This window comes from Euphorbia lathyris, chromosome 5 (genome assembly GCF_963576675.1).
Source record: "Euphorbia lathyris chromosome 5, ddEupLath1.1, whole genome shotgun sequence".
Taxonomy (NCBI): domain Eukaryota; kingdom Viridiplantae; phylum Streptophyta; class Magnoliopsida; order Malpighiales; family Euphorbiaceae; genus Euphorbia; species Euphorbia lathyris.
The window spans coordinates 8,725,249-8,797,337 of record NC_088914.1 but is presented as its reverse complement, the minus strand read 5'-3'; the positions used below and the strand labels follow the sequence as shown (position 1 = coordinate 8,797,337).

Below are 72,089 nucleotides of genomic sequence, written 5' to 3'. Positions count from 1 at the left end.
TAACTTAACTTTTTAATGAGGGATTTTATTTAAGTCTCATAATCTAACTTAGTCTTGATTTGCTTTAGCATACATCAGACATACATACATTCACATACATTGGCGTTATGGACACATTATCTAAATTATTCCGTCGAGCCAGAGACGGAATAAAAGGCCAAACCTAAGGAAATACTAACTATTACATATTTCTCTTTAGGTCATCCGTCTTCTCCATGGCGCCTTGAAATTACATATTAATTTCTATACTACTATAAGAAAACTTCAATTGAATTGAAGGGAATCAGATGAGAGGAGAAATTACAATAGATAGTAGAAAGGCAGGACGCGCAGGCCCTATTTCAAAAATACCAAAAGACTAAAAGAGGGTCCAAATATGTCCATAACTCCAAACATGCATAGACTCAATTAAATAAATTTAATTGGTTGATTACATAACCGGCTTATGTAATATTTAGGTTAATCACATTAACTTGTCAAATTAACTTTCATCCAATTTTACTTCTAATCGTTTTGTATCTTTATATTAATCCTTAGATTAATATAACCATATAAAACGTTGATTATGTTCGTCCCATTTATTTTGATTTTAATTCATTTAACACTTTGATTTACATATTTATAAAAACAAACATTTAAACGAATTATTCATTCGATAATCAAAACAGAAAACTATTAATTTCTGAAACATATATATACATTTAACATAAAACGATTTTAAACCTATTTTAAAATCAAGTGGGTGTCGGGCGGGACCCAGGTCGGGGCCGCTGCCGATTGGCAGCAGCCCTTAGGGCACGCGGGGCGCTGCCGCCTTGTGGCAGCGGCGCCCCTGCGCCGCACGCGGCTGCTGCCGCGAGGCAGCAGCCGTGTGACAGCGGCCAGTCGCGCCGTGAGGCGCGACTCGGGCTGCTGTCATATTTTTTTTATATTAAATATATATATATATATATATATATTTATATATATATCAGTTCTAAAATAATTTTAAAACGGTTTTCAGAAATAGGATAATCTACAATAGATTTCCGTTTTATCATTTAGAATTAATAAAACTAATTTTATCAACCTAACTATAAAACTAATAGATTTTGTTATAATGATTATCAACCGAAATAATTAGGAACATAAGCATAATCAGTTTTAATTAACAATTAATCAAAACTTTATTTATCTTTAGAATTAATCAATCAATACTATTTGTCAATTAATCCTAACCATAAATATTTATTCAATCCTATTGAAAACTTCTATATTTTCATATATGAAATAACGGATTTAACAATGGCTCTGATACCACTGAAGGAAATTAAGGCTAAGGTATAGCAGCGGAAATATAAAAAAATTTAGTCTATTTCCTTTTAACCATAGGATCCGTTAATCGTTATTTCATATAAAGAGGGATAAGAAGGAATACCTTTCGATGAACAATCTACCGTTGTTAAAGAAGCGCCCACAATTCTTCTCCGAAATTCCAACCACAAAGTTTAACACGGTGAGGCTAAGATGAATTCAACCCTTATGAGATGCAACCAAAATAGATTGCCTCTAATAAACCAACACAAGATCAAAGAGAAAGAGGGATGAATAAGATTAATCAATCGATGGAATGCCGAATTAATTCTTGTTCACGAACTTGGGAATAGAATTATTTTCTCTCTCTCTTAAGCAATTTCGAAAATCACAAGTGGGGAGGGATATAGGCTTAGTCGAAATTCATTAGGGGAGGGGTATATATATTAGCTTGTATCTAAACCCTAGTTAGATAGGAATAAGTTACTTAATAGGAATCCAATTCGGAAAAGGATTCGTAATTATTATCTCACTATATATCTAATATATTTAGGATAATAATAAATAACCTAATTGGATAATAATAGGAGAATATTAATCTAATTAAAACTCCTAATTATATTATCTCTTAATTAATTTAATTCATAATCCTAATCAAATTAGGATTAATGGAATAAAATTAATTCCTTACTAATACATATAAATTTCAGCCCCCTCCTAGTATTTGGGCCTTACTGGGCTTAATTGGGCTTCCATCTATTAATCATATCCGTCTCTCTTTTGGTTCCAAGTCTTGTGTGTGATCCATTAGGTCCTTACTACTTCTGGCCGGATGCAACCTATTAAATTAATTTCTTCAAGAATTATATTTAATCCATTTCATAACGGAATGATGTACAGAGTATGTTATTGGCAAGTCCGTAATCATTCCCCCAGAGTCCGTTAAGAAGACAGGTTGATTCTGTCGTTAACCCTTCCGTATTAGTTACGGTATAATACGATCCTTTATCAACTACATCCTTGAACTGAATCTTATGACTATAGGTAATGTCAAGTCACATATAGCGAGACGTTCGTTTTACTTGTTATTGGCTGAGTCAACTCAAAAAGATAGGTTAAGTGAAATCTGTATTTCTACTCTTAAGCTATCACCTTGCAAGGGTTTAGAGTCAAGTTTTCCACAAGCGATCCTTGGATGTATCTCCCATTAATGGGGAGTGATAAATGCTCAATCCAATGTATAACTACCCTGAAATTACTTCCTGTGACACCCAACCTTTGCAGTTCACACCCCAAAGTCATCTCTGTTAAGGATCGTGGGACCACATGATCAAAGTCTCACATTCAGTAATTCAGGATGACCAATTAACATTCCTTTGAGTCTGAGGATTAGTTATACCTATTAATACCAATGAGATGAACAGTTGACAAGGATGAATCTACCCATCCTGTTATCTCAAGTCGGATCCCCAATCCTAATGAACAACGTTTCACCGGATCTATGTAACTGTCCAGATATCTATATATGTGAAGCTTGTGAGATCAGCTTTCTGTCGGACAGAAGACATTGTTACATACAAGTCTCAACTGTGATATATCAATCCTAAATATATCACTTGACTTGGGGTGGTTTTAAGTTTATTAGTTTATTATAAAGTTTTGTCTCACTTCATGCTTGTATGAACACTTTATAATCACTTTAAACAAACTTACGGATTTCCTTTTATTAGACTTTATTTAGTGCTTAAAAGGGATTGCCTTTATATAGTTATAAAACATATATCTCATTAAAACAAATGATATAAAGAACAATTCATTTACAATAAGTTTGTATCCTGCAACAATTGACTATAGGACACAAAACCCCAACATAATGCTGATCCCGTCGGCTTTGCAGGTGGCAGACCTTTTTACAAAAGCTCAGCACTCTCCGCAATTTAGGTTTTTGGTTAGCAAACTAAGCTTGAGGAATCTGTGCTAAGCATAGTTTGAGGGAGGATATCAAACTCACTAATGTAAAGTTTCAGCAAAAGAAGAGTTACAGGAACAATGAAGGAGCGATGGAAGTTTTACGGTACATGAGGAAGAGGAAGAAGAAGACCTTTGGTTTTCCCAGAGAGAAGAAGAAGAGTTGTGTCAGGAAGTAAATGAGTTTGGATTCCCAAACTCTTTCTTCCGATTAATAAAAGCCAAATTGCTTGAGGGCAATTTGGTCCTTTCAACAACAATAAGGGCGTCATGGTAATTTCCCATTGATACCATCATAAGGCTCTATTGTTGACACTTGTCATGTCCTTTGCTTTCTTAATTATCAAGTTTGCTTGGTGACCACACCTAGCAAATGTATAAAACAATGTATGTAAGTATTAATTTCTTAATGAGAATATGTCAATTTAGTGATTCACTCATTCAAATCATTAGTCCGACTTTGCATATTACTCCAAATACAAGGTTTAGTTTTGCAAATTAATTAAACCACAAGTATTGTATGATTGACAAATTAACTCATATATCCTTTAACTCATAACTCATGTTTGTAAACTTTTATAGGATAAGGTGTAAAAATACCACTGACATTAACATTCGGGAGTAATTTTACCTCTAACGTCTAAAATGATGCAATTTTACCCCTAACATTGGCAACTAAGAACAAATTTACGTTTAACATTGACGAGTTAGGTCAATTTGAGAAATTATTCATCAAACTGTTTTCTCGGTCATCAATCTTGTCTTTTATGCTTCAAATGTGTATCGTTTTACCACTCAGTTATAGTGTATCACAAACATATGATTAGATGTGAGATTTTTTAAAATTAAAAAATATACTGTCTTTTGTACGAGCTGGATAAAAAATTCAAATATTTCATCAAATTTATATATATTAATCTCTAATTACATTTTAAATCACATAAAACATGAATTGTTTTTTAAATTGGTGCAAAATAAAGAACAAAATACATGTATTTTATAATAATGTCTGAAATTGACACAACTTGCGAATATTATGGGTAAAATTACTATTAGATGCCAACTTTAGAGATAAAATTGTATCATTTCAAACGTTATGAGTAAAATTGCTTCTGGCTGTAAAAGTTTGAGATATTTTTACTATTTTCCTGGGTTTTAAAAAAAAATTTATATGTTATTTCCAAAATTGAAGGGGTCTTCTAATTTTTTTATGGTCAAATTTAGGGCTAGAGATATGTATTAAGAATATTTTAATGTATTTATGACAACAATGATATTTCACAAAACAAAATAAAAGTATATAATAAAAACTAGGTAGTAGAGTAAATGATAAGGATGACAGACAAGTAATGTTTTTGGTTTCATTGGAGGAATAGAAGTGGACACGTGTACAATCAGGAACAAGACGTTGAATGTGTACCCGTGTCTGTACTCGAGGTACTGTTACAACTTACAAGGTTAAAAAAGACAAATATTTTAATAAAAAAAGGTTGTTCACGCGGATGTTTTCACGCGTTCACTACACGCCTTGATATTTTAAGAAACTTTATCTTCATATAATAACTGGATAAAGATGTAAAAATACCTTTTTCATCCGTTAAAAGTATTTTTTTTTCTAACACCATAAATTATAGGAATAAAATTCAAATCCTTTTTAGAAAATATAAATTTATGTCATGATACATTTATCTGTATTTGTTAAAAAACCCATAATTAATCTCTTGAATTTTACATGTTTTAAAGATCAAGTACCTTGATTTTATTATGGATTTGGCATTTGTTTTACTTTTCCGTTGAGTTTAGAAGATGAGAAGATCGATTTGACGATTCTAATATTGAAAATCACAAAATGGGAGGGGAGAAAATCGAGTTTAGAAGAATATACCAAAAATTAATTTTTATAATTTCGTTTTAGTTTTTTATTCGTTTTATTTTGTCAATGTCAACAAGCTGAATCGCTCTAACGATGTATGCAGTCCAAACTCGATGAAAAAGTTAAATAAAGGTCTAATCCATAATAAACTCAATGATTAAGGGCTTAATGTGAAAAAATAAATGACCATGAGTTTTTTTTTTTTTTTGAAAGGAACGAAACTTTTATTAATAAGAATCAGAAAGAATAACATCGCTAAGGAAGTGAGGGGTGGAAACCCATTCACTACGAACAGACACAGAACTAACCGCTCTTGCTAAGCAATGAGCCGCTGAGTTCACTGAACGCCTAACAAAAGAGACTGAATAATTTTCTAACTCTTGTAAAATAAGACTACACTCTGCTATGATATCAAATAAGTAAGAAAAATTGGCCGAAGGCTGATGAATAGCATTGACAATTGAGAGACAATCTGTCCGAATTTCCACATTGCTGTAGTTATTTAGTTTGATCCACGATAAAGCCTCCTTAATTTCCATTGCTTCAGCCATGATGGGCTTATAAAAACCTTCTAATGGTCCATGAAAGGCATAGATACACTCACCCTGCCAGTCCCGGAGAATGAATCCCAGAGAGCAGTATCCAGCTTCGGGGAATACACATGCGTCAACATTGCAGGCTAGAAAACCCTCTACTGGGCGTTGCCAACGAGCAGAACTTGGGTGCATACCAGGGCTAGGTTTAGTTTTGATTAGCTGTGCTGCCCGCCATTCTTGGAGATCCTTCAATGCCATTGTCACTACAATGTCTGCGCTGGTTTTTTTTATGATCCCAAACCGTTGTATTCTTGCATTTCCATAAATGCCAGATTACATAAGTCAAAATATCAGCATCTGTTGATCCCGGTGTTTGAAGGATATTTCCCATCCATGAAGTAAAGTTTATCATTTCTTTGATCCGGAAATAAAATTTCCCAAACACTTGCTGCCCATGGACATCCAAGAAACACATGATTCTCATCCTCGCCCGGTGTTTGACAAAGTGGACAAATATCTGGGTGTGTGCTGTGTCTTTTACTCAGATTTGTCATGGTTGGTAGACAGCCTGAGAACAGATGCCAAACACAATTGATTACCTTAGGCGCAATATTGAGGTTCCAGATACTTGACCATATCTCTTGATTTCCCGTGTTAAGATTGGAATCAGCCATAGACAATGCACAATATCCACTACGGACCGAATAATTTCTAGATTTCTCAAAGAACCAGTACCATTCATCCGCCTTGCTTACATCGCGCCTGGGTATAGAGAAGATTAGCAGCTGATCCCTGGAATTAAACATTGCCTCGATCACTTCCCTGTTCCAACGACCATCTTCGTTCAACAGATCATTGACTTTGCTGATAGGTAAACAGGAGCTTGTCTCATTTGTTGGCACAGGATTTTGGATGGATGGCAACCACGGGTCGGACCATATCTCAATTGATAACCCACTTCCCACCTTGCATCTTAGCCCTTTGTTGAGGACCTCTCGACCTGCCAGTATACTTCGCCATAAGAACGATGGGTTGTGCCCGATTTCTGTCTGTAAAAAAAAAGAGTTGGGAAAATACTTGGCTTTCACAATTGTGGCAAAAATGACCATGAGTTTAATCTTTAAAACAACCAAAATTCAGGGATTTAATTATGTTTTTTTTTTGCTAAAAAACAATAACGGTTTTCTTATACTTTTAAAATATGCTTAATACATCATTTCTCTTAATTTGTCCAAAAAATTTGATTGATCCCTGAACTTTTAAAGTGTCTTGATAGTCCACTTGACTTACATAAAATATTCAGTTAGCCCCCTAAATTTACATAAAATATAATTAATTAGTCACTCGATTGTAAAAAAGTAAGTTAAATACGAAAGATGTATTGCATACGTATTAAAAAAGTAAAACGGTTAAAGTAGGGGTATGTGATTCTAATATTAGAGAAGGAATATGAATTATGTAATAACAATCTAAGACATGTACAATACATATTCTGCATTTAACTTACTGATAGGTAGCAGATATTAGTTGATTTTTCTGTAAAGAAACAACTATTTCGAATTTTTAACAAACGTTTTTTATTTCATGTTTAGACCTAGTCTCCGTTTGTTTCAATTTTCGAAACTGTTTTTTGCCGCTTGAGTCCAAACAGTAGGTAAAAAGCGTTTAATAAAAATTCGAAACAACTACTTTTTACAGAAAAATTAACCAATATTTATTACTTATCAATAACAGTAAACAGCTAACAACAGCGGTAAATATCAAATAGGAACATATGAAGCAAACAAAGTAAAAGCAGTTTCAAAAATTGAAAATAAAAATACACTTAATTGTCCAAGTTGTCAAATATAGACTAAACTATTAATCTTGGATAAAATTTAAAAAACTTTTGCAATATATATATATTGAGAAATTTTTGTATTATTTTGTATTAATATTTTATTAGTATTAAAACCGATTAATATGATAAGTAAATATTATCCTGAATGGTATAATTGATATACTAATGCTATACTTTATTTTATTACAAATTTATCTGATTTAGATTTTAATTTTAGTATATAATAATAGTAATAATATGTTTCAAAAGAAAATAGTAATTTAAACAAAAAATAGTAACAGGGAAATAAATATAAATATATTTACCGGTAATGTTATAAATATATTTGTGTGATTGATGAGATATTTTTTCACCGTTAATTGGGGAAAAAGAAAAAATTCCGTGAATTATGGATCTGTGTGATAAGACGGGTAATTATTGGGTGTGAAAAAGTAATTTGTTTAAATATTATTTGTGGTAAAAAACATTACCACGTGGAATATAGCTCAGACCCACCTTATTATAATCAAGCATCATACAGGATTCCTGCCCCCTTACTATTGCTTGGAGACACCACCAGCCACTCATATTAAACTATTTTCTCATTGACGATAATACCCTTCTGCTAGATATTTATTTTTTGGGGGGGTAAATAGAGTATATTAATGTCTTAAAGTACTCTATTGGCATATGTATTCAAAAATATTATTAATATTTATCTCTAATAAATATAGAATAATTGTATTTAACATTTTATCTAACATTTGCTCCTTAATTTATTGAAATTGGTGCAATCTCAACTCATGTGCATGATAAATTAATATTTATGTTAAAATCTTATAACTTATTATCGGAGATAAATATAAGATCTAATTATTAGTTTGAGCTTTTAGTTTAATTGGTCATGATATAGTATCAGGGTCTCTTGGATCAAACGATCGATGTTTCGAGTCGAGACATCCTCAGTAAATTTGTAGAATTAAAAACATATGGTGGGATAAATTCGTGTTGTACATGCTGCAAGCCCAAGATATATTTGTGTGCGAATGTGTCAGAGATTAATATAATATCACTCTATCAATGAGGATTTTAATTCCTACAGATTTTAGCTTGTGAATTTGGGGGTTTCACGGTTCCTTCAAGTTTAGCTTGAAAACATCTTTGATAGTCTATGATTGAAAACTATCACCCGAAACGTTGGTTATTAATGGATCTATTTTGTGTGTGTGTTAATGATGAAATTTAATTTATCTATGAATGTCATAGGTAGTTTTTAATCTATATCCCTAATTAATGCAAGGATAATGAATGTGTTATCTCCCAATTAATGGGACATGTAACACAAATATTGTTAGACATACCAACTTAGCAAATTTCTTTGAAGTGGTTGCTCAAATTATATCTAATTTATATAAATTCAGATTATGTTTGTTGTTTTTATCACACTTTAATTCAAAGAAGCATTATTAAATTAGTTAGTATCTTTTATTAACTTACAATGTTTATAAATAAAAGGCAATACTCTTTTGTTTATGCTTTAGCTTGCATTTCTTATTATGTGCAATTTGGATTTTCTTTTAAATTAGATGTTAATTTATCATAATTAGTAAAAATTATATATACTAATTTATCAACAATTAAATTATCACGACTATAGTCTAGCAATTTTATTCATGAATGGAATATTTCAGGAGGACTGATATCTAAAGTCACAATTAGATTATCACAATTATAGTATTAGAGTTTCAGTCAACAATTTAAATTTTAGCAATTTTATTTAATAATAGAATTTCGAAATATGATAACATATTTTAAGATTAATGAGTATCTATGTGCATGGTCGGTGGGATTATTCGCAACCAAAATAAAATTATGTTATTGCCGTTTTATTAAACTACAATTTGATTTATAGTAATGGTAAAACCAAGTCAAATCTCAAAACAATTATTAATTTTTTAATCTCAATTTACAAAAAAAAAATGATTTTTTTTTACAAGAAAATGAAAATAAAAAGGTGTTTGAATTACCAAAATAAATAATTTGTGTTTAGTTGATAAAGAGGTCACCTAAAAAATATATAACCAAATTTAAATCAATTACTCAAATTTAATTGTTAAATAAAATACTTTTTATTTTAGACATTTCTTATATTTCAATATTTATGTAATCCATATATTTAAAAAAACATTTATTATGAATTGGATAAAATATCATGTGAGTTCCATTTTGTTTGAATTTTATCATATATTTTGCATGTGTTAAGAAAAAAACTAATTATTATATCGAGATTAAAGACATATTATCCTCAAATCTATAATGAAATTGTAAAACTAACTAATACATAACTAGTGCAAAACATGTGAATTTTTTTTCTTCATATCTAAAATTTATCCAACTTGCCAATATTAAACTCGAAGCTCTCATTCAGACCATTTATAAGCGAAGCCTTCTTTCGAGTCATGAATCATGTTATTTCACTCAATTTCGGCACCATATTATTACTCATCAATAATAGATCAAAAACATCTATATACATATGATATTGTATGAGTTCCACCTTGTTTGGATTTTATCATGTGTTTTGCATGTGTTAGAAAAAAACCTAATTATTAGGTCGAGCTTAATCCATAAACCCATTATGAAATCGTATAAAACGTAAAAAGCTATTAGTTTTTGAATAAACTAATATACGATTGATGCAAAATACGTGAATAAAATATTTTTTTATATATTTAAAATTAACCCGACTTACTAATAGTAAACCCCGAATTCTTAATTGCATCCTTTATAGACATGTCTTTCTTCTCGATCAATTCATGAATCATGTTATTTCACTTAATTGCTACTCCATGTTATCACTCATCAATAGCATATAAACAATATTTGAAATAAAATAAGATAACATATAAAAAATAACATATATATATATATATATATATACACATACATGGTATCGTGTAAGTTCCATGTCATATGTATTTTATCATTTGTTTTGCATGTGTTAGAAAGAAAAACTAATTATTATGTCGAGTTTATAGACATATTATCCTAAACCTAATATGGAATTTTAAGAAAGACGTAAAACTCTTGCTTTCTGCGCTAACTAATACATGACTAGTACAAAATATGTGAAGAAAATATTTATTTTTTTAATCTAAAAATTGAATTAAACTTCCCAATATTAAACCCTCAAAATCTCAAATGTACCATTTAGAAAGTTTAAAGCTATAATTGTTCTTCATTTACAAACATTAAGATATAGGGATAATTCCAAAAATAACACATTTCATCGATTTGCATATAGGTGTTTGTGGTTTTTTATTATTGGAGAAAGAGGACTAATGTCCTCGTTTGTTAGCAAAATTAAAGATTTTTACATTGACACTATCAGTTTGACCATAGATGACTTCAAAATAGAAAATTCATATAAATGATGATATTTTAAGTCATTTTAATTTTTCAACTTTTTAGTTTCGAGACTATTTAAGTGACAGAACTGACCATGAGAGATAATTTGTGGGGCGACCGCCCAGGGCCCCTCAATAAAGGGCCCAAAATCAATAAATATTTTTGGGGAATAAGGTTCAAATTTGCTCTTATTGTTTTGTTTTTAGAGAAGTGCAAAATTCACCCTAACATATGAAATGATAAAAAATTTCCCTTAATATTTTCAAATTGGATTAATTTTACCCATACCAGATAGAAAGTTTGAACAAACTAGTTTACCGTAATTTAACTCACTATTTAAATGGTACACCAGACATTCTAAACATCAATCATCTCTAAAATATTTACCGTGTTTCAAAAATTTACAAAAAAAAAAAACATGCTAAAATATCAAAAATTAAGTATGCAATGTATAAATTAATCACATAAAACAACATAAAATATTTATTACATTATTAAGACATTTAAAAATGACTTAACAAAATGCACGAAACAACTTCAACTTATCGACAAACTTATTTGAAAGGTCCGATGTGACAGTCAAATCAATATGTTCAAATTTTATGTCATATACAGATAAAATTGATCATGCTTGAAAATACTGGGAGATTTTTTTACCATTTCATACGTTAGAGATAAAATTAAACTTCCCTCGAAACGATGAGAGAAAATTTGAACTTTATCCCACAAATTTGAAAGCAATTACTAGTTTGAAGGCAATATGTAAAATTCTGCTACCACTTCGTCTCGACTGCTCTAATTTCCAATATTTAAATTTAAAGCAACCAGTAAAATTTCTTCTGTAAGTTCATATTTTTCATATTTTAAATATCATCTTTGTTCTTTATATGTGTTTCAAATTTTAGAATATATGTATAAAGGAGTCTAAATTTATTAACTCGTTCATCGCCTATAAAAGGTTGAGACTAGGTCCGTCAGATATTGTTTGGGTTAGGAGAGAAAGTAAATATTTAAAAAGAGAAAAACTCCAAAAATGATAATTTTGGAAAATAAAAATATGGTTCCATGGTAAAATTGGTACTAAACAAATTCAATTATTAGAATTGTTTATTTTGAGGTCATCAACGGTCAAACTGATAGTATCAACCTAACTTTTTTTGGTTTTGCTGACGAGCAAGGACTTCAGTCACGTTTTTTCAACAAAAAAACTATAAACACCCATCTGTAATCATAAAACCATGTAATTTATTTTTTGGAATTATCTTATCAGTGATAAATACATGATTGATTCATTAGGGGGTCAACTTTACACGTGCATGCATAAATTTATTTTTTTCTAAATCAAACTCACTCACTTCCTTTTGCGTATATATACATGTTATAATCTGAGAGGGTAAGAACCAATTTTTACGTACCACTATAAAATTTCTCAAAATTAAACTAGATTTGAACTACAAAAATAAAATTGTGTCGTTTTGAACAAACTTAGAAAAATTTATCGTCTATCCTATATTAATCAAGTTGAGAATTGTATTAACTACAAACTCATTGTGTTAATTAAGCATCTCGAACCTTAATTTATTGGAAACAAAGGGCCAAAACCATCCATTGTAGGGGTGGTTCCAACGGCTGTCCGCCCCCGTGTCTTATTAAAAAAAATGCATATTTAAGCTCCTGATCGATTTAATTTTTATTGATTAAAGCCTTTGATTTTTAATTTGATACATTAAGCTCATGATCAAATATTTTTTTTAACACATTAAGCGCTTAATATTAAATAAAGACATTAAACTTTTGATCATTATTTTTTAACACATTAAGTTCTTATTGGATGATCCGTTATTTGTGTGATTCAATCTCCAACAAATCGAACTGCCATCATGTCATTTTTTTAACATGTGAATTGATATATAAATTGTCACGCTAGATATTTAACTTTAGAAAATTAATGTAACAATCTATACATGCTAAACAAAGTTCAAATTATTCACAAATATGACATGCCTAATAAGAACTTAAAAATAAACTATCAAAGTCTTTAATTCATTAAAAATGAGAGACTTAATATATTATTATTATTTTTTGATAAAAGACTTAATGCATCTATTTAAAAGATTTAGGGCTTAATTAATAAAGGCATAATACATCCCTAGCTTTCAAGTTGTCCAAAAACTGTAATTGATTCCTGAACTTCAAAATGTTACAACTAACCCCTTAATTTATTTATTTGTAACAAATAACCTCTCAATTGTCACATGACAGCGCATGATTGAAACTTTAAAACATCACAACTAACCCCCTACTATCATGTGCTACCAATCACGTGTTTCCATGCATAATTTAAGGGGTTATTTGTTCCAAATAAACAAGTTGATAGAGTTAGTTGTAATGTTTTGAACTTTAAGGGATCAGTTGTAGTTTTTGACAACTTAAGAGAATTGTATTAGATCATTAATAAAAAAATAAAGGCAAAATGCCCCCTGAACTTATTCAAAAAGCTTAATTGACCCTCTGAACTTTCAAAATATCCCGACAGCCCTCTCAACTTGCATAAAATGTTCAGTTAGCTCCATGAACTTGCATAAAATGTAATCAATTGATCATTCAGTCGTAAAAAAAGGCAAGTTAAATGCGGAAGATGTATTCCACGCATCTTAGAATGTTATTACATAATTCAAAAATAGATTAAAAATGAACGTATTGCTTGCTTAACTATACAACTTGTCCTCTCTAATATTAGAACCGTATACCCCGATTTTGTCGTTTTACTTTTTTTAAGACTCGTGCAATACATATTTCGCATGTAACTTACTTTTTTTTTTGTAACCGAGTGATCAATTGATTACATTTTGTGCAAGTTCAGGGGGCTAACCGAATATTTTATGTAAGTTGAAGGAACTATCAGAACACTTTAAAAATTTAGATGACCAATCAAATTTTTTAGATAAATTCAGAAGGCAAACGATGTATTACGCCAAAAATAAATGATGACTCCAGTGTACATTTTACCCAGAAAAATTGTGACATAAATTTATGTAAAAGGCAAGAGTGAATAGGTGTTTTTGTACTTGTAAGTTGTAACCCACATATATTAAAAAAGGACATTATGGTAATTAGGTAGCATTTATGACAGATCTGCTCACCGACAAACCCGGAGGTCGGCACTGTCGGCCGGTGAACCAGGGAGACACAATGAGCGGCGAAAATTCCAAAATCCCTCCCATACACTATACTATATATTCAAAATTAAATTCACTTTTTTTTTTAATTAAATTCACTTTTTGTTTTTTAGTTTACCCCATAATAAATTATTAATCTCAATTTAACCCTTTACTTTTAAATTAAGCTTAAAGTACTATTGCCCCTTAGATCAAGTAGCAAATGTTATCGGGGATAAAATGTAAAAATATTCTAATGTTGGCAATAATAATCAATTTTATATCTAACGTAAAAATGGTGTAATTAGTAATTACATTATGGATGACAACGGATGGAATACTCGCGGGTAGTGCCACTCAATTCTAAACCTTTACTCGTTTATTTTTTCATTACCTGTATCCGTCTCATTATCATAACGGGTATACTTCATGAATTCCTTATCTGTCCCATTTAAATCGCAGATACCCTTACTCGTTATCAATACATAAAATAAAAAATTATAAATTTAACAAAAGATAAATTCAATTAACCATCCATAAATAATTCACCTACAAATTTAGCAAATGTTTCCAGTTTCAAAAAAAATTAAATCAACCTTAATCAATTAAAATAAATTGGCTTAGGAATTAAAACCAATGGATGAAAATCAAATATATAGTGGGTACCAGGTAACGAGTAACGAGTATCTAAGGGAGTATTCCCATACCCGTTACGTGTAATTTTTTTGAATCCATACCTGTCTAATACCCTTTTATACAGGGTACGGATAATCCCATTAGGATCGGATAGTGCCGAGTACCCATTACCATCCCTAAATTACACTTCTAACATTTGCAAGTTGCATTAATTTTACCCTGGTTATAACTATTACTCTAAGGAGTCGTGATTCTCGTTATGTTCAATTTACATGTGCATTATATTAACGCCCATCAAGAGCAACATATTAAAATCAAGTGTACACGTGACAAAAAAAAATATCACTTATGTATATAATGTCTTTAATCTGGTGTAGAACGTGAAATAATTTTTTTTGAATCTTTTGGAATTTTTTTCATGTATATACGCGTGTCTTTAATCTCTTACTGGTGATTGATAACATAACAAATATACAAAGTGGAGATAGCGAGATTCATGACTTCATAGAGTGCTCTGTGAATAGTGATTGAAAATTGGTCAAATTTTCAAACGTTCAGGGTAATATTGGTCCAACTTACAAGTGTTAAAGTAAAAATACATCATTTTAGACGTTAATGGTAAAATTAATCAACGTTCGGTGTATTTTTTGTAATTTAACCCAATGTTATCAAATAATATATAGGGATAAAAAACTAAAGTAGTGTTTGGTTACTTTATTTTTTCCTCCTGTTTTATTTTTCACTTTAAAATGGAGAGTTTTAGGTATTTGGTTGGATATATCCGGATTGCCTTTTAAACATGTAAAATAGCTTTATATAAAAACATTTTTTTCCAACAGCAACAATAACAAAATGAAGAGTTTTATGTGTTTAGTTCGATATCTCCGATTTACATTTTAAATATGAAAAATATCTTTTTTTTACAAGAAGCAGTTTTTTCCAATAGTAAACAACAAACGGTAACAACAAACAACAGATAAATGAAACAGTTTTTTTTTTTTTTTGAAAAGACAGTCCTAATAGTTTAGATAATTAAAGAGCCTAATAGTGATTTAAAACTTTAATTTAAAATTAAACCCACTGTTTATTCTACTCCCCAATAAATATCAGTCCCTACTAATTTTATTTTTTCTTTTTTAATATTTCAACCCCCAATAAATCCCATTTCTTGCTATTTTCTCCTCTTTCTTTCTCTCCCCCCCATCTTCTTCTGCCTCCTCTACATCGCCTCCCTCTTACTCTACATAAAACGGCGACTAATTCCTGTTTTTCAAAAAGCTCAAATTCATGTTCAAGAAGTAGCAGGGGATCGTACAGATCATTGAAACCCTAATAATTTTCTGTTTTTGATTACTCAGTCATTTGTTAAATGCTCGTTTATGAAGCCTCCCTGGCTTGCTGCCTCCGATTTTATTGGTGAGTTTCTGTTTTGTTTTCAGCGAAAACCCTAGCTATTTTTAGTATACTTCGTTGGTTATTTCGGTTATAATTTTTTTTAATGACGCGTTGTTATTTCAATCTCGAGTTTTGGTTTCCTCAGTTCTTTTTTTGGTTTTTGTTCTTGGTTGCTTTTCAATGAATTGGAATTCCGTGGGGGAATTCGCGTTCTTGAAAGCATCTAAGTAGAATCTAAGCTGTTATGATATGGGGGATTTTTACGGGCTTTCTGTTTTGGATGGGTAGGAAGGAATAATATCTAGAGGTGAAGTTGATTTCTGGGTGGAGTTGTCTATGTGGAAGATCTTTGCTAGGTAGGTCATTTTCGATGAGATATATCCCGTTAGTGATGATTTTTGGAATCTATTCGATGAAATGTCTAAATCAGCTCGTAATCTTCTATTTCGTTCTTTTCCTTTTTGTCTTGAAATTTTTTCGATTTTGGGAAATTCTAGTTTTCGGCTTCTGATAAAATGTCTTATTCAACCGAGTTTTCCATAATTCTAATTCGCGCTGGATATCTTTTTGCTATGAGCTCCTGTTTTGGTTAATCTTGCAAAACTCTGCTCGCATTTTCGAAATTCTGATATTTGGGCAACATGAAGAAGATTTGTTTTAGATTTTAGCTCATTTTGTTGTTGTAGGATGTTTAGCTAATTTATTTTTTCTCATTCTTCTTTTACATGTCTCAGTTATTGTAGATTTGCAATATAATCTTCCTCCATAAATGCCGATAATGGACGAGGTTGAGGAAAATTTGTTCGCTGCAAGTGATGCCAAGGTATGCAATTCAAATATTCAGGATGCGTTCTTATATTGTAAACGGCTCCTTTTTGAAGGTTTCAACTGTCTACAAGGAATGAATTTTGTTTATTAATTTCTCTCTACATGCGATTTTTTTTTATATGTGCTTGAGAAAAATGGAACCTTGTATTTCCGTTTGAAATTTCAATTTCTCAATTTGTTTAATAGAACCACTCTCTCTTTTATTCGGAATTGACTGACATGTCCGTTATGTTCTTCAGCTACATGGAGAAATGTGCAAGGCGCTGTCAGCTATTTATTGCAAAATTTTGTTGATTTTCCCTTCTTTGGAAGCAGCACGACCTAGGAGCAAATCTGGCATTCAAGCGTTATGTTCATTGCATATAGCACTTGAAAGAGCTAAGAGTATTCTTCAACACTGCTCAGAATGCAGCAAACTTTATTTGGTATGATTTCCTTTTTCTTTTCATTTGATTCGGTATCTAATGTCCATCTTTTTTCTGTTATCTTGTCATAAGGATTTTGCTGAAGGACTACATTTGTGATGCAGGCTATAACTGGGGATTCTGTCCTTTCAAAATTTGAAAAGGCAAGGTCTGCTCTCGTGGATAGTCTTAGGCGGGTTGAAGATATTGTCCCCCAATCAATTGGATGTCAGGTAATGACTTTTCTTCTCAATCTTGTGAAATTATGTTGCCCTCAATGTCACTTGTGTTGTTGGTAAAGAGAGTTTGAAGTAAATAGTGAATTGCAAATCTCGTTTTTCAGAGCAATGCTGCGTTTCTAGTGGAGATTGTCGGCTATTCTTCTTATATTGTTGTCCCTGAATTTTCAATGTCTTTACATGGACAGACTCCATTTTTTTTTTACTTTTTCCCTGTCGCACGTATATTCACATCTTTATTATTATGTCACTTGATTATTGTACTAAGCTGGCCAACTTTTATTATTGCTTGGTGAGGTTGTTTTTGTTTCTATATATGTGTTTTTACTTGGAAGCATTACTGATCCCTTTTATAATTGGAACGTTCTTCTTAGGTTTTGGAGATTGTTAGTGAATTGGAAGATCTTCTTTTCTCACTTGATCCATTGGAGAAACAAGTTGGGGATGAATTAATTGTGTTGCTTCAACAGGGTAGAAAATTTGAGAATTGTAGTGACAGTAATGAGCTAGAATCTTTTCATCGGGCAGCTACCAAAGTTGGTATTACCTCTTCCAGAGCAGCTCTGACTGAGAGAAGGGCTCTTAAGAAACTCGTAGATAGAGCTCGGGTAGATGAAGACAAGAGGAAGGAGTCAATTGTTGCTTATCTCTTGCATTTGATGAGGAAATACTCAAAGTTATTCAGAAGTGATCTCACTGATGACAATGATTCACAGGGTTCAGCACCATGTTCACCCACTGTTCAATGCTCGTTTGATGAAGGTCATGCCTTTGAGCGACACCTAGCGAAGATTAGTTCTTTTAATTTCAAGTCGAGCAACAAGAGATCCGGACAGATCCCTGTTCCACCAGAAGAATTAAGGTGCCCTATATCATTGCAATTAATGTATGATCCTGTCATTATTGCATCTGGACAAACATATGAGAGGCTATGTATTGAGAAGTGGTTCAATGATGGGCACGAAACCTGTCCGAAGACTCAGCAGAAGCTCGCTCATCTTAGTTTGACACCTAATTATTGTGTGAAGGGTCTTGTAACTAGTTGGTGCGAACAGAATGGAGTTCCAGTTCCAGACAGCCCACCGGAGTCTCTTGACCTCAACTATTTTAGGTTGTCATTGTGTCAGTCAGAATCTGCAAAGTCAAGATCAGTGGATAGCATCAGCTGTAATAAATTGAAAGGGATAAAGGTAGTTCCTTTAGAAGAGAGTGGCACGATTGAGGAGGCTCAACATTATGAAATGGAAAATTCGACTCTTCAGCAGGAAGAAACTCAGTTGGGGGATAACTTTGAGTATGATATTTTTCAGAATTATCAGAATTTGTTGACCATGTTGAATGAAGAGGAAGACTTGAGGAAAAAGTGTGGGATAGTAGAAAAAATTAGGCTTTTGCTGAAAGATGACGAGGAGGCCAGGATTTTCTTGGGAGCTAATGGCTTTGTTGAAGCACTTCTGCAGTTCCTAGAGTCAGCTGTCCGTGCAAGGGATGCAATGGCTCAGGAAATGGGTGCCATGGCTCTTTTTAACCTCGCTGTCAACAATAACAGGTCAGTTTACTTCTGAACATTAAATTAGCATGTGGTTGTGGTGGTTAGGGCTGTCAATTTCTAACATGACAACACAATTTATAAAGATAATTCTCTTGACACGACTCGTTGACAGAAATATCATTTTCGTGTCATTTATATCATATAGAATATTAGAATCATGTGGAATATATAGATGGTGTAACACGATTATGATACAATAACCAGTTTTGAGACCCCTAGTTGTGATGCTATTATGTGGCAAGACTATGGCCCATGCCAAGTAACTTATAAAATTTACTTCAGGATTTATTTTTCTAACTAGTAGAGGTGGCAGTTGTGTACACGACCCGAACCCAACACGAATTTAGCAGGTTAGTGTTTTAATAAACAAATAATGGGTCATTTTCGGGTTGATACTAAATTGACACCCAAATTTTTGGGTTGGGTTAGGGTTGATTTGTTAACCCAAAAATGATATAAATATTTAAAATTATTATTATATACTCTCATGTTTTTACATGTAACCTTAACAAAGGCTATACAATTATAATTGTCACCCGCGAACATGACTGAACCTTCCAAATTTTTACTTGTCAATCCTTAACTGAGATAGTAAAATTACAAGTGACTTGTAAACACATTACACGAATTCAACATGATATTAGCGAATTAAGGATTTATTAAATAGATTTTGGGTTAAACTTTTGGATGATCAAAGTTAACCTTCTAATGAAAAAATGCTATAAATATTTAAAAGTATTACTATATCCTCTTGTATTTTTAAATATCCCCGTTAACGGAGATAGTAAAATTACATGTGATCCGTAAACACAATATGAAATCAGCACTAACCCAATTGGTTAACACGATTATGTCACAAAAAACTGTTTTGGTTAGGGTTGACTCATTTAACACGAACCCAATATTTGCACTATAGGAACACGATCTACTTACACGAATCGCCACCCTCTACTAAATAGATAGAATATGACTGTAAAGCGCAAAATAAGTGTGATTATGTTTAACATTTCCTTCTAATTTCAGAAACAAGCAAATGATGCTGGCAGCTGGTGTAATCTCATTACTTGAGATGATGATCTCCAACTCTGATTCATATGGACCAGCAACAGCCCTCTATTTGAATCTCTCCTGCCTCGAAGAAGCAAAGTCCGTTATCGGAACGAGCTTGGCTGTTCCGTTTTTAGTCCAGATCCTTACAGGCAAGGCAGAACCTCAATGCAAGATGGACGCCCTCCATGCTCTCTACAATCTCTCCTCCAAATCCTCCAACATTTCCGGCCTCCTTTCCGCAGGCGTTACCAACGGGCTCCAATCCCTCCTTGCAGCCCCTGGTCACCTTGCTTGGACAGAGAGATCCATAGCAGTATTAATCAACTTAGCTGCAAACCAATCAGCAAAAGACGAAATGGCAACCACCCCTGGTCTCATCGGCGGGTTATCAACAGTATTGGACACCGGTGAACCCATTGAACAGGAACAAGCCGCCTCGTGCCTTTACATTCTATGCAACGGTAGCGATAACTGCAGTCAACTAGTCCTGCAAGAAGGGGTTATACCCGCATTAGTCTCTATGTCAGTCAACGGGACAACAAGAGGGAAAGAGAAAGCGCAGAAGCTTCTTATGCTATTCCGAGAACAACGACAACGAGATCAACCACCTAAATCACCACCCCAGGCAGTAGCAGTCGAGCCTCGGCTACAGCGAGCTGAAAGCAGCTCCTTACCAACAAATAATCAGGAATCAAATCCGCTTTGTAAATCCGTGTCGAGGAGGAAGATGGGAAAAGCTTTCAGTTTGTTTTGGAAGAGCAAGAGCTACTCAGTTTACCAGTGTTGAAGAGATCTGATCTGAGCTGATCTTTGTAAATTTGTAATGTATCTTCTTCTTCTTGTTCTATTTCTCTTTTCTTTTTCTCTTGTCTTGTCTAGTACCCATCCCCATGGGCATCATTTAATTTTGACCTTATAGAGAAGAAGAGATGTACAGGCCCATGTGAGTTATGGTTTTTCTTTTTTTCTTTTTCTTTTTTACCCTTGCCTTCTCTGGTTATAGGAGTAAGTGTACTATGTAATGTCACTGTAATGGAAAGCCGTAGTAATTAACCGTCATAATTAATCATATCGACTTGCTTCGATGCAGTCGGGTAGGACAAGAACCTACTTATAAGTTATATAACTTGAAATCTCTTCCGAGTTTCTTTACAAGTTGCATCTTAATTAGGCATATTAAACTCTAGTTGTAAACCAGGCGAGAACGGGATTGGGGAGAGTATCGTTGTGTTCCATTGGTAAATTTTTGGGGATTATCCACGTTTGTTGGGACGGATCTCCTACGGGGATAGAAAATTTCCGTCCAGTTAACTGCTGGGTGGGGGTCAATTTGATCATTCAACTTGTTATGTGTAGTTAATTTGTTAAAATTAGGGTGCAATTGGGTTATTTAACTTAATACAGGTAGTCAAATCAGTCTAAAGTGATGCATATTAATATATGATTGGTAAATAAATGCCAGACTAAATATTCAAATTAATACTAAGAAAATAACATTATGATTTGGTCTTTTATTTATTAAGTTTTTGAGCTTTTGTTTTGATACATAAAGTCTACAATATTTTTTTTTTTGCCACATTATGCTTATATGATCAAAAAGTCAACTTTAAATATAAAATTTCTTTAAATATAAAATTTGGTTGTAATTTGGTTGGTACAGTATTATTCATTTCACATATATTTGAAATTTGTATTTTTCACATTTTGAAATAACTGTAATATATTTTTTTTTTTTTTGAAAAGGAATGAACTACATTGCTAATCAATTGAAAGTGCATTACAAGTAAACGGGGCAGATTGGACACTCATTCCCCACGATCAGACAAAGAACTTACAGTCCGAGCAACTAAATTCGCTGAGTGACGAACAAACCTTACTGAGCATCCAACTAGGTCTTTCAACAAATTCCTGCAATCTCCCACAACAAGCTCCAAGGTCGAATTGCCACTAATTTGTCACTTCAATGAATACATTAGTACTTGTGAGTCTGATTCGAGCTCGATGCTCTCCCAGCCCTTCGTTTTCAGCCAACTTAACGCTTCCCGACACGACAAGGCTTTAATAAGAAGCGGGTCCAACAGACAAAGCAACACTCCATTTGCCGCGGCAATGATGTGTGTAATACGGTTATATAGAGAAACTGTAAAAAAATACAATTTCAAATAAAGATAATGTTTTTTAACTGAATTAGATCATAAATAAGAAAAAATAAATAAAAATAAACGATTAGAGAATTAATATGTCTAAATATAAAATCAAGAGTTTAATCAACTTAAAAAATGATAGATTAGGAGTCTCAATATGCTTTTTACCTTAATACTAATATTATTTTGGACTAAATTAATTTTGCATCTAAATGACAATTCTTATTTATTAGAGAATTGAGGAACCGAAAATGTATAAATTTAATTCTATGGTTATTGATGGTGAGCAGATTTAGTCACTATGTCAATACATTAATCAGCTTTAAAATGATCCCATCTAATAAATGTTAGATTTTAAATTGAACTATTTTATATGAGAAGTTTAAATTCACTTTCTTACAATAGCTATATGATTAAATTTGTAACTTATCCTTCAAGAAAATGACATACGATGTCTAAACTCTAAAGTAGTCTTCCTTTCCCTTTTCCTCCTCCTTTCTTACTACTCTTCTCCTTCACACAATCTTCATCCCATTGTTAAATTTTTAGGTAAATTACGTACGTGTTGTACAATATTTGTCCTATTTCATATTTTGGTATACAACCTTTAATTTTACCTACAAAAGTGTACAACTTTTTGATTACCCCACTAAAATGTACAACCGGTAATTGTGACTGGTCAACGCGAAGTCAACACACATCGTCAGTAATTTAACCTCCATAAAAATCAAAATTGCTGATATGACGCGTTGACTTTGCATTGACTGATCAATTTTTGACTTTTATGGAGGTCAAATTGCTGACATGTCGCGTTGACCGTCACAATTACCGGCTATATTTTTAGTAGGAGGTCACCAAAATGTTGTATACTTTTATGTGTAAAATTAAACGTTGTACACCAAAGTGTGAAATATGACAAATGTTGTACACCACGTATATAATTTACTCTAAAATTCTTCTGCAACTTGGATTTCTGATTCTTCACATCCCATTTACTTTTTCTTTTTCTTTAGAAATCCAACAAGCCCTTCAAGTAAATTTGTTTTAACCAGTGGCGGAGTCATGACCCTACGTTTGGAGGGGCAGATTTTAGCCAGCTTGAATTTTTTTTTTCATCGGACACATTAAAATTTCATCATTTGGTGTATTGAGGGCTAAATAATTAAAATCATCTAGCTTCAAGGTGTAGACATTTTTTTTTTATAATTTCAAAACCAATTTTTTTAAAAAAAAGTTTATAAAACTGATAACAACCCAAATTATTCTTGAATAAGGAATAAGGAAAAATTAATAGAAATAATGGCAAACCATTATTCCTTCTAAAAGAGATATTTATGCAGGGTTAATATGGAATTAATGACAATTATTGCAGGATTAATGCAGGGGTGAATATGCAAATAATGGAGAAAAGGAAGGAGTTTCTAGCATTATGCTACACCACGTGGACCATCGCGAGATACGCCATAACGAGATACGCCCGATGAGAGCGAGTAATGGGGACCCGCCATAGCTCTCAAGGAGAGCGTACATACGCCTTGACTGATCTAAGAATACCAAAAGGCGCCTTTATTACCATCCATGAATGGGAATAAATACAATTAAATGACAATTAATAGCCATTAAAGGGGAATAAAGACTTGACTGTTCGAATACCTCAACTCTGAGGGTTTCGATGCTAAATGCTGGGATTAATGGAGAATTGATAGCAATTAAAGATGAGTAATGACATGACTCTTTACCTGCTTCCCCATTAATGCTGAAGGTTACAGAAACCTATATAAATACCCCAGCTTCCTAGGATCAAAGGTACACTTATTGATTCTCTACTTTTGTGCTTACAGTTTATTCTCAGAAATATTACTGACTTTGGCATCGGAGTGTCCCCGGTCGATCCCAACGGCGCCTCACAGGGAAGTGCTCCGATCAAGGATTTTTCCATAAGTTATCAATTGGTGCGGTGAACGTGGATCTCTAACAAACAGAAGATCACAAAATCTTGATTGTATAGAGTTTCACAAAGAACAAAACAATGGAGTCAACGGAATAGAAATCACAATCTCAAACCTTGGCTCAATCAGTACAACAAATCTATCCAAAGATACAGTTCTCCATATATTGGTGGGAAAAAGTTTTCTACATTAAATCTGGAACTTTATGATGAAAAAGATAAGTTTCCTCCCCTTTCTTATTCCATTTTTAATTAAAGAAAATTGAGATCCCTCAATCTTATAAAGTGCTATGAATATCATTACATGTTATTATGATAAATCTAATAAATTGTGAAAGATAAAGTAATAGACACAAATCTTTCATTAAATCTTGCATGCTCAATATGCCTTATATTTTTATGCATGACGAGTATAATATGTCATTATCATTGAATTAGTACAAGATGCATGTATAAGATCTGTAATCTTGGAATTTTATAAAAAATTCATCCATTCAAGGTGATTTATCACTTAACATTATGATATCATAAAAGGCTCGTGTAATTACAGATAATTTAGGTCTAACCAGTCTTTTGGATGAACATGCATACAACTATTAGAAGAAATTACAAAAAATCATATTTGGTTTTTCTTGTACAATTCACCATCTATGTATGGCTTTTCTCATATATAGTACTTTTAATATCAGAAATTCATATTTTTGAATATTGTTTTGTCAAACAGTTATTTCATTCCTTTTTTTACAAGGATGTGTTTATTCATAATAAAAACTGTTTATCTGACATTGTTAGAATTTCTTTTACCAACGAAGAGACTTGAACATATTGAATCTATTTGTGATTATCATGTAATTGTCTCTAATTATTAAGGCCATTATGGACTGATGAATTACCAAATTGGATAAACGAAACTTTCATACCCTGAGCTAACTACAAAATAGTGTAAGTGTCAGTTTTGGATCAGAACATTAATTTATGTAAAATTCTTAGGATATACATGATAATTCCTTAGAGATTGTTTGGATGATGGTATATGAGGGTATGTGAGGATGAATTTTGGATAATTTTCCATACACCCCGAATTGGAGGAGAATCATGGTACATGTATTTTTTCTTCCAAAATTACCCTTCGTATTTATTTTATTTATACAAATGAAATGATATAAGAGTAATTTCATATATAACTACATTATTAAACCACCACTTACCTTACTTTAATTATATTTCATCCAAACGAGGCATTAATGATCTCTGAATGCCATTAATGCATGGATGCACAATATTGATTGCAAGTAAATAACAACTATGTAAGATATCTTTCCCAATATAGAATGTCATAACTTTTATGATGTTTAAAATAAATATGCTATCTTGGATATTAATGTGCATTGAAATACAAAAGGACACTGTTCTTAAACCATTTTCATTATGGTTATTTATTAAGAATTCATTATGATATTTATGTGCAGTAGTAATCTTTATGGTTATGACCGTTATATGTGGTATTATTAACACAATCATGAATAAAATTCTATTATGAATTTGTTTGACATATAATATTTACTCGGTTTTATCCTTTGACTAAGTTCATTCTAGAGTCAGGGACCAACGTAAAGGAATTACTAAATTGATTCCAAGATGAACTAAGAATTCCATAAAGAGACATTGCATCGTACATGATATTTCCCAACAAAGGTCAATGCAAATAGTCTTTCACTATGAAGTCAGTTCCATGGATCAAGCCATTGATCCCCAAGGTAAGTGAATATAGCTTTTATGCCTTACCACAATCTTTTAATAATGGACAGGATATGCCCCACTTCTGGAGTTCTTTCAGTACTAACCCATAAGTACAAAGGGAATTGCTAATACTGCAACCAGTGCCAAACACTGGCATGAAAAATAAAGCTCAATCCAGAGAAGTGTATATTCGAAGTCACTTCAGAAAAATTCCTTGACTACGTCATTAGCCAAAAAGGAGTTAGAGCAAATCCAGATAAAGTAAAAGCACTACGAGGCAAATTGCAAAAAGAGCGCCTAAATAAAAGCCCTACGAGGAGAAAGGTGAAAAGAGCGCCTAAATGAAAGCCCCACAAAGGGTGAGAAAGATCCAGAGGTTGAACAGACGGATCATCGTACTAGGAAGATTGTCAACAAGCATTTCAAGGTACAAAACAATTCCTAGTAGAACCACCCTTGATGAGCAGACCAATTTGAAGGGGAGACCTACATTTGTATCTATCTGTCATGGATAAAGCTATGTGCACCGTGGTTATTCAAGAAGAAGAAGGTCAACAGTTCCCCATCTATTATGTTAGCAAAATGTTGAAGGATGCGGTGACAAGATATTCGAAGCTAGATAAAATGGCTCCAGCGGTTGTGACAATATCCATCCGCGTCAAACCGTAGTTCCAAGCATAATCTCAATATGATCAAGATCAAGATCAAGAGCTGGCTTCACCACCACGATTCAACATTGAACACACGGATGATGAGATTGAAAGGCGAGTGTATGCTGCTATAGATAGACAAGAGAACAATGCGGAAAGATACGCCATCCAGTTAACAGGAATTCGCCATTCACAGTGCGGATCCTGGGGTACGAGGCGGACAGAATGTTTAAAGCTTCCAACTTGCCACAATACAAAGGAGAAGATTCAGTATAAACGGGACATTACATATCCCGAACCCAAAAGAGGGGAGCATGTAACCGTTGGAAGGAACGCCAAGACGTATTACAGGTTCCATAGAAGAAATGGCCACCAAATTTTGAAGCTTGCTGGGAGCTGGAAAACTAGATAGATTTGTCCAGAATAACAAATAACAAGACGACAAGCAGAAGATAGATCCCATAAAGAAATTCAAAAGTGTCATTAATGTCATAGCAGATGGACCAGTGTATCAGCCACCCATGAAAAAAGCAAAAATATCCACTCTGGATAAAACATCCCTCAATTGCCCCTTTTGCAGAATCAAGTCTAATAATCTCTCCACATACAGATGCATTGACGATTGAAGGATGGAAGATGAAATGAAGCGAGTCATGGTAGATACGGGCAGTTCTTGAAATGTCATCACCAGAGGTGCATTCGCCAAACTAAAGGTTGATCCGATCCAAATAGAAACAACCATTGTTGACATCATGGGAGTGACAGGTCACACTATCCGAACCAAGGGCCAGGTAACTTTGGAATGCAAGCTGGCGGATGATGATCAAGCGTGGATTGGTGATCTGGAGTTCTCTATTAAGGATGGACAATTAGCTTATAACATCATTCTTGGGCGGCCATTCATCTCAGAGGTTGCAGCCCTAATTTCCATCCGCCGTCTGGCAATGTACATTCCCACCAGCAAAGGAGGAATAATGATTAGCGGGAACCAAAAGGTGGCTCAAGAGACCTACTCGGCGTCGCTATCGATCCGCCCACAATTCAAAGATGACCAAGGTGAGGAAGATGAACTTGTCACTATAACTTTGGGCGACACGGAAATGTTCCTTATTGCTGATGGAAAGCGGGTGCGGATCGCCAAAGGATTAAAACCTGAGATCAAGGAGGATGTTACGAAAGTTCTCATTGAGTCTGAAAGCGTGTTTGCATGGAAGAATGAGATCCTCACAGGAGTAAGCCCAGATGTGATTACTCATAAGTTAAACATCATGGAAGATGCAAATGCAGTTGCTCAGCAAAGACGGAACCATGGGTCTAAAAATCAGTATTTTTACGTATTCTTATATATGCATTAAACTGTTATAGTATCCTATATTTTATAATTTATTCTTTCTTGCCATACTTCTTATATTCATTTGCCTAGTTTTGTTCTATATCTTTCCAAATTCTATAGAAGAAGAAATAGCAAAGCTGAAGAAGGCGGATGTAATCAAAGAGGTGATATACGCCCAGTGGCTGGCGAATGAAAAGTTCCACAAGCGGATCAATTACCTCAAAGATAGGACAATTGATCCCCATCACGGGCGGATCCCCTTTCCACAAAGATAAGAAACACAGACCCTCAAGAGCTTTCAAATGAGCTCAACTCTCTCCTCAAAGACAGGAAAAATATTGGTCACCATCAAAAGAGGGTTAAAATTATCTCAAACATGAGAAAATTACACCCGAAACTTTCTCCTCAAAGATAGGAGAACAATAATCTCAGCGGCGGATCGATCTACCTCAAAGATAGAAAACAATTGATCACCGTCAGGGACGGGTTAAAAATTTCTCAGACGTGAGATCTTTACACCCTCAAGTATTCTTCTCATAAGGAGAGTATTAAGACCCGCTGGCGGATCGATTTACCTCAAAGATAGGAAACAATCGATCACCTGGGGCAGCTTAACTTCCTCACCAGGAATAAAAGCTTCTAGCCTTCAAAAAGGCTTATACTCCGAGGTATGGCTGGCCACCTACCTTGAACAAACCAAACAAATCCTAAACCAGATTCTAGAAAATTACTTGCTAAAAGATATAATGCATAAGTAAAAATAGTTCTGGAAAGAAAAGGGTTCATCCAAATAATGAAGCCTCGTCTTCATCTCCAAATAATGAAGCCTCGTCTTCATCCAAGTAATGAAGCCTCGTCTTCATCTCCAAATAATGAAGCCTCGTATTCATCCAAGTAATGAAGCCTTGTCTTCATCCAAGTAATGAAGCCTCTTCTTCATCCAAGTAATGAAGCCTCTTCTTCATCTCCAAATAATGAAGCCTCATCTTCATCCAAGTAATGAAGCCTCGTCTTCATCCAAATATTGAAGCCTCATCTTCATCCAAGTAATGAAGCCTCGTCTTCATCCAAATAATGAAGCCTCGTCTTCATCTCCAAATAATGAAGCCTCGTCTTCATCCAAGTAATGAAGCCTCGTCTTCATCCAAATAATGAAGCCTCGTCTTCATCCAAACAATGAAGCTTCGTCTTCATCCAAACAATGAAGCCTCATCTTCATCGACGTAATGAATCCTCATCTTCATCATAGAAATAACGAAGTCTCGCCTTCACAAATGCAAAGTAAAACACTTTGGAAAATGAGTAAAGGCTAAAAAAGCAAATGCCTAGAGTGTCAAAACCCCCCACAAAATGCACAAAAGTCCCTAAATGGCTGATCATTCTTACTGATCCCTAAGGGCGGGTCATTCTCCTCAATATGGCAGAACTGAAGAAAAGAAGTCCCTAAGGCGAATCATAATCCTATGCGGTAGGAACAAATGGTCCCATAAAGGGCGGGTTATTCCTTTTCTAAAAGAAATATAGCTCTCAAAAAGCCCCTAGAGGCTAACAATGGATACGGTTGGCCACCTATCCACGAAGAAGAAAAAATCCCTAAAAGTGCATCATATCTATATATGATCCCATCTAGGGCGGGTCCACTTTCCTCAAAGATAGGACAAAGTGATCCCCCATCTAGGGCGGGTCCACTTTCCTCCAATATAGAAAAATAAAACACCATTTAGACAGCCCTAAAGAGCTTTTTGTACCTTTAGGGGGGGGGGGCTTCTGATAACAACCCAAATTATTCTTGAATAAGGAATAAGGAAAAATTAATAGAAATAATGGCAAACCATTATTAATTCTAAAAGAGATATTTATTCATGGTTAATATGGAATTAATGACAATTATTGCAGGATTAATGCAGGGGTGAATATGCAAATAATGGAGAAAATGAAGGAGTTTCTAGCATCATGCTACACCACGTGGACCATCGCGAGATACGCCATAACGAGATACGCACGATGAGAGCGAGTAATGGGGACCCGCCATAGCTCTCAAGGAGAGCGTACATACGCCTTGACTGATCTAAGAATACCAAAAGGCGCCTTTATTACCATCCATGAATGGGAATAAATACAATTAAATGACAATTAATAGCCATTAAAGGGGAATAAAGACTTGACTGTTCGAATACCTCAACTCTGAGGGTTTCGATGCTAAATGCTGGGATTAATAGAGAATTGATAGCAATTAAAGATGAGTAATGACATGACTCTTCACCTGCTTCCCTATTAATGCTGAAGGTTACAGAAACCTATATAAATACCCCAGTTTCCTAGGATCAAAGGTACACTTATTGATTCTCTACTTTTGTGCTTACAGTTTATTCTCAGAAATATTACTGACTTTGGCATCAGAGTGTCCCTGGCCGATCCCAACGGCGCCTCACAGGGAAGTGCTCCGATCAAGGATTTTTCCACAAGTTATCAAAAACTTATCTTTTTATTTTTAGTTTTAAATTTCTTATAATTTTCATATATTAAAATTTAATTCAATTTTTTTTGTACTCAATAAAAAATGAGTTTAAGAAGGTAAATAATATAAATAAAAACAATGTTATATGTTATTATGTATAGAAATAAAAAGCAATGAAAATTCAATCGCCAAATTTACACTAATTTAAAATTAATAAAAAAAGATCAATAGTTAGGGGTTAATTGTTAATTTTGAAAGATAAGAAATCTAATTGACTTTAACATAATAGCCTACGAGATAAGATAGGGGATCTAATAAATTTATTAAAAAAAAAAAGACCTGACAATTAATTGTTTAAAGAAAAATGGACTTTAATTTTTTAAGGCCTTATGGCCAAGCCTGTGGACAATCACTTAAATTTTGTTTTGAATTCAACCTTAATTAAATGATGTGGTTTTGATTAGGTTGAATAAAAAAAAAATACAGAAGACTGGGCTTCCAACCCCCATTTCCTTCGTGTAGGTTTTTCGGCAGGCTGAAGGGTCGGTCAATCCTTTCTGGTTCTGCCGTTGGTTGTAATCAAACATGTCAATTTCTGATACAATAACACGATTTTTAGAGATAATCTATTTGACATGATTATTAATTTTAATTGTATGTGTAATGCGAGCCAAATTGACTTCTTCTTAGTAAGGAGTGCTTGGAGAACGAGTTATATTGACTGTAAGGTGATCCCTGGTGAGAGTACGACAACCCAACATAGAGTAGTGGTGCTTGATTTTCGAAGTAGGAAATGTATAAGAAAACGAACACCACAAGTGGAGACTAAGATTAAGTGGTGGAAATTGCAAGGGGAGAATCAACAAAAATTTGTGGATGAGATGATCAAAAAATATATTTGGACTTGTAATATGGATTTAGATATAGATTCGATATGGACTAAGATGGAGCATAGTATAAGGGAAGTAGCGAAGGAAGTTCTAGGGGAATCTAAAGGTAGCATGCCATCGGGTAAGGACACATCTTGGTGGACAGAAGAAGTACGACAAGCAGTAAAGAGTAAGCGAGAATCCTATAAAATATTGGGGAAATGTAGGAGTGATGAGAACTACGAAAAATACAAAGAGGCTAAAAAGGAAGTAAAGAAGGTCATACGAGATGCTAGAGCAAAGATGAATCGGGATCTGTATACAAGATTGGATACGAAAGAAGGGGAAAGAGACATATATAGAATTGCTCGGATGAGAGATAGGAAGACGCGAGATCTCGGAAAAGTTAAATGTGTGAAGGATGTGGACCAGAAAGTCCTAGTTGGAGATAAGGATATCAAGGAACGATGAAGGTCCTATTTTGATGACTTATTTAATGGATATCGCAGACAAGATGTTGGAGATATAAGTATCCCTCACGATATGATAAATCATAAATGCATGCGGAGAATTCAAAAGGGTGAAGTCAAAATGACATTAAATAAGACGAGGTTGAAGAAAGCAGTAGGACCTGATGGCATCCCTATTGAGATTTGGGGATGTTTGGGAGAAAGAGGAATCGAATGGTTGACGACGTTCTTCAACAAAATTTGGAGAAACAATAAGATGCCATCAGAATGGAGGAAAAGTATCTTAATCCCTTTGTATAAGAACAAATGCGATGTCCAAGATTGTGCCAACTATCGAGGAATCAAATTATTGAGTCACACTATGAAACTTTAGGAGCGAGTGATCGAACAAAGGCTAAGGAGGATGGTGAAGATCTCGGAAAACCAGTTTGGCTTTATGCCGGGAAGATCAACTATGGAAGCCATCCATCTAATGAGACAATTAATGGAGCACTATCGAAATAAGAAGCAAGACTTGCATATGGTTTTCATTGACTTGGAGAAAGCATATCATAAGGTACCAAGGGAAGTACTTTGGTGGGCCTTGATAAGGAAAGGCATTTCGCGGAAATATATTGACATCATAAAGGACATGTATGAGGGAGCATGCACGAGTGTACGTACTAGTGTTGGGAAGACTGAAGAGTTCACTATTACGATTGGAGTGCATCAAGGTTCCGCACTAAGCCCATTTCTTTTTGCCATCGTTATGGATGAACTAACAAGTTCATTTCAAGATGGTATACCATGGTGCATGTTGTTTGCAGATGATATTGTGTTGGTTGATGAGACGAAAGAAGGAGTGGAGAGGAAGTTGGAACTATGGAGACAAACTCTAGAATCTAGAGGCTTTAAGTTGAGCCGAAGTAAGACAGAATATTTGGAGTGTAAGTTTAGCGGCCATAGGAGTAGGGAGGCAGGGACAATCACCCTAGATGGGAGAGTTGTTCAGGCCTCAGATTGCTTCCGGTATTTAGGATCTATTATCCAAACGGATGGAGAAGTAGATGGAGATGTTGCTCATAGGATTAAATCTGGTTGGTCGAAGTGGAAGTGTGCTATGGGTTTCCTTTGTGACCCCGGCATGCCTAATAGATTGAAGGGAAAATTCTACCGCACGGTAATCAGACCAGCATTGGTATATGGTACGGAGTGTTGGGTAGTGAAACACTGTCACATCCATAAGATGTCGGTGGCGGAGATGCGTATGTTGAGATGGATGTGTGGTCATACGAGAAAGGATCGGGTGAGTAATGAAATAATTAGGACAAAAGTAGGGGTTACATCTATTGAGAATAAAATGAGAGAAAACCGACTAAGGTGGTTTGGCCATGTGAGACGTAGAGCGCTTGATGCGCCTGTTAGAAGGACCGAAGAGTGGCAAAAGGATGTAGTGGTGAGGGGTAGGGGAAGACCTAAGCAAACTTGGAGGAGGGTGATCGAGAGTGATATGAGTTTACTGGGAATTGAGGAAAATATGGTAGTGGATAAGACGGAGTGGAGGGAGCGAATTTGTGTCGCTGACACGACTTGATTTCACGGTTTTATATGATGGTTCATGTTAGCCGACCCCGAATCATTTCGGGACTAAGGCTTTGATGTTGTTGTTGTTGTTGTTGTACCCAGTATAATACATTTATCACCAACACAATTATGATATGACAATCCATTTTCACATCCCTTATATATATATATACACACACACACACACACTCAATTTTGGACTCCAAGTCCTGTTGAGAGGATCAAATTTTTCCCCAAAAAGTGAACTTTACTATTGATTTAGGAAGTGTTTGGTTGTTTCTTTTCATGCTCATGTTTGCTGCACCTGAAAAGTAGCGTTTTACAAAAGCAGAGAATCCCTACTTTTTAGAAAAACAGTAGTTTTCAACAGCAAACTGTAACAGTAAACATCAAACATCAACAACAAACAGTAGGTAAACTAAACGGATGATTGAGCCTTAACTATCGGCTCAAGCTTTTAGTTTAATTGTTTCCATGACATGGTATGGTTTCATGAAAAATTTCACTAGAGTTGAATGCGTTGGTTTGTGTATCATGTAAGTCGATGTTGCAATCTATATCTTCAATTACAATAATGGAACGAGTCGAAGTCGTAGTCAACAATCTCTTGAGATTAGGAGTGTCGAAATGAGTTGTCATGTCATAATTATATTCTATATATTTTACATAATTATAAATGATAAATGCAATTGTAAATCGTATTGACGTATCAGAAATTGACAGCTCTACCTGAAATCGGAATTGTTGCGCAAACTTGCAAGCTCCATGTCATAAATGTTGAACTTGAGGTAATTTGCTATGGTTGCAATCAAGATTGATTTCCATGTTTCAAGAGGACCGTACAATAAGTATCCATGTTTAAAACTAATTTTAAGTCCCAGCAAAGCTCTCATTATGATTAAAACTGATTTAATCTTGTCTCAAACAAATGGGTTTAATAAGGTTTATAAGCTGCATACTAATTCTTTACCAGGAAGCTATCATGAGATCTCTGTGGTTTGGCAAGCTCCGGATGAAGATTAGGTCAAAGTTAATTGAAATAATATAGTATTTATAACCATCACGTGAGAGAACAGAGGAGGTCCAGAGTCTAGTGTACATGTATTGAAGAGGAGCAGTATATGAAATAGTAGATGTAGAAAAAGGAAGTTTGTGACTTTTATTGCAAGCGCAAGAATTACAATCTAAAATAGATATGCTAGAGACATTTAATTTATTTTGAGAAACAAGTTGATTGAATTTTTTTAAAGATGGATGGCCTAAGTGATGATGCCAGTCTAGAGAGGTGGTTTTTGTGCTTGTGAAACCCCGAGGTGAGCTGAACTGGATTTCATAGACCAATGTTAGAATTGGACCTTGAAGAAGGAAAGTCCCCGTTTTGATGTCCTTCACATGAAAAATTTGGGTAAGAATTCAATAGAAGCATTATTATGAGCATAAAGTTGGGAAATAAATATTATGTTTCATGAAATGGAAAAGAAATAGAGAACATTATTAAGTTGAATAGGAGATGATAAGTGTTGAAAGACAAGAGAGTCAATGTGGGAGATATTTAAACATATACCACCACCAAAATGAGTTCTTCAGTGCCATCATTCCGAGCATGATTTTGAAGATCATGGTGACATGATCACTATCAAGAAGCCATGGAGAGGAAAAGTAGGAGCCATGCATTTGTGCAATATGAACTTGAGGGGGACCAAATTTGTAGCCAGAAGGAGCAGCTCGATTGTTGGTGCAAGAAGAGGAAGGTCGCATTATATTAGGGAATTTTTGTTTGAAAAATTGACATCGAGACACAACATGTCCCTAAACGCTGCACTATTGACATTTGCCTAAAAAAGGGCGAGGCTACCTCGTTGAATTGGGATGAGGAGTCAGGATAATTCCAAAAGTGTAACTAGAACCATAATTGAGATGTTGGGAATGAGTTGAGGTTGCAAAGGCAGTAATGGAATAAATGACCATTACATTGAATGCTTATTACCTTGTTTGGTTGCACATTACAATTTTGTTGTAATGGAATGAGAAAACCATGAGTTAAAGTTTGTTCAACAAATCTTGTAATCTCCATTACATAGAAAAATGACTTGAATTCTCATTACATCCAAAATATGTAATTCCAATTCTTACTTTCAAAACTCTATCTAACCTCTCATTTGTCAAATCTCACATCTCAATCTAACCTCTCATTCTTGTAAAAAACGCAAAAAGTAGAAAAACATGAAAAATTGAAAACCGGAGAAAAGGAGAAAATAGAAAATTGGTGAAAAATGTTGAAAATGGGTTAAAAAAACGAGAAAAATGTAAAAAAAAGTACGAAACAACGAAAAACTATACACTAATTTATTGATTTCAGTTAATCTAATTTTGTATTTGATTTTGATTCGATTTTTTTGCACTTTTCGTGTTTTTCACGGTTTCATATTTTTTGTTGATTTTAATTAAGCAAATAAAATATTATGATTACATTTAATTAGGAAAACATAATTATTGTAATTACATTCCATCATTTTCTTTTTATTTGTCAACCAAACATGGTAATAGAATTGCTATTCCATTCCATTCCATTACAACTTTGATTACATTACATTGCATTACGGCATACCAAACGACCCTTAGTTGTTTGACATGTCCCCTGCTGGGTTTCACATAAAGTACTTATAAGAATATGCCAGATATATTTGGTGGGGTTAGCTTGAGATATTGGGAAAGAGAACCAATTAGAGCACTAAATAGAAGTTTATCTTTCCTGTTCCAGAATTGTAACGCAAGATTTGGTCAATTGCGATGATGATGACAATGGAGGAAGGAGGGGGAAAATTTCCATCAACGAATTTATAGAGATCATGCCCTATAAGAATGACTTGAATATGTAGTTTCCATAAGAGATATGTTATGGGGTGAGTTTGATTATACTTGGAATGGTGATGAAAGTGAGTGGCTTGGTCGGGTTATCGAAGTTTGGGATTTGGGAAGAAGCGCTCGAATTTTCCATGGAAGCTGCATTAGCAGATAGAGAAGAAAAGGAAGAGGACGATTTGGCAAAGATGAGAAGGGGATCAGATTGCTCTGATACCATATAAAAGATATGAGCTATAAGCAATGTTATCAGGCTAGGACCGGATCGGCCGATCGAACCGAAAACCGACGAGGAAACCGGTCCGAACCTGTCCGGTTATTTCAATGTTGAAATAACCGAAGAGACCCGGGGTTGGATCGGGACCCAACGGTCAGCCCGGGACCCGGCGTGACCCCGGGTCTGTAGAATTAAAAAAAAAGCGCTGAAATGTTTTAGGCGGGCGGGTATTTTGGAATTCGAATTAAAGGCGGGCTGGCTGGAAAATGAGATGGGTGGAATTAATTTCAACCCCTAACCCGATGGTTAATCGATTGCACCCCCCTGCGCGTGAGAGAGCCTTTTCCCTAGTAATTGGTTAAAGGCTTGTAAAGCCCATTTACTTATAAACTAATTAAGTTTCTCATTTCTTTCCTATGTGGGATGTAAATGTTTAATTTCATTTTATCTTCTTCCAAGCCATTTCAAATGGTTCACTTTGAGTATCAATTTCTCATTCATCATTTGTCCGTTTTGAGTTTATAATATATTTTTAAAAAGATCTTATGACATAGAATACGTTGATATATTTCAATTTATTCTGAATTTAATTTATTCGTTATATATTTAAGACTCAAATTAACAAAAAAATAACAAACCAAAATTGTTTATACTTTATTTTGGATATATATAATGTATAAAAATAATTTTAAATAAATTATATATATTTAATATATATAAATATTATTTATTTATTTATTACATCATCCGGTTCGATCAATCCGAGCCATCCGGTCCGATCAAGTGACCCGTGACCCAGTCATCAATCCGGTTTGATGTCCGGTCCGGTTCTGATAACATTGGCTATAAGTGATTTGTTATTGATAGAGTACAACGATATAAATAGGAATACAAACCTAGAGAACACAAAGATAAGTTTGTTGTAACAGAAGGATTTACAACTAATAACTAATGGATAAATACAAAAATACTAGAGATATATGATAGGGATGTTTTATCCCTATCTTTTGGGATAACTTATGGTTTATTCTTGAGCTAGTTTTATACACATTCCATTAAATCAACGAGAAGTAATAAAATATGTACTTTCAGTTAATTTTATTCATTTTGAATCTCGTTATAAATAAAGTAAATAAATGAAGTAATCCCGAGTTCAATGGTTGTATTTTACAGGTTCAGGGAACACACACGAGATGCAAAAGACGATGAAAACAAGTCCATTTTCCCACATCCATACAGAGCTTGCTACCATCCACGCGGAGCTTGATATGTTCCACGCGGTGCCCACTGAATTACGACAGTCAACAAAGTCAACCTGATCCTTGGCCCCAGTCAACATCAGACCATGTGGAGCTTGATATGTTTCACACGGAGCTTGGAGCTTGATAAAACCTTGATAGACTTCAAAAGATCATCCATGCGGAGCTTGGGTAGCACCACGCGGAGCATAGACCAAGTCAAGGATTGGGAATTTTGTCTTTCAGTGGTGTGAAATCTGCAACGCACGAGGAAAAACATTTCACGCGGAGCGTGACAAGTCCCACGCGGAGTGTGACCTCTGTTTTCAGCATCAAATGTGAACTATCCGAAGACCTTTGTAATTATGATTATGCCCCGAGCTTGGTTTGTGTATAAATAGGAGTGCTTGCCACTCAAATCATCATCTAGTTTTTGTGTAATAAAACTCTACCACCTTGAGAGCTTGTATAATCCTTCCGTTACTCCATCGAAGTTACATTCCATCCGCATTCCCCAAGCTCGAGAGTTCCACCTCCAAGTCTGAAGCGACAACCTTGAGTCCGGTTAGCTAGTTCTAAGAGCCGATTCTTCTTCCCTTTTTACTTGTTAATTAGCTTGTACTCTTCTTATGTGCTAGACTTGGTTGTATTCCTCATTTATGCTTTCCACAGTAATAAGATATGATTTACAGTTTTCAGTTTCACTATACGTGTTGATATTTATTGCTTGCTTTGATACTTATAATTGATTATTGTGTAGGTCGCTTACGAACTCCGAAATCCATTAGGATTCACATAGGTATTGCCTTACTGAAAGTGACAAACCAGAAATCGTAGGAATTGACAAGCCACATAACTTACAGGCTCTATTTTCTCAATCTAAGAATTAGAGTCACCTTAAGAGGAAATTACGATCTAAGAACCTCATGAAGTTGTTCAGTTTATAGATAATCATCTTTGCAAGAGTAAATTGTTACTCGTATATATTCTGAAATATTGTTTGTTATGTGTTGTAACTTATCGCTATCAGTACCACTTCTTAAGAGTTTGAATTATACAAAACCGTCTCACCCATAGTTTAGGAGTAGTTTATAGTGTCACCAAACCAAATCTAAAGTATTCACCGCCTAGATAATATATAGAACCGAGTAGTTCAATACTTGTGGGTATAAATCCCGTGGATTTCAATACCTGAACTTAACCAGATTTATTACTTGATACGATGGGGTACACTTATCCCTTAGTTGTAGAGGCTGGAGCAGTGGTCATCGCCTCAAGCGCATAATTGCTGCAAGCTCGGTCTCGCATCAATATGTATAAGAGGTTAATCCTTATCAGGTGGCTCTAGCGACAATGCAATCCGAAGATTTTAAGTCCCAACGAGGCTCTCATTATGAATAAAAGGGATTTCGTCATGTCTCAGGAAAATGAGTTTGATAAGGTTTATAAGCTGCATACTATTTCTTTACTGCGAAGCTATCATGAGATCTCTATGGTTTGGCAAGCTCCGAATGAAGACTGGGTCAAGGTTAATTGTGATGTCACTAGTAAAGATAACCCGAATCTTTCTCTTGCAGGTGGCCTAATTTGGGATGCTTGTGAGAGTTGGTTGGGTGGCTTTGCTTGTAATTTGGGGATCTGTTGTTCAGCTGTGCTTGTTTAGCTTTGGGGCCTCTATTATGATCATGAGTTGGCATGGGAACTTTGCTTTAAACGAGTTATTGTGGAGCTGGATTGTCAAGCGGTGGTTCGACTCATTTCTGATCCTCAACGTACTACTCGTTAGTACTATTGGATTATTAATAGGTGTAAGACCTTGATTAGATGGAATTGGGATGTCAAAGTGCATCATATCTATCGTGAAGGTAACAATGTTGCTAATTAAATGACAAACTTCGTAAAAACTCTTTTGTTAGGTCATCACGAGTGTGGTGTGTCTCCTTCTAGCCTCCATAATCTTATGTTGGCTTATGTTTGTCGGGTTAGCACCATTCGAATGGTTCGACAATAGCATTTTCTTTTTCTTTTTTCATTCTTTCAGCAGGTTTTACCATATATATTCGATTTCTTGTAGTAATAAAAGATATAATAATTAATTAAGTTCATTAATGTACAAAAATGTTGGATCGTAACAGAATCTACTAACAATTTTTATACATTAAATTGTGTACTAAATATATATATATATATATAAATAAATATAATCTACAAAAGACTCCTCACCCTTTAATTTCTATTCCAGAATCATATAATTAAATAAAAGCTTCTTTCACCCATTGTTTTTCCTTTCATTTTCCTGCTAAAAAGCTTCACAATTTAAGCTGATTCCACCTCTTCTTTCTTCTCCTCCTTTCGCCTTTTCCGCCTTTTCCGCCTGTTCCTTTTTCGCCCTTTTCGCCTGTTCCTTTCTCGGCTTTCCCTTCGACTGGTTCTCTCGCTAGTACATCCTTGTATGACCTTCCCCTTGGTAAAGATACCTGAGGAAGTACTTGATCTTTCTCAATGCTTGGAGGTTCCTGACGAGTATCTTGTTTTTTCCTTGATTCCCAAATTGTAAATTTCTGATCTTCCTCGGGGTTTTGAGATTCCTGATGAGCAACAGGTTCACTTTCGGATACTCGTTTTCTCGAAAAACTGTCTTGATTAACGAGCAGAGATTCCTGATAGGTTTTTGATTCGTTTATCGGTTCCCTATTTGTCGCCGTATGATCTTCCTTAAGGCTTGGAAATTCCTGACAGGTGTTTGTTTCATTTTTCGATCCCCATTTTGTCGCCTTATTACAATCTGCCTTGAATTTTGGAAATTCCTGGCGAGTGTTTGCTTCATTTCTCGATCCCCAATCCGCCGTGAATCTTGGAGATTCACGACGAGTGTTTGCTTCATTTCTCGATCCCCAATCCATCGTAAATTTTGGAGATTCCTGACGAGTGTTTGCTACATTCTTCGATCCCCAATCCGTTGTAAATCTTGGAGATTCCTGACGAGTGTTTGCTTCATTTCTCGATCTCCATTTTGTAGCTAAATGATCTTCCTGACGAGTGTTTCCTTCGTTTCTGGATCCCCATTTACTCACCATACAATCTTCCTTAAAGCTTGGAGATTCCCGACGAGTGTTTCCTTCGTTCCTTAATCCCCATTCCGTCGACAGATTATCTTTCTTAACATTTTGAGATTGAAGATGAGTCTCTTCTTTAAATTTCAATTGCCATTCTATCAAAACATAATCTTCCTCGACGCTTTTCGTTCGTATAACACGTTCGAATTTCGATTCATAGGGGAATAATTCAAGGCAGGAGACAACGCGGAGCCAAACCGAATATACGAAAGGAACCTGACGAATAATTGAAGGAAACCTGTTGACAGCTTCATCAAAATTTCCTGGCAGGATTTCTGCTAACCCGACAAGTTCATCGAACTTGTCGAATGCATATCCAGAGGACGGATAGATCAACTCGAAAACAGATTCCAGGGTGAGAATCCAATAATCGAAGAACGAAAACGTCGCGAAAAGGCGAAATTTGAGGATAAGAACAAGAGGTGAAATAGCAATTGAAAGAAACCTGAGAAGCAATTTTATTATGGAGCTGAAAGGTCCATTGAAATCCTGAGCTTTTATATAAGCTTTATCAGCAATTTTAATGAAAGAATCTCCACAGGTCTTCAATGGCGGACGCCTGGAATTCATCTTGGTGGTTTGTCTTGATTCCTGAGGAAATGAAAATTCAAATAATTAGTTGAAATTAATCAGAAAAATTGATATTTAGTTAGGAATTAAATTAAATTATACCATCAGGAATAATTTTCTGACGGAATCTAGATGAAAGAAATTTAATTGGTCATAAAAATGAAATTTATAGTTTTGGAAATGTAGAAAATGTGAAGAGGAGAGGAATTCATGTGATTTCTAACGTTTTTCTGTCATTTTTCTTATGATTTTTTAGCGACAAAAGTGGATAATTTTGTGGTGGCTATAAATATTAAAAGAAGATTTAGCTTAGTTTTTATTTTCTAAAATTTTCTTAGTTTAACAATAAAATTCCTTTGTTAAAAAAAATAAAATAAAATTCCTTAGACTTTTCTTTGGATAAGATAAAAAAATACTTCTATTTTTGAAATTTTTTTAGAATATTTGGAAAGTAATACATTTATTTAATCAATTAGTGTCACATGTTTATTATTCTATTTTACATAAATCATCTTCTATAGAGTGGTATGCAATAGTATTTTGATTTGATCGGTGCATTATGCAATGGGAAAGTTTGGAACATATCAATTGTCGGTAAGGGCGAGCATCAAGTTGGTATAAGATACACTGTAAGGGATATGGACTCCTTTGATGTTGGATCTACACCACCTACCGGATCAGTAGTCGGTACTGGCTTAAGCGATCTAAAATGCTTATTGTACGATAATAGTTGAAAAGCTAACCTCAAAATGAGTGGTCATAGAGTAATTGAATCAAAAAGCCAGAGTTTTGTAATGACCTTCGTAGAAGGGAAATTCACTTTCATTCAAAAATCCCGGGAAAATGAAAAAAGTGAAATTTGAATTCTCACTTACGATGCATCTTATTCAGACTAGGACTGAGTCTGAGTTGAGCTTATTCCAGACGTTGATCTAATGACTTCAACAGTTCCAGTAGAATAGAAATGAAAAAGGAGGCTTTGTATGATTAATAGGGCTTTCTTCTCTTATGAAATTCACCCTAGTATATTAGAGATTATGAGAGTTGGATATTCAACCTACAAGAAATATAGGCGAATGTCTCCATATGTGTGGAACCTTATGGACACCGAGCTAGACCATAGTGCGTGCTCCTTCTAGGGAGGGGTTTTCTATATAGGGGACCAGCCCACCGACACGTGAAGGAGCCGGAGCCGGTGAAGGAGTTGCCGGAGCAGGTGATGAGGTTGAGGTTGAGATAATTAGATAAGAGGAGAGAGAAGAGAGAGAAAAAATAAGAAAAATAAGAAAATAAAGAGAAATGGAAAAGATGTTGTAATTGATTTTTATTTTGGGGTTTATTTATGATAATTAGATAATAAAGAGGTTAATTTATAAAATAAATAAATATAAGGATAAAATTAACTTTTTTTTTCTTTTGACTTTTAACACCGCTAGTCAAGTTGGACGGTGTTTGCTAACGGAATGAATCTCAAAGTACCGGTTTGTAAATTTTTAAACCACAAAGGTGCCGATCGAAAACAGATGTAACCATAATTGAAAGTGTTTCAATTTTGTTGTTGGTGTTAAGCTAAATTTAATGAGGAAATATGTATAGTGATTTTTATCTATTTCGTTTTGTTCGGTTTAAAACTGATTTGGTTCGATCATATTTCGATTTTACAGATTATTCGGTTCGGTGTCGGTGTCAATAATTTTGGTATACGATTTTTTTAGTTCGGTTTTACTCTGAACCGATACACATCCCTAGACCGAAACCGAACCGACTAATTCAAATACTATGCCGTTTTAATTGAGAATAAGAATTTAGTTTTATTTTATTTTAAGCCCTCTCTCGCCTCTTCCGCGTCTTCCTTCTTTCAATCAGCCTCTCTCAGATCAGATCGACCTTCCTCCGGCCGTCCTCCTTCCAGCAGCAGTTGCAAGGCTTAGCCGAACTCCGATCAAATATTCACTGGCCACAGCGGTGACCACCGTGAAGTTACTCCCAATTTCATTTCATAGCTGGGCTCATCTCTTGTTTATCAATCATCTCTCGTCATCTACATCCTTGAGCAATTGAGAGAGGTTAGTTAATTTCATAATTGAATTTCACTTAAATACTAGGTTTTCTAAAATTGGAAATTTATGAATTGGTGAATTTAAATGTCAATGCTTGCTGTCTGTTGGATTTACCCTTCTTTCGCTGAATCCCCTCCATTAGAAACCCTAATTAGCATGGCGTTTGATTCATTCTCACTGTGTTTGTTGGAAATCATCGTACTTCGCTATTAGTTCACTGGTATAAGCTTAGATGGTTGGTCAATTCAACTGTAACACTTTACGCGTTAAGCTTTGAACCTTTTTTTTTTAAATATTTGTATTCTTAATTGGTGCATTTGGTCGTTCTCTAAGTTTAGTTTTATTTGCTGTAGATTTGGAAAGAGAAGTGATCAGCTTAAGCAGGATTCAGCCATGGTAAAGTGAACTTATTTGAGGAATTTGATTTTGTTTTATAATGCAGTGAATCTTGACATGCGCCCTTTTCGCTTTTTCAGTCTGCACTCTTTAATTTTCATTCGTTTCTTACGGTTGTCCTATTGGGAATATGTACTTGCACTTATGTGAAGATGCACTTTCCGGCAATCCTAGAACAGAGAACAGGGTAAATATCCTCCACTTCTTCAACTTCGAATTTAAATTTTCCGTAGCTATGTTTTAAAGACAGAAATTATTAGCTAAGTAGCTTTGAGGTGCTTTGTTAGGATGCATTTCAAAATAATGGAGAACGTGGAATAGCTTTTTGATAGATTTTTATTCTTTCAAATAGAATTTTTTGTAGTTCTAAATGTATCACAAACATCCATGTGTCCTTTGATTATAGATCCCTGTATTACTGCATATGTTGGCTAGAGCCTTTTAGCTTCTCTTAAGCCTTTCCGTTGTCACTTGATTTGCAGTACAGCGATATTCCAGTCTTTGCCTTTAGTTGAAGCCGCACTTTGACGTTTTTGTGTAATATGCTTATTACTGTTCTACTGCGTTATGTGTGACAAGCACAATGATGTGACTACTTGAGACTCTTGGCAAATTGTTTAGTTTTATGCTGTTTAACTTAATCTCAAACTCATCGAAACTGATAGTAGCTATATAATGATGTTCAGCTAGTTAACTTTAAGAACTACGCTACACCTCTCAAATGTTAAACATACATAAATCTTGTCTGCACTTTGAGAACTTGGGGCTTGGGTGCCTGTTTTAAATTGTTCTTCATAACTTTGCTTGGACCACGTAGGCAACTGATATGCTAATCCTCTAAATTGCTTTCCAGTACATGGGAAGAAATACCATCTATTCTTGAGTCATCATCTTGCGCACCTCAGATGTGATACGTTTTCCCTTTACTTAAATAATTCATTTGACCTGTGCTGCCGGGAAAATGTAGGGACTTGATAATAGCAGTGTGTGGGGGAATGACCGGGAGACTTTTATACTTGCATGCTTTCTATTGGTGAATGGAAAAATAAATTGCAGCTGGCTATGTTCTTGTCTCATGGCCTGATCCTTTATTCTTGTTATGTGAAACTGGTTGAAGTGGCCTCAGACTTAAACTTAAAACGGATTAAGCTGAAATAACTAGTTTTAAATTTTATGTACTAATGCCTGAATTCTTTTGATGGTATCTCTCCTGATGACTTGCCACAATAATAGTGTTTTCCCCAAGAAAATAGTATCCTGCGCATCCCATGACATAAAATGGTTTGAGTCATGTATAATAAGCGGAAGAGCCCGCAGTATAGCCTCTTCCCGGGCCAGCTGCATAATCACGTATCTAGGCAAGGGATTCTTGCACCTTTGAGATTGTGACATCCAAAAAGAGTTCACTTGATACACTGCTGGCATCCAAATTCTTTACCGATACAGATGATGCAACATTTCTAACATTTCGCAGCCCATATCTGGTGCAGGTCATGCAAACTAAGGACCATTTTTTTGTGCAACAAACTATATAGTATTCTGAACAGATACAATGTGTTTAAACTTCATCCCATATCAGTCAAGCTTCACTGTTTTACAACCTACTAAACCTCCCTATCTGTCTTGATAAATGACTAAGATGGTGACAAAAATTATTAATATGAGTGAGAGTGTTACACATCTGGGCCCAGCCCAAGTCCAAGTCTACCAACGATTTACTCATGCTAGGAAGAAGAAAGTGGATTAGTTTTAGACAATTAGATAAATGTTGCTTAGTTTTGTACTTCTGATTTGGCATCATTTGAAGCTTATCTCCCAACTTAAGAGAGGCTAGACTTGTAATCTTTAAGAGTGACAGAACAACAAGCGAATAAAACGTGTTTCAGATTCTAAATATTTTGTTCTTGGGATCATAGGTTCTTTCTTATTGCGCTCTAGCATTTTTAGTCAGCAAAATATGTAAAGGTAGGAAGACTACCAAAGGTCTGGATCTAGGAGACTAAATACAGGACCCTATGACAAGATCCCACTCTCGTACTGCTAAAACACACGGTCTTTCTTTTTGATAAATTTTTGTTATTGTTTCTTCTTCTAATAATGCCTTTGCTTGGACAATCAAATACTTTCTCTTAGACTTTTTCATTGTTGCTTCTTCTAATAATGCCTTTGCTTGGACAATCAAATACTTTATCTTAGACTTTTTCCATTATGAGCTTAAGCTAGTGTTTTTTTCCTTATATTCAATTGGGAGTGGCATTTATGAGATTAATGAATATAATTTGTTCTATGGACAGGTTTCGTGGGTTTTTTTGGAAGGCGGCAAGAATAGGTAGGCTTCCTTGTCTGAATCCCTTGCCATTTCTTTATAGACTGTTGAAAATATATTACATTATCCTCTTTTTTGTTGGCATTTCCTATTCTTATACTACCTATCATTTGGCAAGTAATGTGTATAAATTTTTTCATTTTCCTCCTTGTATTTTGGATTTGTTATTAGAGTGGGCCTGAACTTGTCAAAATATTGGCAGGGGAAGGCTTGCCCCCAGTACACCCTTGTGGTGGGACCCCTCCCCGGACCTCGCTTAAGCGGGGACGCGTAATGCACCGGGCCGCCCTTTTATACATACAATTACAGGTTATTATGTATGTTTCTAACAAATGGAACTTACCTGCAATATTGGGTGCAAAATTACTATAGAATAAATACCCATATAGAGGTCAAGATTAAACTTAAAAAGTTTTCTGAGCTTAAAAGATTTTAGTAAGCATAGTTGGCAACTGTTTTTTAGGGGTGGGGCTGGTTGGCAACTGTTGTTTAGGGGTGGGGCTGGCAAGTAGATTTTGTACTCTGATTATTATGGTGAATTGGTGATATTGAGAGGTGAGAGCAAAGAAAAACAGAAAGATGAGAAACACAAGCTCTTAAAGATTTCAATTAGTTCAAATTGCTTCACTAGATGGTTATTAACAATTTTAGTGTTTGTACCAGTGAATTGGTATAAAGCGAGTTTTACCGTAATGTTCTCTCATTTTACTCGATGATGAATAGTCATGCAATCCTTATGTGATTTAGAACTTTCAAATTGTGGTTGTCATGCTTGGAATTGAAATTAAGGGCTAGCTATTGTGCTACAATGTAATTTACATTATTTTGTCATTAATCGTCTTGAACTCTAATTGCACACACTAGCATGATTTAGAATCTGATAACCTATATTCTGTTGACATAGGTGAGCGTTTGAGCCCTTGGGTGGCTGTAGGGTGCTTCACAATGGGCATGTCAATAATATTTTTCTGAGGAAGAAGCTTCTTTTATGTTTACTCGGAAGTAAGCTCCATCATCCTTTTCACTCCTTTTCGAGTAAATAGCGCACTCATGAAAGTTTGGTGTCACTGTATTATCAGTTGTTTGTTACTAGTGTATTGATAGTCATTGTTTCATGATCATCTTATGGACTTGGTTTGAAGGCATCCCTTTGGAAAATATGGTTTCATTTAGCACTCTAGTTCTCATACAACCATTTGATGATCACATTGTAACGAGTCTTTTGAGGGTAAGAATTACTGTTGGATAACGAACTGCTGAATCATGCTGTTTCTTTTTATTTGTTTTATTATTTTTCGAATGAACCTGAGATTGATGTCAACTGGATAGTTTATATGCCAATGCTACTGGGTGGGATATCAGCTTATGTCACAAGCTATGTAGCATGAGACTGAAAAAGTGAAAATGGGAACGGAGAAATGATATTTCTAAAATATAGGAAACGAGAGTACGAGCAATTAGTAAATAATCGAAGTAGGGAATATTTATAAATAATACAATTTTAAGTTGTGTTTTGCAAAAAGTTCTCATTGAATAAAAGAAAATTAACATAAAATAGATCATATAAGAAAGCATTGAATGTTTCAGTCTTCTTTTAGAAACGCATTTCAGGTTAAGAAACAGGTTTTCAGTCTCTTGAAATTAAATTATAGAAATTAGAAATGTAGCATGAAATATTTTTTACAAGTTTCTAAGAGTTTTATTATTCATAACAATATGGCTTGGTTTCCGAAACGTTCCGATTCCATTATGTGGAAACTTTTTACAATTATATTGTCCATGCTTCATAGGTCATAAATTCTGTGATTCTTGTGGGTAGAAAAATGCCAATCCTCAAACAACATCACTGCATTCCTTGATTTTGCTTGTTGCTAATTGAAACGTTTTGACATAGATTCAAGTATAGTTATTAATGGCGCGCCAGGGGCAGTGCTTAGCGCCTTAACATCCTGAATGGCGCGCGCAGTTGCCCTAGCGCACGCCAAGATGCAGTTGCCAAAGGCGCGTCTCTGGACATAAGTGCACTTTTTAGGGATTTTTAGAGTTTTTATGGTAGCGTCTCTGGACATAAGTGCACTTTTTAGGGATTTTTAGAGTTTTTATGGTAGTTTTAAATTCACGCTTGGATTAGATGTGATCTGAGGGCCCCAAATAAGCAAAAAAAAAAAAAAAAAAAAAAAATTCAACTTTAACTTTAGGGTAAATAATTATAAGGTCCCTATGTTTTTACTTAATACACTAATCAGTCCCTCTGTTTTTAAAAATAATTATATAGTCCTTCAGTTTTTGTTTTCATCAACTCCTTAGTCCTTATGTTTGAATCAATGGTCAAACTATACCAAATAAATTTTAAAATACCAAAATTACCCTTTACTCTATGTTTTAATAATAAAACATCTATTTTTTCTACTTTATGTTTTTTTCTCCCTTTTCCCCAACATAATTTCTACAATATTGAGTAATTAATTTATTAAATTTTATATGATCATATAGTTTAATTTTACTAGCCTAAATTTTATTGACTAAAAAAATGAATAAAAAATATTTCAAAAATTATCAAAATAAGAGCAAAACTATATAAATTCTAAAAAGTAATTTTTATTTATCTTTAATAAATTTTATAAATGAAGAAAAAATATATGATTTTTTTTAAAAAAATATTAATATTTAATGTTGGTTTAAAGACATTATATTAAAAAATAAAAATTTAAGAGAATAAAAATACATTTTTAATGATTAGTATATACAATTATATAAATTTTGGTGTATATATATTTCATAAATTTTATTAAAACTATTTAGATTAAATTTGAAACTAAAAGATAAGTTTTTTTTATGTAAATAAGTAGGGGCAATTTGGACTTTTATCTACAAAAACAAATGGAAGGACTAAAGAGTTGATTAAAATAAAACTTAAGGACCTTATAATAATATGATGGACCTACTAGTATGTTAAGCAAAAACATAAGGACCTTATAATAATATGATGGACCTACTAATATGTTAAGCAAAAACATAAGGACCTTATAATTATTTACCCTTAACTTTATAATATGGGGTTTATCGCATGTAAGGCTTAAATATATCATTTGCCCCCGAACTTGTTCAAAAAGTTTGATTGGTCCTCTAAACTTGTCCAAAAAGCTTGGTTGGCCCCTGAACTTTCAAAGTGTCCTCATAACCCCATCAACTTGCTTTAAATGTCTCGATAGCCCATCAACTTATTTTAAATGTAGTCAATTGTCAAAAAAGTAAGCTGCATGTGAAAGATGTGTCGCACGCACTTTGAAATGTTATTACATAATTCACATAATAGATTAAAACATATTAAAAATGAAGTTCTTACTTGGTCAATTCACCTTTCCCCTATGATATTAGAACCTCATCAACTTGGTCGTTTTACTTTCCTAAGGCGCGTGTAGCACGCCTTCGGTGTGCAACTTACTTCTTTGCCGCCGAGTGATTAATTGACTGCATTTTAAGCAAGTTTGAGGAGGCTATCAAGACATTTTAAGTAAGTTGAGGGGGTTATCGGGACATTTAAAAAGTTCAGATGGCCAATCAAGCGGGGTGATGTATTAAGCCTATATATAACTAAGAATATTGTCATGTTTGGTATTCATTGCATTTTTAGTTTTATAATTTTTATTTTGTAAGTGCGCCTTGTGTCGTTATGGCGCATGCTATAGCCGCGCGTCAAGGCTCTAGGACCCCTAGCGCCTAAGTGCACCATGTCCTTTTAATAACTATAGATTTAAGATTGAGAGAGAGAGATTCTGTAGCAATTTAAAAAGCCAGTATGTTTATAAGTCAGAACAATAGGAATATATCTACACAGACACAAGTTACTTACTGAAGAAGAAGAAGAAGAGAATTAAGCAGCTGAGATTAGGTTCCTATGAGGCTTAAAACCAGTGGGTATACAAGCAATAATATAAACTGTGACCTTATCTTTAAACCTCCTCAAAATCACAACTTTCCCTTCACTCCAATGAACTATTGATACCATCATCTTCTTCAATGGTTTCTTCTGAGAGTTCTCTGTGGCGACTCTCCTGGTTTTCGTGTCTTCACCTTCATCTTCTTCTTCATCTTCGTCTTCCCACTTAAGCGGATAGCTCCTCAGGAACACCCTTCTACTATTGGAGTCTTCTTTTCGGAGATTCCTCGCCCTCGTCCGGTTTTCTTCCATGTTTTTATGATTGTGAAAGTGTTTGATATAGCTTGCTTTTATAGGAATAAGAAAGGATGATGAGGACGGAATAAACATAGGAGATAAGACACAAAACCAAGATTATTCGTTTGTTATACTTGATAATGATGGTATGGTTTTGTCTTTTCTTCTGGACTCTATCAACTACATTATATATATATATATATATATATATATATATATATATATATATATATATAAGTATTTGGTGGGTAGGTTGCATCAACTGTCACCGGAAGTTTTGAAGTTTGGGATGTCAACTTTGGTTTCTTTGAATAATAAAATCATGGCCTAATACATCACCAGCTTAACAGATTGGCTTCCTGAACTTTGTTAATGTCTCAACAGCTTTCTAAATTTGTTTATTTCGTATCACTAGCTCCTTAAACTTGTCAATAGAAGTAGATTAGCTCTTTGCACTTTGCAAATGTCTCACCAGCTCCTTGAACTTGCTTATTCCGTAACAAGTAAATACAAATGAAGATGTATTTTTAGAATTTAGGTTTAATAAGTTTTTGTATTTAGTTGTTATGGAATATAAGTTTAGGGAGCTGGTGAGACACTTGCAAGCTAATCTACTTTTATGGACAAGTTTAAGGAGGTGGTGATATGAAATAAGCAAGTTTAGGAAGCTTGTGAGACTAATAAAGTTCATGGAATCAATCTACTTTTATGGACAAGTTCAGAGAGCTGGTGATGTATTGGGCTTAAAATCATTATACTTCATATTCTGGTTTGATTGACACCCGTTAGCATGAGTTTTTATATTAAGCGTCCAGTCTTTCATGTCACATGAAGGATCCTCGGTTCTTATTTGGATACATGTATTGTGATCCCGCTTAATAATTAAAATAATGAAGTCTCTTATAATATGAGTCCATATTACACATGACAAAATATGTATGGAAGGTCCTCCATTTGACATGGAAAACCGGACACTTTTAATAATTTCCTCATTAGCATATATTCAAGTATCTTTTGTGTCACGTCAATGTCCCGGTAATGTTTATAAATTGTCTGGAATGTGATTTTTGTTAAACAAATCCAAACTTTAGTGACTGGCGATGTAATTTACCTTATACACTGTTTAGTATATAGTAATATAATAATGGCAAAAAGCATCCTGAGACCCCTGATCTTTCATTGTTTGGTGCATTAAGCCATCGATCTTTTATTTAGACACATTAAGCCCCTGATCTTTCACCATTTGGTGCATTAAGCCCTCGATCTTTCATTTAGACACATTAGGCCCTCGATCTTTCATTTAGACACATTGAGCCCTTGATCTTTCATATATGGGTGTATTAGGTCCTTCCATAAATCAATTAATATATAGGTTTATTAAGGACATGTTTGGTGTGACAACAAATGATGTTCTAAAAATAACAAATTCTAAAATAAAAAATATATTATATAAATTAATAAAAAAAATTTAAATAAAAAATTTATTGAACACAATAAAACCTTGTTTTTCGATATTATGTTCTAAAAATAAAAATAATGTTAAAATTGAAGCACATTTTGTGGAAATAAGAAGGGTAATTTTATCAATAACAAGTAACTACAAACAACTGTTCATGAAAAGAGCTTTTCGTGAAAAGTTCCAAAATATTGTAGTGTCCAGAGAAAATACGAAACGCTGCAGTTATATAAACCTAACAAAACATTATTTAAAATTATTGATAAAATTACCCTTCTTATTTCCACAAAATGTGCTTCAATTTTAACATTATTTTTATTTTTAGAACATAATTATCGAAAAACAAGGTTTTATTGTGTTCAATAAATTTTTTATTTTTTATTTAAATTATTTTTATTAATTTGTATAATATATTTTTTATTTTAGAATTTGTTATTTTTAGAACATCATTTGTTGTCACATCAAACATGCCTTTAATAAATATATATATTAATTGATTTACGGAAGGGCCTAATACACTCATATATGAAAGATCAAGGGCTCAATGTGTCTAAATGAAAGATCGAGGGCTTAATGCACCAAATGATGAAAGATCAGGGGCTTAATGTGTCTAAATAAAAGATCGAGGGCTTAATGCACTAAATAATGAAAGATCAGGGGCCTCAGGATACTTTTTGCCTATAATAATAATCTCTATGTTGAGTCTTATGTGATGGATATGCTACTTGTTTTCTCCACCCAAGTCCCTATAGATAATTAGTGTCTTTGTGATCCACGAAAAACGTCGTCGTCTGGAGAAATTGAATTAGGGAAAAAAGATATTAATGCGGTAATTCCTCAATCATTGAAATAATCACCTCTGGTATTATTTAGGGCTAATTACAAATCTAGCCCAATTAAAAGACTCCATTTACATATCTAACCCACTTTGCTTCAATATCACCAAATTAGACACTTTCATCAACTTTGGACAAGAATACCCATATTTCTATTCGATCAATTCTTCTTCTTCGATCGATTCTTCTTCTTCTTTCTTCTTTCTTCTTCGATTGGTTCTTCTTCTTCTTCTTCTTCGGTTCATGTTCTTCAATTTCTGATACCAATCGTTGGTGATTATTGAAGTATTATGTTCAATTTCCCGTAGAAATGGTATGTTTTTAGCTTATATACATGTTTTTCTTGCTAGTCTTGCCTCTTTCTTCATCTGTAATGGTATTGTTTCAATTTCCTCTATTTTCCACCATTTTCCGTCAATTTCCTCCATTGTTGTCGCATTTATGATGAATTTGTCGCATTTTGTCACAAATGCGACACCACTTCACAAATGCAACATCGCTGTCGCATTTTGTCGCAAATGTGACAACTGCTGTCGCATTTTGTCGCAAATGCGACAAAAGCTGTCGCATTTCGTCGCAAATGCGACAAAAGCTGTCGCAGATGCGACAAATCTTGTCGCATTTGCGACGAATTCGTCACAAATGCGACATCACAGCAGTTCAATTGTTAGATTTTTTTTTCTTTCTTATTTTTTAAGATTTCCTTCCTAATCCTCTTCCGTAGACACTAGTTCTTCAAAGGTTGAACGAAACAAAATTTCTTCTCTCTATAAACCACCGTCTTTTCGCCCGTTTGGGATGACGAGAAAGACGTTCAGAATCTGAGAAAGAAGATGAATTGAAATAAGGGTATTCTTGTTCAACGTGGATGAAAGTGTCTAATTTGGTGATATTGAAGCAAAGTGGGTTAGATATGTAAATGGACCCTTTTAGTTGGGCTAGATTTGTAATTAGCCCTATTATTTATTCAGAAATAAGGTTTAAATTTAGGGTTAATTACAAATAATTACCTTGTGGTTTGGCCGATTTGCAGATCCGTACCTGTGATATATATTTTTTTTTTTTGCAAACACAACATTGTGGTTGCAAAATTTTACATGTTTATTTTACTTTGCCAAATTTGGTTGATAACGACCTCAAAATGAAAACTTTCAAGAATTAAAGTTGTTTAGTATCATATTTACTATGGAGCCATAATTTTAATTTTTCAAAATCATCATTTTTTGAGTTCTCTTTCTAAACATTATCTTTCTCTCTCATAAAAAACACCACCTAAATAACTTCAAACCTAAAAAATTTGAATAATTAAAGTTGTTTAAAATATCATGTAACTTTTGAAAATTTTCACTTCGAGGTCGTTATCGATCAAATTCTGACAAAATGAACTCAAATGCAAAGTTTTACAAATTATAGGATTGTGTTTGCAAAAAAAAAAAAAAAAATCTCATAGGTACCGATCCGCAAATCGGTCAAACCACAAAGTAGTTATTTGTAATTAATCTTTAAATTTATTTCTAAAAAGTTGAATTTTTCTCTAATCGTTTGTACGTATTTTTGCTCACGCTGTAGAATTTTTAGTACAATTTTATCCCCGTAACAATAAATTTTGTTCGATTTTACTATTTTTTAAGTAAATACCAAGGAAAACTAGCAACAGTAGTATGTTTTCTAATTCTTACAGGGTTAAATGCACTATTTTCATTTAAATAAAATCATTCTAACTTAGAATTTTGTCTCAATTAATTTATTTCGGCGATTTTAAGAGCAAAAAAACATTGGAAAAATAATGTGAATGCTACATTAGTAGTAATCAATTTTAACTGCTGATCGAAACAACATGTCTACCACTTAAACGATACATGGTTGGCACTTAACTGACACATAATGAAATTGAAATTCACATATAATAAGGTTATTGAACACTCCCTTAATGTTGCTTGTCACATACTCCATCCGGTTCATATTAAATGTCATTTTAGAGAGTTGCATAGAAATTAAGGATATTAGAGAAAAGACATTGTTGCCCTTTATTTATTGATTCCACTATTTATTTATTCTATAATAAGTTTATTGTTCTAATTAATTTTTATAAACTCACGTTTTATAGCAGGAAAAAAGATGACTTAACGTGTACTGATCATATAAAATGGCATGTTTAATAAAACAAAAAAGAATCATTAGAAAGACATGTAATATGAAACGGAGGTAGTATTTTCTAAAAAAAATAGGGTAAATAATTTATTAGTCCTCATTTTTTTTACGTAATCCGTCTATTTTGAAAAACACATTAGTAGGTCCATATCTTTTATTAATATTAACCCTTTGGCTCTTTTGTCTATTTTTTTAAAGATTTTTAACCGAACATATCTTAGCTTTCAGAACAGCTATAGTACAATGTTATTTCTTGTCTGTTTGTTTAGACCAAATATAACGGTTAAAATCTTAAAAAAAAAAGACAGAAGGACCAACGGGTTAACAATGACGAAGGATAAAGATCTTATAATGTGTTTTTCAAAATAGCAGGATTAAACAGTATGTTAGCTAAAAAGGAGGTGACTAATAAATTAGTTACCAAAAAAATATTACTTAACATGTGATTTAGTGCTTATTTGCTTCCATTTGTTGGGAACTATTTGCCGTCATGGGATTCAACATTTGGAACATATATCGTGGAGCTTCGTTGGAAAAAGAAAAAACTATTGCCCGGTGAAGGCACGTCATAAATTTATTATTGATTAGTGATTTCAACAAGCTAAAAAACTAGTGAAATTTATGGGTAAATTACATTCATGGGTACTGAACTTCATCCATTTTAATATTAGAGTTATTGAATTTCAAAATTTTTAACAGTATAACCATTAAAGTTTACATCTTTTAATACCAATGGCCACTCAACGTCTCAAAACAACCGTTAATGGTCTCAAAATTAAAAATTCTAAGATTTAATGATATTTTAAGAAACTTTAATTCTTGAAAATTTTCGTTTTGAGGTCATTTAGGTGTTGCTTGGTTAGGAGAGAGGGTGGATTTTTAGAGAGAGAAAGTTCCAAAAAGGTGATTTTGGAAAATAAAAAACGTGGTTTCATGGTAAATGTCGTTCTGAACAACTTTAATTTTTGAATATTTTCATTTTGAGATCGTTAACGGCCATTTTGAGAAGTTAGTTAAAGTTGAGTGACCACTGATATTAAAAAGTGTAAAGTTTAGTGATCATATAGTTAAAAATTGAACCTCAGTGGCCACATTATTAAAATAGATAAAGTTCAGTGGTCATGGGTGTAATTTACCTTCATCTTCTCAATCTCATATTCGTTACAATCTAGTAGGTAATTTAAACTGAAGAAGAACAAACAAAATTCTAAAAAGATCATGTTTCGATAGTTGCAATATTCATTAGAAATCTCTTCAATGCAAAATCAAATAGCTAAGCACAATGAAGAAAATAGAAACTAATAGAATCGAAACTCGATTTTCATATAGTCTCAACAAAGAAGACAATGAGAAAAATTGTAGTACACTAAATAGAATTAAAATAGTTCTCATTTTATGATTTGCGAAGCTATATTTGGTTCTCATTTATGACCGGTTCACATTTAATGAAATGAGAAGTAAAAAAGTTTATTAATTCATAAAATGCGAACTAAAATAAAATGAGAAGCAATAATCATGATGGATGTCAAGTACAATTTTGGCTTTTCTCTATAGGTATTAGTTATTTCCAGCTTAGTTTAAAATGTTAGGATGCAAACTGTTGGGCTTGGCCCAATTTTTAATTTATGAAAATGAGTCCATGTCTTTATATTTTAGGATGGAAAGTATCCCACATTGCTTTCAAAGCACTTGGTGGAGATACTTATGGCCCTCACACACTTGGGGTGTGGCCAAGATGTACCCATTTTTGTGAAAGGGTGATGACGTACCTCTTGCTTGACCACCACATACGCGTGCCGTCCGTCCGTCCGAACCGGGTTGGGTTGGGTTGGACCGTATAATTTTTTATTAAAAAAATTAATAATATTTTATTATTATTATTTTATTAAATTTCGTATTTAATTTTTATTTAATTAAATACAGTCTCTGAATTAGTCTTTTCTTAACGTTTATGATTAATAGTAAAAAATAAAGAGAGTACAACTCTAATCCAACTATACCAAAAGATAACTACGATATATAAAAGGGTAAATTATAAAACTAGATCAAATGGGAGGCCCATTTATATATTTAATCAATTTAATCAACTTACTACATATCTAGATTGTTTTTGTGTGACCTTCTCATAATACCCTCAATATTTACGCGCGTCTGTCTTTCTCTCGTCTGATTTCGCAGATTCGATCTTATGCGAAGCCTGCGAAGCTAATGTTTGGGTTTACTTGATGAATTTAATTAGCATATGCGAAACCTGCGAAGCTAATGTTTGGTTTAGTTGATGAATTTAATTAGCATATGCGAAGCCTGGATGTGTTTTTAAGCTAAACAACAACGGATTCTAACATTAAAATCATAACATTATCAAAATTTACAACAAGATTGCCACGATAACAACATTAAAATCATAAAATTATCAAAATTTACAACAAGATTGTCACAATAAACTCCTAACAAAACACTTTAAAGTGAACCTGACTAATTTGGACGAAAATTTCTCTCTCTACAGGAAGTCCAGACCTTTTGGGATGAGAAATGGAAGTCCAGACCTTTTGGGATGGACGTGTCCCACGATGCACACCAAGATTGACACAATCTCTCCAAACCAGTCATTTCAAAGTGAATGTGCCAATCTTGAGGGAAATTTCTCCCTATACATGAAGGAAAGTCATCTTCCCTGCATCCGAGGACGCCGCCTTCTAGAAAGGGATGTTATGTAATCAACCACCTTCAGGAAAAATTAATCGTGTTAGGCAGGGTAAAAGACGATTTTGGCTTCGCGAAATGAGGATTAGCGAAGCATGCGAATGTAAATGTGCAGGGAAAGAGATGATTTTACTTCGCTAATCGATGTTTTCGCGAGCTATGCGAGGTCTGAAACGTGATGATCTACGTCGCATATCGATACTTTCGCGAAGTCTGTGAGTGAAATCATGAAATTTTCTACTCGCAGACTTCGCGAACTAATTGATTCGCGAAGTAGATCGTCACATTTTAGGCTCTTTCTCTTCGCAGATCTTCGCGAAATCATCGACTACGCAAAGTGATTTCATAGAAAAACGCAGAAAAAACAACAGACACTTACATTTTTCGTGCCTTTCACCCTTAAAAGCGACAATAACGATATGATAAACTGGGAAAAACGATGGAAATAACATAGACTAACCATTTCTTTGATGGTAACAAGAAGAAAGAAACCAAGTAACGAGCAGGAACATGAAGATGAAGAACCATGGCTTCGTTTTCTAGGATTATGAAGTTGCAGAATCAAGAGATGAAGAGAGGAAAAAGAGAAATACATTGTGATTTGGAGAAATGGTGCAGATTTCGTGCAATTTAAAGGAAGATAGGAAGATCAAAAGTCTTGGAATCATTAATGGAGGAGCCAACAGCCGTTTTGCGCACCCAAAGAGAAGAGGGGAGAGAACGTTCGCGTAAGAGGAAGTGGGAAGGTTAGGGGTATTATGGAAAAGTCACACAAAATCAGTCTAGATTGTTGGTCCCGTGTGATTAGTTCCAGGGGTGGGGGGGGTAGGAACTAATGTAACTTTTTCGCTAAATAATGCTGACTTGATTATTTCTTTAAGTTACTTAACTTAGTTTAGGTCAGAACGGCCGAGAAATGTAAGACAGCTTTAGTCAGATGCTGACTAGAACTGTTTTACTTGTGAGTTGGGAATTAACACTTGAGGCCAGCTTCCAACTCAGCACCAAGATTACTCAGTGTCAGCTTTTACAATTTATATCCTGAGCAATTTAATCAGACAACACATATATCGATATATTGAGAGAGAGTTAGAAATTACTCAGCACGACTTATCCTGGTTCGGCCTCTCCGCCTACGTCTAGTCCCCAGAGTCCCTCCGGGCTTTTTCAATCCAATACTGAGCTCTTTAATGGTAGAGCACAAACCGTTTACAAGGCAGTTGAACATGCAAGAGTACCTTCCTCTATTCGTCTACTCAACTCCTACTAAGTGCTATAACCGAACACCTAGATTTCTCTACCACTGAGTACTTAAAACCGAATACTCAGCACCACTCTCTCAATTTTACAATTGATACAAACTTGTTCTTTCTAGATGAAGAACACTTTAGATGATTACAAAATCAATCTAGCTTTTACACAGAAATAGAAGTTTGGTGTAAGATCTTTTTCTTGTTTGAATGTGTTTTGTATCTTTTCTCTTTTTCTCGTGTATTTTTCTTGGCAAAATCGGCTATATATCCAAGCATGAACTTGTCCTTTTATAGTTGAAATCTGAACGCACAATCATTTGAGTCCGGAATTATCCATTGGATTCAAACGACTCTTTCTTGCGACATTGTTCTGGTCAGCTTCAGATTTGCAGGTCAATCCTCTCGTCTGAATTTCGCAGGCGTCAGACTTGTCTTCTTCCCGCAGGTGTGTCTTCTAGTGCCAGTTCGTCTTTTAGCCAACGGACAGTGGACCCATGCATCTCGAAATTGACTCTGTGCGTAATTCCAAGGTTTCTATTATTGGTGCAGACAGTTGTCGGATCTTGTCTTCTAGCAAACGGATCATTCATGTTGTCCTGACGAACACTCAGCTTGACTTTATTGACGTTGCTTTTGTTCTTTGTTCCTGAGTCACTCTTACTCAGCTTCCGTGGTCAGCTTCGTCTGCAAGCTTTATTTTAGAGAAGGACTTTTCTTCTTTGATACTGAGTTATGTTACACTCAGTTTCTTTGGTCAGCTTCATCTTTAAATATTTGTTCTGAAGATGGCTTTTCTTCTGTTATGCTGAGTTGCACTCCACTAAGCTTGTGTTGTGTTCTCATGCTGACTTCGTCCTGCCTTACTTTTTGATTCTGTTTTCATTTATACTTATACTCAACATTGAACAAACATATTAGTACAATTAACTCAAAGCACTTAAATTTAATTGCCCCTTAATCATGGATTAACTTAAATAATTTTGTTAAATCAAAATCATGTGGAAATGTGTTTCAACAAACTCTCCCATTTTGATGTTGGCAAAATGTTTAATTAATGGAACTCAGCATTGAGATTCCCCATGATTGAAATTCTTTTTATGCTTCTAAAGTTACTCCCCCATAAGGGATACATCTATTGACTTAACTTAACTCTAAACCTTCTAAGATTTAATCGAGAAAAATTAAGATATGCCTATACTGACTTAGTTCAATTCTAGACATTCCAAGATCTAATTCAGATGAGCCTAGGTCAGCTTTCAGAAGAGATCAATGCTTGAAATATGTGTTTACTCAGTTTGATACATGGATAGTTTAGGTATCAGAGTTTATGGAGGGATGCATCAGAGCTAATGTGTACTGAGTATGTTCCATTTTAATTTTGTTTGTTTGTTCAATTAAGACAGTGTTGGAAAAATAGGCTAACGTATAGCAGCAGAAATATAAAAATTTTAACCTGTTTCCATTAACCCCAAGATCCGTTAATCCTTATTTCATATAAAGAGGGATAGAAGGAAAAACCTTTTGGAGTTCTATCTACCGTTGCAAACGAAGTGCCCACAACTTTCAAAGAGATGGAAACTGTCTACCAATCTGCCCCTACCCGAACGGACCTTCCAGACCTCCTAACGACAATCCCTTCGGTGGAAACATGGAAGAATATGTCTAGAAGCTCCTGTCCAAACATCGCGGCGATCCGACGGTTCAATCTCCGGGAATCCGCGAAATCGTGAACTGACCTGATGTAGGAGTAGCAAAACGAATTTCTCCCTTTTGTTTGTTTTTCTTCTTTTATGAACACAATAAAACAAAACAAGTAAACGATTAGAAATCAACCGATCAATAGCAACCAAAATAGATTGCCTCTAATTAATCAACACAAGATCAAGGATAAAGAGAAAGAGATGAAATCAATTGAATCGGTAGGAAGCGGTGGATTATTTCGTCCTCAACAAGGAGTGTCGAAATTCTCTCTCCCGATTGCACTGTGTATTTCGAAAATTACACTAGGGTTTTTGGCTTGTGTTGGCTGAAATTCCTATATAGGGGGTATTTATAATCTCTTGTATCTAATCCCTAGTTAGATAGAATTAGGTCACTAAATAGGAATTCAATTCGGAATAGAATTCCTAATTATTATCTCATTATATATCTAATATATTAAGGATAATAATAATAACCTTATTGGATAATAATAGGAGTATTATAATCTAATTAGAACTCCTAACTTATTTATCTTTTAATTAATTTAATTCATAATCCTAATCTAATTAGGATTGATTAAAATCAAATTAATCATTCATGTATTTATACATGAATTTCGACCCCCTATGGTCCATGGGCCTCATTGGGCTCAGTTGGGCTTCCATCAATTAATTAACATCTATATCTCTTTTAGGTTCCAAGTCTTATGTGTGACCCATTAGGTTCCTATTGCTTCTGGCCGTATGCAACTATTAAATTAATTTTCAAAGAATTATATTTAATCTTTGCATAACGGAATGATGTACAGAGTATGTGATTAGCAAGTCCGTAATCATTCCCCCAGAGCCATAAGAAGACAGGTTGATTCTGTCGTTAACCTTTCCGTATTAGTTACAGTATAATTCGATCCTTTATCAACTACATCCTGAACTGAATCTTATGACTATGGATGATGTCAAGTCACATATAGCGAGACGTTCGTTTTACTTGTACAGGCCGAGTCAACTCAAATAGATAGGTTAAGTGAAATCTGTATTTCAAGTTTTAAGCTATCACCTTGCAAGGATTTAGAGTCGAGTCTTCCACAAGCGATCCTTGGATGTATCTCCCATTTATCGGGAGTGATAAATGCTCAATCCAATGTATAACTATCCTGAAATTACCTCCTGTGACACCCAACTTTTGTTGTTCACACCCCAGAGTCATCTCTGTTAAGGATCGTGTTACAACAGGATCAAAGTCTCACATTCAGTAATTCAGAATGACCAATTAACATTCCTTTGAGTCTGAGGATTAGTTATACCTATTAATACCAATGAGATGAACAGGTGACAAGGATGAATCTACCCATCATGTTATCTCAAATCGGATCCCCAATCCTAATGAACTCCCTTTCATTGGATCCACGTAACTGTCCAGATATCTATATATATGAAGCTTGTGAGATCAGCTTTCTGTCGGACAGAAGACATTGTTACATGCAAGTCTCAATAGTGATATGTCAATCCTGGGCATATCACTTGACTTGGGGTGGTTTTAAGTTTATTAGTTTATCATAAAGTTTGGTCTCACTTCATGCTTGTATGAACACTTTATGATCACTTTAAACAAACTTGAGGATTTCCTTTTATTAGACTTTATTTAGTGCTTAAAAGGGATTGCCTTTATATAGTTATAAAACATATATCTCATTAAAACAAATGATATAAAGAACACTTCATTTACATTAAGTTTGTATCCTAGAACAATTGTCTATAGGACACTAAACCCCAACATACTCCCACATGGACTAAAGTCAATTGTTTCTAAAACTTATCCCAATAGAAGTTAGATGACGATCATGTACTCTCTGGGTTAAGGGCTTTGTCAACGGATCTGCAACGTTGTCCTCTGTAGGTACTCTTTCTATTCTCACATCTCCTCTAGCCACAATCTCTCTTACGATGTGGTATCGCTTTAGGTAATGCTTAGATGCATTATGAGATCGTGGTTCCTTTGCTTGCGCAATGGCTCTATTGTTATCACAATACAGTGTAATGGGATTTACAATGTCAGGCACCACACCAAGTTCTGTAATGAACTTTCTAATCCAAACCGCTTCCTTTGCTGCTTCTGCAGCTGCGATATACTCTGACTCGATCGTATAGAAAGCTACGCTTCCCTGCTTGGAACTCTTCCAGCTGACCGCGCCCCCATTCAAGATAAACAGGTATTCTGATTGGGATTTAAAATCATTCTCATCTGTGAGATGACTTGCGTTTGAAAATCCTTCTATTTTCAGATCACCTTCTCCGTACACTAGGAACATATCTTTAGTTCTTCTCAAGTACTTAAGAATGTTCTTGACGGCAATCCAATGCTCGTCTCCCGGATTTCCTTGGTAACGACTCGTTATACTTAACGCGAACGCTACCTCAGGTCTAGTGCATAGCATAACATACATAATCGAACCGATTGCGCTGGCGTACGGGACTACAGCCATGCGTCTTTTGTCATCATCGGTTTTAGGACATTGATGATTGTTTAACTTTACTCCATGTAGCATGGGTAAGTTACCTCGTTTCGATTCAAGCATGCTAAACCGATTTAGCACCTTTTCAATGTATGTAGCATGTGAAAGACCAAGCAGTCTTCTCGATCTATCTCTGTAGATCTTTATACCAAGTATATAAGCTGCTTCACCAAGGTCTTTCATTGAGAAGTTACCAAATAACCATACTTTTACCGACTGTAGTAGAGCAATGTCATTTCCCATTAATAATATATCGTCCACATATAGTATGAGAAATGCTATAGAGCTCCCACTTGCTTTCTTGTAAATGCAAGCTTCTTCGCAATTTTGTTCGAAACCAAATTGTTTTATGGTTTCGTCAAAACGCTTATTCCAGCTTCTTGATGCTTGCTTGAGTCCATAAATGGATCTCTGACGTTTGCAAACTTTGTTTGCATCCTTTGATATGAAACCTTCAGGTTGCATCATATATACATCCTCAAGCAGGTTTCCGTTTAGGAAAGTTGTTTTCACATCCATTTGCCAAATCTCATAATCGTAGTGAGCGGCAAAAGCAAGCATGATTCTGATTGATTTGGACATAGCCACAGGAGAGAAAGTTTCATCATAATCAATTCCTTGCTTCTGACGATATCCTTTCGCTACTAACCTAGCTTTGTAGGTGCTAACCTTTCCATCCACGTCAGTCTTCTTTTTGAAGATCCACTTGCACCCAATGGGTTTTATCCCTTCGGGTGGATCAACCAAAGTCCACACTTGGTTAGTATACATGGAATCCATTTCAGAATCCATGGCCTCAAGCCATGCTTTAGAATCTGGACTAGTAAGAGCCTCTTCGTAGTTTTCGGGTTCGTCGTCTAACACGGGAACCTCATTATCATCTCCCACTAGAAAACCATATCTAACTGGGAGTTCACGAACTCTTTGTGATCTACGAATAGGTGGCACTGGAGTCTCATCTAATGGGACTTCTTCGGGTACCTCAACCACCTCTGTTGTTTCAGTCGGTGTTTCTTCTTCTTGAACTTCATCAAGTTCAATCATGCTTCCCTTTTGTGTTTCTTCGAGAAACTCTTTCTCTAAGAAGGTTGCGTGCTTGGATACTATTACTTTCTGATCATCTGGATGATAGAAGAATATCCCATAGTTTCCTTAGGGTATCCAATGAAGAAAATTTATCAGATTTCGAATCTAGTTTGTCGGACGCAATGCGTTTGACAAATGCTGAACAACCCCATACTCTCATAAATGAAAACACGGGTTTCCTACCAACGAACAATTCATATGGTGTGGAACTAGCGGATTTAGTTGGTACTCGATTTAGGGTGAAGAGGGCAGTTTCTAAGGCATAGCCCCAGAACGTCTTTGGAAGTAAGGCCATGCTCATCATGGATCGTACCATATCTAGTAGGGTACGGTTTCTCCTCTCGGATACACCATTGTGTTGTGGTGTATAGGGAGGTGTCCATTGTGAGCATATTCCACATTCAGTTAGATAATTCAGAAAATCATCTAAAAGATATTCGCCACCTCGATCTGATCGAAGTGTCTTTATTTTCTTTCCTAATTGATTTTCTACTTCATTCTTGAAGCATTTGAATTTCTCAAAAGCTTCTGATTTGTGCTTCATCAAGTAGATGTAACCATATCGGGTATGGTCATCTATGAAGCTTATGAAGAATCTGAATCCTCCTCTTGCTTGGACTGACATAGGACCGCATACATCTGAATGAATAAGTCCTAGAGTGTCTGATACACGCTCACCTTTATTGCTAAAGGGTGTCTTTGTCATTTTACCTTTTAAACATGATTCACATGTTTCCAATGATTCATGATCGATTGGATCTATAAGCCCATCTGAATGTAGTTTTAGCATGCGTCTCTTGTTTATATGGCCTAAATGACAATGCCACAAGTAAGTTGAATTATCTAGCTTATGTCTTTTGGTATCAATTGCGAAAACAGAAATTTTGTCATCTAACACATAAATCCCATTTTGTGATATTCCTGAAAAATAAAAGATCGAATCTTTATAAAAATCGCAATGTTTGTCTTTTATTGAAATATGAAAACCGTCGTCAACAAGACGGCTAATAGAAATAATGTTGCGAGACATTTGTGGAACATACAAACAGTTCCTTAATTCTATTACAAGCCTAGAGGGCAAATTCAAAACATAATCTCCAATTGCGAGGGCGGCAACTCTTGCTCCATTCCCTACTCGCAAGTTTATGCTTCCTTTCTTTAGTTCCTTAGTCTGTTTTAGCTCCTGCATATTTGTACAAATATGAGATCCACATCCGGTATCAAGTACCCAAGATTCAGACTGTGAAACTGTATTTATTTCAATATAAAACATACCAGATGTTGAAGCACCGCCATTTCCCTTCTTGAGGGAGGCTAGGTACTCCTTGCAGTTCCTCTTCCAATGCCCATCTTTACCACAGAAGTGGCACTCTCCTTTGGGCTTCTTCACTTCCTTTCCCTTAGTTTTGTTGGGCACGACTTTCTTACCTTTCTTGGGATATTTAGGATTGGGAGAATTCCCTTTCCTCTTCTTTGATCCCTCTATGACAAGAGCCGGTATGGCTTTGTCTTTCTTCATATTGGGCTCAACTGACTTGAGCATATTTGCAAGTCATTCATCTGATAGTTCATGATGAACTGTGAATAACTCTCTGGGAGGGATTGAAGAATTAAGTCTATGCTTAATTCGTTATCCATCACAAATCCAATACTAGAAAGTTTGGTAATGTAGCCAATCATCTTGACACAATGTGTCATGACAGATGTGCCCTCTTGCATCCTGCAACGATATAGCAACTTGGATATCTCATAGCGTTCGCACCTGGTCTGTTTCCCAAACAATTCCTTTAGGTGCATGATGATGGAATAGGCATCCATTTCCTCATGTTGCCTTTGTAATTCCGGTGTCATCGATGCAAGTATGATGCATCCGGCATGATCATCATCAGCCTTGTGCTTCTGGTAAGAATCAATTTCCTCAATGGGAGCATCATCAGCAGGGAGAGGGGGTATCGATGTATCAAGTACATACCCTATTTTATCGAACTTCAAAACGATTTTGAGATTACGAAACCAGTCGGTGAAGTTTGAACCATTCAGTTTGTTATCGGTAAGAATGTTTTGCAGATTGGTTTTAGTCATGATTTTAAGAGTGTGTTTAATTAAACCTGAGAGTGAGAAAGAGTAAACGTATGTCATTCATTTGCTTAAAGTATATCAATCTAAAATTATAGGCCTTTTAGTTTATTTTAGATTGCTCCCACTATTTTGCCAAATTAATAGCCCTCCATATTAATTCGAAGAATTTCATAAATCCTTTAGTGAGCTAGGATCCTAACTCCTGAGATTTCGCCTTGAGTTTACTCAACAAGCTAGTCTCATTCATCAGGTAGATTCATGTAATCAATCACATCCTTAATGTGATTCCTAGGTTATTGGGTTACTAACCACATTAGTAACTAATATGCTATTCATATTAATCCCAACCATATTGCCCATTAGTTTATGACAACATGAGTTTACTCATCCAATTATCATAATCTAATTTAAGTATTACCTCATATTCATGAAAAATGATTTTCGATAATTCAGGTGTTACCGTAAGACCCCGAGCTTGAGTTTACTCAACAACCCAAAGGCCCTCAGTACTGCCGGCTGAATTATAATATTAGGGAGGGGCAACCGATTTTAATAACTTGCTTATTTACTTAACTTTTTAATGAGGGATTTTATTTTAGGTCTCATAATCTAACTTAGTCTTGATTTGCTTTAGCATTCATCAGACACATACATTCACATACATTGGCATTATGGACATATCATCTAAATTATTCCGTCGAGCCAGAGACGGAATAAAAGGGCAAACCTAAGGAAATACTAACTATTACATATTTCTCTTTAGGTCCTCCGTCTTCTCCATGACGCCTTGAAATTACATATTAATTTCTATACTACTAAAGAAAACTTCAATTGAATTGAAGGGAATTAGATGAGAGGAGAAATTACAATAGATAGTAGAAAGGCAGGACTCGCAGGCCCTATTTCAAAAATACCAAAAGACTAAAAGAGGGTCCAAATATGTCCATAACTCCAAACATGCATAGACTCAATTAAATAAATTTAATTGGTTGATTACATAACTATTTTATGTAATATTTAGGTTAATCACATTAACTTATTAAATTAACTTTCATCCAATTTTACTTCTAATAGTTTCGTATCTTTATATTAATCCTTAGATTAATATAACTATATAAAACGTCAATTATGCACGTCCCAATTATTTTGATTTCAATTCATTTAATATTTTGATTTACAAATTGGTAAAATAAACTTTTAAACAAATTTTCATTCGATAATCAAAACAGAAAACTATCAATTTCTGAAACATATATATTTAAAATATATTTAAAACTAATTTTAACTAATTAAAATTAAGTGGGTTTCGGGCCGGGGCCCGGGGTCGGGCCGCTGCCGTTTGGCAGCAGCCCTCTGGCGGCTGAAACGCCGCTGCCTTGCGGCAGCGGCGGCCCAGACGCCGCACACGGCTGCTGCTGCGAGGCAACAGTCGCGCGACAGTAGCTGGTCGCGCCGCGAGGCACGACCCGAGCCGCTGTCGTATTTATTTTTTTTTAAATAATTTTAAATATACATAAATCAGTTTTAAAACGGTTTTAAAACGATTTCAGAAAATAGGAAAAACTACTATAGATTTCCGTTTTATCTTTAGAATTAATAAAACTGATTTTATCAACCTAACTATAAAACTAATAGATTTTTGTTATGATGATTATCAACCAAAATAATTAGGAACATACGCATAATCTATTTTAATTAACAATTAATTAAAACTTATTTATCTTTAGAATTAATTAATCAAAACAATTTGTTAATTAATCCTAACTATAAATATTTATTCAATCCTATTGAAAAACTTCTAAATTTTCATATATGAAATAACGGATTTAACGATGGCTCTGATACCACTGTTGGAAAAATAGGCTAACGTATAGCAGCGGAAATATAAAAATTTTAACCTATTTCCATTAACCCCAAGATCCGTTAATCGTTATTTCATATAAAGAGGGATAGAAGGAAAAACCTTTTGGAGTTCTATCTACCATTGCAAACGAAGTGCCCACAACTTCAAAAGAGATGAAAACTGTCTACCAATCTGCCCCTACCCGAACGGACCTTCCAGACCTCCGAACGACAATCCCTTCGGTGGAAACATGGAAGAATATGTCTAGAAGCTCCTGTCCAAAAATTGCGGCGATCCGACGGTTCAATCTCGGAAATCCGCGAAATCGTGAACTGACCTGATGTAGGAGTAACAAAACGAATTTCTCCCTTTTGTTTGTTTTTCTTCTTTTATGAACACAATAAAACAAAACAAGTAAACGATTAGAAATCAACCGATGAATAACAACCAAAATAGATTGCCTCTAATTAATCAACACAAGATCAAGGATAAAGAGAAAGAGATGAAATCAATTGAATTGGTAGGAAGCGGTGGATTATTTCGTCCTCAACAAGGGGTGTCGAAATTCTCTCTCCCGGTTGCACTGTGTATTTCAAAAATTACACTAGGGTTTTTGGCTTGTGTTGGCCGAAATTCCTATATAGGGGGTATTTATAATCTCTTGTATCTAATCCCTAGTTAGATAGAATTAGGTCACTAAATAGGAATTCAATTCGGAATAGAATTCCTAATTATTATCTCATTATATATCTAATATATTAAGGATAATAATAATAACCTTATTGGATAATAATAGGAGTATTATAATCTAATTAGAACTCCTAACTTATTTATCTTTTAATTAATTTAATTCATAATCCTAATCTAATTAGGATTGATTAAAATCAAATTAATCATTCATGTATTTATACATGAATTTTGACCCCCTATGGTCCATGGGCCTCATTGGGCTCAGTTGGGCTTCCATCAATTAATTAACATCTATCTCTCTTTTAGGTTCCAAGTCTTATGTGTGACCCATTAGGTTCCTATTGCTTCTGGCCGTATGCAACTATTAAATTAATTTTCAAAGAATTATATTTAATCTTTGCATAACGGAATGATGTACAGAGTATGTGATTAGCAAGTCCGTAATCATTCCCCCAGAGCCATAAGAAGACAGGTTGATTCTGTCGTTAACCTTTCCGTATTAGTTACAGTATAATTCGATCCTTTATCAACTACATCCTTGAACTGAATCTTATGACTATGGATGATGTCAAGTCACATATAGCGAGACGTTCGTTTTACTTGTACATGCCGAGTCAACTCAAATAGATAGGTTAAGTGAAATCTGTATTTCAAGTCTTAAGCTATCACCTTGCAAGGATTTAGAGTCGAGTCTTCCACAAGCGATCCTTAGATGTATCTACCATTTATCGGGAGTGATAAATGCTCAATCCAATGTATAACTATCCTGAAATTACCTCCTGTGACACCCAACGTTTGCTGTTCACACCCCAGAGTCATCTCTGTTAAGGATCGTGTTACAACAGGATCAAAGTCTCACATTCAGTAATTCAGAATGACCAATTAACATTTCTTTGAGTCTGAGGATTAGTTATACCTATTAATACCAATGAGATGAATAGGTGACAAGGATGAATCTACCCATCCTGTTATCTCAAATCGGATCCCCAATCCTAATGAACTCCCTTTCATTGGATCCACGTAACTGTCCAGATATCTATATATATGAAGCTTGTGAGATCAGCTTTCTGTCGGACAGAAGACATTATTACATGCAAGTCTCAACAGTGATATGTCAATCATGGGCATATCACTTGACTTGGGATGGTTTTAAGTTTATTAGTTTATCATAAAGTTTAGTCTCACTTCATGCTTGTATGAACACTTTATGATCACTTTAAACAAACTTACAGATTTCCTTTTATTAGACTTTATTTAGTGCTTAAAAGGGATTGCCTTTATATAGTTATAAAACATATATCTCATTAAAACAAATGATATAAAGAACACTTCATTTACATTAAGTTTGTATCCTAGAACAATTGTCTATAGGACACTAAACCCCAACAGACAGATCAACACATAGCACAATAAGTAAGTAAGCATCACATAAGATTTGTCAACTTGAATAAAGGATGCATGAATATATATAGATGGTCAGCATTAACAAAACATAACACGCCAGATAAAACTACAAGTCAAAAGCTACAACTAGCCATTCTATTTCTTCCTGTTGACTTGAGCTTGGTGAGCAGGATTTACTTTGCCTTTTCCTTTGGCGGTTTGTTGTTGCTGACTGTCGGATGCTTCCCCCATTTGCTGAGTTCCATCAGCTTGTTCTTTCTCCCCCGTTTTGCCAGCATCAGATGAAGGGGGAATAAAGGTCTCGCGAAGAACAGCACGAGTGAGCTCTGCGGAGTATGCTCGGAGTTGACTCGTACTCTCCCGAAGACCGTCGAAGACAGCCATCCCATCGTCCATTGTGGCAGTAGGGATCCTAATATTAGCACTTAGCATGATCAGTAGATATTCCTGGGATTTCCCGATCCAAGTGATGGATTCTGTCAGCTTGGCATATGATTTATGGTACATTTTGAGCAGAGCCGAATCATAGAACTGACGTTGGGCATTTGTATAGAGGACATGGTTAAGGGTGGCTTGAGAATACTGCAGAATCTCATTTGTCTTGACTTGGTCAGTATCCATTTCTTCTTTACTCAAGTTGAGTAGGCGAACAGCTTCGCTAATTTGCTCAATGGAACACTGGGAAGAGGAGGAGACTAATTCATGAGTCCCAGTCAGCTCAGAGGTTAGCTGGGTAAAAAACTGATTAACCTCAGCAGAAGTCGCATAGAGTGAGTTCGCAACTGACAAAGTGTTGAGTTGGCCCTGGAGGGAGTTCATATGATTGACCATTGTCAGCTGGAGTTCAGCCAGCTTTACGATTGACTCTTGCTTGGGTTGTTGAGATTGAAAGGATGTTATGACACTCAGTAAGTCCTTGAGACCCTTGATTTCAGATAGAAGATGAGTGACAGAAGATATGTGTTGAGGCTCAACATGGACAGACCCAGCAACATCGGCATGAGATTGGTTAATGTACTGAAGTAGTGATTGAGCCGAGTCAATGATTCTTCGTCCAGACTCAGTTGCATGCAAGTAAGCGTAAGTCCCATCAGGATGATGCTCAGTGGCCGGGATTGGAATAACACCAGATGAAGGAGGAGTTTGGTGCTGTCCAGAATTAGATGTGCCAACATGGTCAGTAGCTGGACTTTGATTCAGATTACCAGTAGGAACTGACTGGTGTTCTTTCTGTGTCGAAGGATTTGGAAGGGGTGGATCGGCAGAGATATTGACCTGTTCAGAGTAAACTTGTAGTTGAGTTGAAGGTGAAGGTAGATCAGTACTGACCTGCACAAGATTTTCCTTTGCTAACTCTTTGTCTTGAGCAGCAGGAACTTCGAGCACGGGCTCGACAGGAATTGGATCTTCAGGAGTCTTGACTTGTTCCTCAGCTTGAGAAACAGTGGCTTGCTTTTCCTTGAGTTGGTCCAAAGTTGGTTTAATGGCATTGTTGAAGAACTGGAACTGGAGTGTGGTAAGGGCAGAGATTGGTTCCCTTAGCGGAGAATCGTCCAGAAGATCAATGATAGGAGACTTTTGAGCTTTTCGCTTGAGTCGTTTTCCAGTGTTGGTCTTATGAGTTGGAGGAGATGGCTCAGCAGCAATGGAGTCAAGGGACTCAGAAGATGAGTTCAACCCAAGGTCAACATTGAGATCTTCCACAGCTCTTGCTTGTTCTGTGGACTCAGCATCAACTGTCTTACTCGGCACAATTAGGTTCTTAACCCGCTCAGCATCAACTTCTTTACATAGCTCAACATCATCTGTCCTTTCATCATCAAACTAACCTCCAAGATCACCCAATTCTTCTTCTTGGTCAGCAGGAGTTTTCTCAAGATCAATTTCTTGACTTTTCACAAAGTGCGAATCTTTAGAGATTACACAGTCAAGCGGCAGTGCATCAATTGGGTTAAGATCAGAGAATTTCTTCTTCTTCTTTCTCAGGGGCTCCTCAGGAGTATCCTCACTTACTTCCTCAGGCTCTGTTGGCCTTTTCAGATTTTCTGCTGACTTAGGTTCCTCCTGACCTTGCTCAGC

General features: G+C 34.8%; 2 protein-coding genes across 4 annotated transcripts; both read left to right on the top strand.

Annotated features, from left to right (window-relative positions):
- Positions 1-15,846: 15,846 nt before the first annotated feature.
- Positions 15,847-22,281, top strand: LOC136229224 (U-box domain-containing protein 6-like). Of its 3 annotated transcripts, none has more exons than XM_066017859.1 (7): positions 15,847-16,107; positions 16,821-16,909; positions 17,154-17,339; positions 17,444-17,551; positions 17,932-19,106; positions 20,133-20,979; positions 21,903-22,281. In XM_066017859.1, the coding sequence occupies exons 2-6, from the start codon at positions 16,856-16,858 to the stop codon at positions 20,944-20,946; spliced, it is 2,337 nt and encodes a 778-aa protein (XP_065873931.1). In that variant the 5' UTR covers positions 15,847-16,107; positions 16,821-16,855; the 3' UTR covers positions 20,947-20,979; positions 21,903-22,281. The 3 variants fall into 3 exon arrangements, with proteins under 3 accessions (XP_065873931.1, XP_065873932.1, XP_065873930.1); XM_066017860.1 differs by lacking the exon at positions 21,903-22,281 and adding an exon at positions 16,375-16,442 and having other exon boundaries at positions 20,133-21,228; XM_066017858.1 differs by lacking the exon at positions 21,903-22,281 and having other exon boundaries at positions 20,133-21,228.
- A 20,876-nt stretch (positions 22,282-43,157) lies between these two features.
- Positions 43,158-47,372, top strand: LOC136231226 (uncharacterized). Its single transcript, XM_066020540.1, has 5 exons — positions 43,158-43,403; positions 43,751-43,793; positions 43,874-43,980; positions 46,088-46,122; positions 47,024-47,372. Exons 2-5 carry the CDS (start codon positions 43,791-43,793, stop codon positions 47,089-47,091), a joined length of 213 nt encoding a protein of 70 aa, XP_065876612.1. The 5' UTR covers positions 43,158-43,403; positions 43,751-43,790; the 3' UTR covers positions 47,092-47,372.
- The last annotated feature ends 24,717 nt before the right edge of the window (positions 47,373-72,089 follow it).

What these genes read in the sequence shown, in the direction of transcription:
- LOC136229224 (XM_066017859.1), top strand. Translation starts at nt 16,856, where the DNA reads ATGCCGATAATGGACGAGGTTGAGGAAAATTTGTTCGCTGCAAGTGAT. An exon ending in AATGCAGCAAACTTTATTTG is followed by an intron (nt 17,340 to 17,443) that starts GTATGATTTCCT and finishes TTTGTGATGCAG; the next exon opens with GCTATAACTGGGGATTCTGT. An exon ending in CTCGCTGTCAACAATAACAG is followed by an intron (nt 19,107 to 20,132) that starts GTCAGTTTACTT and finishes TTCTAATTTCAG; the next exon opens with AAACAAGCAAATGATGCTGG.
- LOC136231226 (XM_066020540.1), top strand. An exon ending in ATCCTAGAACAGAGAACAGG is followed by an intron (nt 43,981 to 46,087) that starts GTAAATATCCTC and finishes TTCTATGGACAG; the next exon opens with GTTTCGTGGGTTTTTTTGGA. An exon ending in TTGGAAGGCGGCAAGAATAG is followed by an intron (nt 46,123 to 47,023) that starts GTAGGCTTCCTT and finishes CTGTTGACATAG; the next exon opens with GTGAGCGTTTGAGCCCTTGG.